Source organism: Salmo salar, chromosome 03 (assembly GCF_965601325.2).
Source record: "Salmo salar chromosome 03, fSalSal1, whole genome shotgun sequence".
Lineage (NCBI taxonomy): Eukaryota > Metazoa > Chordata > Actinopteri > Salmoniformes > Salmonidae > Salmo > Salmo salar.
This window is the reverse complement of record NC_138293.1, coordinates 36,864,957-36,923,344: the sequence shown is the minus strand read 5'-3', so window position 1 is coordinate 36,923,344 and position 58,388 is coordinate 36,864,957. Positions and strand designations below refer to the sequence as shown.

General features: G+C 41.9%; 5 protein-coding genes across 6 annotated transcripts; 4 read left to right on the top strand and 1 right to left on the bottom strand.

The window, feature by feature from the left end:
* The first annotated feature begins 3,374 nt into the window (after positions 1-3,374).
* LOC106600397 (uncharacterized) lies at positions 3,375-13,090 on the top strand. Its single transcript, XM_014191712.3, has 4 exons — positions 3,375-3,730; positions 10,862-10,983; positions 11,140-11,254; positions 11,445-13,090. The coding sequence occupies exons 1-4, from the start codon at positions 3,535-3,537 to the stop codon at positions 12,497-12,499; spliced, it is 1,488 nt and encodes a 495-aa protein (XP_014047187.1). The 5' UTR covers positions 3,375-3,534; the 3' UTR covers positions 12,500-13,090.
* Positions 13,091-24,442: 11,352 nt separating this feature from the next.
* LOC106600395 (uncharacterized) lies at positions 24,443-28,733 on the top strand. Of its 2 annotated transcripts, XM_014191707.3 has the most exons (4): positions 24,443-24,804; positions 24,890-24,990; positions 25,149-25,263; positions 27,384-28,733. In XM_014191707.3, exons 1-4 carry the CDS (start codon positions 24,597-24,599, stop codon positions 28,502-28,504), a joined length of 1,545 nt encoding a protein of 514 aa, XP_014047182.2. In that variant the 5' UTR covers positions 24,443-24,596; the 3' UTR covers positions 28,505-28,733. The 2 variants fall into 2 exon arrangements, with proteins under 2 accessions (XP_014047182.2, XP_082829595.1); XM_082973469.1 differs by having other exon boundaries at positions 24,444-24,990.
* Positions 28,734-30,670: 1,937 nt separating this feature from the next.
* On the top strand, positions 30,671-39,952 carry LOC106600392 (uncharacterized). The gene is made up of 14 exons (XM_014191701.3): positions 30,671-30,749; positions 31,282-31,655; positions 31,774-31,876; positions 32,002-32,146; positions 32,614-32,696; positions 33,440-33,547; positions 33,653-33,771; positions 34,765-34,924; positions 35,134-35,231; positions 35,354-35,425; positions 35,611-36,336; positions 36,547-36,731; positions 36,811-37,535; positions 37,652-39,952. Exons 2-14 carry the CDS (start codon positions 31,568-31,570, stop codon positions 39,381-39,383), a joined length of 4,344 nt encoding a protein of 1,447 aa, XP_014047176.2. The 5' UTR covers positions 30,671-30,749; positions 31,282-31,567; the 3' UTR covers positions 39,384-39,952.
* Positions 39,953-40,126: 174 nt separating this feature from the next.
* Positions 40,127-44,347, top strand: LOC106600398 (uncharacterized). The gene is made up of 2 exons (XM_014191713.3): positions 40,127-40,564; positions 42,929-44,347. Exons 1-2 carry the CDS (start codon positions 40,288-40,290, stop codon positions 43,975-43,977), a joined length of 1,326 nt encoding a protein of 441 aa, XP_014047188.1. The 5' UTR covers positions 40,127-40,287; the 3' UTR covers positions 43,978-44,347.
* A 2,168-nt stretch (positions 44,348-46,515) lies between these two features.
* Positions 46,516-58,023, bottom strand: LOC106600402 (peroxiredoxin-1). The gene is made up of 6 exons (XM_014191715.3): positions 57,987-58,023; positions 55,577-55,693; positions 55,209-55,362; positions 49,299-49,421; positions 49,013-49,143; positions 46,516-48,367 (listed from the first exon to the last, which is right to left on the bottom strand). Exons 2-6 carry the CDS (start codon positions 55,680-55,682, stop codon positions 48,282-48,284), a joined length of 600 nt encoding a protein of 199 aa, XP_014047190.1. The 5' UTR covers positions 55,683-55,693; positions 57,987-58,023; the 3' UTR covers positions 46,516-48,281.
* Positions 58,024-58,388: the final 365 nt, after the last annotated feature.

The window sequence follows — 58,388 nt, the reverse complement described above, 5'->3', positions numbered from 1 at the left end:
CTGGGACATCATGTCTCGCTCCATCCACCAACGCCACGTTGCACCACAGACTGTCCAGGAGTTGGCGGATGCTTTAGTCCAGGTCTGGGAGGAGATCCCTCAGGAGACCTCATCAGGAGCATGCCCAGGCGTTGTAGGGAGGTCATACAGGCACGTGGAGGCCACACACACTACTGAGCCTCATTTTGACTTGTTTTAAGGACATTACATCAAAGTTGGATCAGCCTGTAGTGTGGTTTTCCACTTTAATTTTGAGTGTGACTCCAAATCCAGACCTCCATGGGTTGATAAATTGGATTTCCATTGATTTATTGTTGTGTGATTTTGTTGTCAGCACATTCAACTATGTAAAGAAAAAAATATTTAATAAGATTATTTATTTCATTCAGATCTAGGATGTGTTGTTTAAGTGTTCCCTTTATTTTTTTGAGCAGTATATATATATATATATATATATATATATATATATATATATATATATATATATATATATATTTTTTTTTTATTACATTTACATCAGTATTCAGACCCTTTACTCAGTACTTTGAGTAAAGGGAGCTGCCGCTTTCAAGGAGCGGGACTTTAACCCGGAAGCTTATAAGAAATCTCGCTATGCCCTCCGACGAACCATCAAACAGGCAAAGCGTCAATACAGGACTAAGATCGAATCCTACTACACTGGCTCCGGTGCTTGTCGGTTGTAGCAGGGCCTGCAAACCATTACAGACTACAAAGGGAAGCACAGCGAGAGCTGCCCAGTGACACAAGCCTACCAGACGAGCTAAATAACTTCTATGCTCGCTTCGAGGCAAGTAACACTGAAACATGCATGAGAGCATCAGCTGTTCCGTACAACTGTGTGATCACGCTCTCCACAGCCGATGTGAGTAAGACCTTAAACAGATCAACATTCACAAGGCTGCAGGTCCAGACGGATTACCAGGACGTGTACTCCGAGCATGCGCTGACCAACTGGCAAGTGTCTTCACTGACATTTTCAACCTCTCCCTGTGAGTGTAATACCAACATGTTTCAAGCAGACCACCATAGTCCCTGTGCCCAAGGACACTAAGGTAACCTGCCTAAATGACTTATGCAGAAATCCAGGTAATTCCAAAGGGTTCACATGCTTTTTCTTGCCACTGTACTCAGCGACTTGATTGAGGGGTCAAACATTGTTCTTCATCCATTCTTTCTTCTGCATGGCCCTCTCAGCAGAGACTTCTGACTCTGTTGAGCAAAGCAAAACGTTTTCAATGTAATAATAACTTAATTTATAGAGCACTTTTCAACACAAAGTAACAATGTGATTTACAGCAACAACAAAAAACAACACATTTTTAAAAGCATATTACAATAATACAGAGACATGACAACACACGTTACAAAGATACATAGGCAAAGCAGAAAATAAAGCATTTAAAGCAATTCTATAGAAGTGCGTTTTCAGGAGTCACTGATTCTGCATGCCTCATCTCCTCTGGCATGCCATTCCAAAGTCTAGGGGCCCTAATGGCAAATGCCAAGCCTCCTTTAGTTTTCAACCTAGACTTTGGAATGGTCAGCAGTGCTTTGTCTGAGGATCTAAGGCTGCACTTTGGGTCATTGAGAGAAAGAAGTTCTGAGATACTTTTGGTCATGTAGTGTATGTGGACACCTGCTCATCGAACATCTCATTCCAAAATCATGGGCATTAATATGGAGTTGGTCCCCCCTTTGCTGCTATAACAGCCTCCACTCTTCTGGGAAGATGTTGGAGCATTGCTGCGGGGACTTGCTTCCATTCAGCCTTAGGCGCATTAGTGAGATCGGGCAATGATAATGGGTGATTAGGCCTGGCTCGCAGTTGGCGTTCTAATTCATCCCAAACGTGTTCAATGGGGTTCATGTTACGTTAGAGTCTCTAGTTTGAGAAACAAACACCTCACAAGTCCTCAACTGGCAGCTTTATTAAATAATACCCTATGGTGGAAAATTGCAAGATTATGTTATAATGCAATTATTCCATCAAATGGTTGTTTTATTCAACAGAATAAAGGGTTGTTAGAACGCTCATCTGTGTTTCTTCTAATGAGGATGGGCATCTGGGAGATAACACTGACAGGAGATTTATGCTGTCTTTTGGGTGATAATCTAAAGAGGTCACATTCCAGATCATGAGTTAATGTTTCTGTTCTATATGGTACCAGGGAGAGATGACCCCAGGGTCAAACCCTGGTCTGTACAATGAAAGATAACTTGACACAGCAGATACTGTCTGCTGTGAATTATAAGTATCTTTCATACAAATCTTAACCTTGTGACCCATCTTATACATCTGTTCGTCATAAAATACCTTTGTACTTTTGTCTCTGGGCTCTCAACAAATCATCTGAGCGTGATTCGTCGACCAGCCATTATTATCATAGGTCACTCAATCGATTCACTTTACATGTGTGCATTGTATTCTGCTCCCTTATTAATAAGTGATTAAAGATTTAGTTTAAGTATAACTCTGACTTGTGTGATAAGTTTGTCTCTCCTCATTTGATAAATTAACCACATTTGGCGACGGGGATGGTGATGTGAATCTTCACTTGGTGACCGCTCCTGACAACCTGGGTAAATCGTGCACGAGGGATCCCTCAAACTTGGGATCTCAGGGAGACCTTACTTCAGGAACGAAGCAGATGGACCCACCTTTGATCTGAGAGGCAGCGAGCCGAGTGGATACCACATCTCTAACTTTGTTTTTATTTTTTTTAAAGAAGAAAAAAAAGAGGTGAGCGAAACACGCAAAGTCAAGTTTTTAGAAAAGCCTCTGTTATGTAGGCTCTGAGTGTGTATTCCTGTGTGAGGGTGGCACCTTGGAGGCGTAAACAGGGCCAAGTCAGTGGCGTAAACAGGGCCAAGTCAGTGGAGGATGATCTGAAAGTTAGTAGACTCAAAGACACCCATCATTGGTCGGTTGCGGGCGACCTAGAGCTGTCCTGACACTGAATTGATCACAGTGGGGATTGGTGTGGTCTGTAGGGGTGAGGGGCCAGGGTGACTGTAGGTTCTGTGTGAAGCACGGTACCTGGTGAAACCCTATTGGAAGAAGGACCTCATTCTGAAGTGTCTGAGACCGTCTAATTGATCCTCATAAGTGGTGAATTCCAATTATTTTAAATGTGCTAGCCAGGTATGCCCCGGGTTTGGTAATTTAGCGTTAAATATCTAGAATCTGTGTGAACTAGTTTTGGCCATTTAACATTAAAACATCCGGAATGTGTGTGAACTAGTTAATTTTGTATTATGTCGTTTTCCACCTTCACCGCAATATTTTTTTTGTATCTTATTCAATACTCCGTCCAACTGGTGGCGGTAATGCACATTAACATTGAATGCCAACCGCCGTTAAACCCCATCGAAGAAGTACGTCAGGCGTTGAAAGGAAGTGCGGACGCATATAACGTTACCACTTACGTTGTTGCCAGTTATAAATATCTACGGATTGTTTAGTCCACATACGCTTCGAAATTGTATACAAAACTGTAATTTGGACTGGACAACATGGCGCAGTTGGTATCCATTATGGAGGTTTTAGCTAAAGCAGCTGTAGCAGAAATTAACAAACGTGTTGATGATAGCTGTGCAGTTATACGTTTGGAAATTACCCAAAGCCAGCGAGATATTGATGTACTGAAAAGGAAGTGTCAAATGATGGAGAGCGAGCTGAAGAAGACACGAGGACAAGTCAGGAGAAAAGGTAGATGTGTAGATGATTTATGCTTCAGTTCGAAAACTCGGCTAGTCGAACGGAACGAGTGTACTCGCGTATTCCCTTAAGACCTTCGCTTGAAAAACAAGAGGTGGCAATAGTACTGTTTGTCCATTTTGTACGCCGTAGGCAGTATACGCTTCCTCAAAATAGTTCGAATGAATCTAAGAACAAGAAATGTCATTAATATTGACGTTTTTGCCCAAGTTCTCAGTCGCTTAATTTTACATCTAAGATGTTTGCAGTATTTTTCGATAAAAAAAAAAAAAGTACATGAAATCGAGTTATTTGATTAACAACAAATCAATACAGGAAGTACATGTTGGAACACAAGTGTGTGTATATATAAATAATATACAAAGGACAATTGGGTTAGGGGTTACTATCACATTACACAAGGACCTTAAGCGACATACATAGAATAAGTGTAAATGCTTTGTTAGTAGAGTATTTAATGGTCTTAAAATACAGTTCAATTTCTTTTTGTAAGGTAAGAAAATGTGGCGTTTGTAAATTTGCATTTGTGAATATAAAATTTGGCCAAAATAATGAAATGAGTTACAGAAAATTGTTTCAACTTATTTCTATTGTCGGTAAAATATCCAAGCAGTACATCTCTCCACAATAGTGTAGAATCTTCATAAATGTGTTCAATTAAATCTACTGATGTCTTGCCACAGTTTTCTTATATGAGTACAATGCCAAAAAAGATGTAACACCGTTTCTGGGTGGTCATTAAAGGTACAATTTGAGTTTGTTTTTCTTAATATAGTGGTTGGCAGGATAATATTTATGAATAATTCAAAAGGAAACTTCCTTAATTTTGTTAAGTAGGTGTGTGTGGCAACATCCAAACTTTTTTTCAGATATTATCAATAAATCCGTTACAATAAGGCATGACATAAGGTAATAGATACCTTTTGCTGAAACAAGGTTCGTATCGCTCTGTTATTGAATGGACCAAAAGAGAAACAAATCTTTCCTACTGATGAGTCAACAGGGTTAATGGAAGCTAGGCTCTGAGGGTCAGGTCTTGACACGTTCCTGAAAAAAAAAGCAACACCTGAGGGAATGGCATCTAAAACAATTGCTAAATCTTTGTTACAGGGACATAGTTAAGGAATTCTGATCACTTTACAAAGTAAAAGACATGAAATCGAGTCGTCTGTCGTTGAATGACATACTTTGACGAATCAACGACGAAGGGGCGTAGACTTCGGCTTGCCTCATGGAAAAAAATGTGCGCACGAACAGCTGAAAAAAAAAAACCTTCATCGAAGTGCAAAACTAACAAAGTCAATGTTATAAGATGTACGAACTCTACTGAACTGTTTGTTGGGAAGCATGCCTATGCCTTTATTCATGTTGACAGAAGATTGTAACCCTACCATTACCCTTGTTTACACTGAGCTGCACTGGGGTTGGACAGCATGTTTGTGTAGAGCAAGACACGTTGGCGCCAGTGCAAGGTACAGCTTGGAAAACATGTAAATCCAGGGATGAGAAATGCGTTGTACTCCAAATGGTGTCTGTTTAGAAGATTATTGGTGGCCATAGACTTCATCTCTGGCCTAACACCCATACCAATTTCGCCTCCAAAGACCAGCTTCTCGTGCATTCACTTAATCAAACAATCCCAAAACTGGCTGCTCCTCTGAAGTACAATAATTAATTGGTCATTTTAAATGTGTATTTGCCATATTTAGACATCCTGTGTTTTAGTAAAGTCAACTACAGTTGAAGTCGGAAGTTTACATACACTTTAGGTTGGAGTCATTAACTCGTTTTTCAACCACTCCACAAATTTCTTGTTAACAAACTATAGTTTTGACAAGTTGGTTAGGACATATGCACAAAGTATGACAAGTAATTTTTCTAACAATTGTTTACAGATTATTTCACTGTATCACAATTCCAGTGGGTCAGAAGTTTACATACTAGGTTGACTGTGCCTTTAAATAGCTTGGGAAATTCCAGAAAATGCGTTTTCCAAATGGACAATTACCCCAAGCATACTTCCGAATTTGTGGCAAAATGGCTTAAGGACAAAAAAGTAAAGGTATTGGAGTGGCCATCACAAAGCCCTGACCTCAATCCAATAGAACATTTGTGGGCTGAACTGAGAAGGCGTGTGCGAGCAAGGAGGCCTACAGACCTGACTCAGTATGACTTGTAATGCTGTGTGATGACATTAACAAATTATTGATTGATACAGTAGCCTATATAAGTATTGATATAGGCCAAAGTTAGAATTAGGACTTAACAGCTTGGTGGTTATACAAGGCTTATATAATAAGCCTACTAATGGCACTACTTAATGATAGTAGTAATAAACAATAAGGAGATAAAGGGTTTATTATAAATACACATTTGACCATTTGGAAGTGTAAACACTAAGTAAGTAATACCAGAGGCTGTTCTAATGAAAAATGCTAAAGCCTTTACAGCATAGCAAATATTAAAAACAGCTGAATTTGTGAAATTGTTTCTGAAATGTGGTTGTGAGGCTTGGTGCTCACGGAATCAGTAGGCTATTAAACAAACACAGGCAACACAAGCAGGCGCAGTCTTATTTCTGTAGATATTACAGCCTTATTCTAAAATGAATTAAATAGTTTTCTTCCCCTCAATCTACACACTACCCCATAATGACAAAGCAATGAAGCGATTACAGTCTCGAGTATGATGCTACAAGCTTGGCACATCTGTATTTGGGTAGTTTCTCAATTCTCTGCAGATCCTTTCAAGCTCTGTCAGGTTGGATGGGGAGCGTTGCTGCACAGCTATTTTAATGTCTCTCCAGAGATTTTCGATTGGGTTCAAGTCTGGGCTTTGGCTGGGTCACTGAAGGACATTGAGACTTGTGTGCTTAAGGTTCTTGTCCTGTTGGAAAGGTGAACCGTCGCCCCAGTCTGAGGTCCTGAGCACCCTGGAGCAGGTTGTCATCAAGGATCCATCTCTACTTTCCTCTGTTCATCTTTCCCTCAGTCCCTGCCACTGAAAAACAGCCCTACAGCAAGATGCTGCCACCACCATGCTTCACTGTAGAGATGGTGCCAGGTGTCCTCCAGACGTGACGCTTGGCATTCAGGCGAAAAAGTTAAATTTTGGTTTCATCAAAACCAGATAATGCAGTTTCTCATGGTCTGAGAGTCTTTAGGTGCCTTTTGGCAAACTCCAAGCAGGCGGTCATGCCTTTAACTGAAGAATGGCTTCCGTCTGGCCACTACCGTAAAGGCTTGATTGGTGGAGCACTGCAAATATGGTTGTCCTTCTGGAAAGTTCTCCCATCTCCACAGAATAACTCTGGCGCTGGCTGAATGACCATCGGGTTCTTGGTCACCTCTCTGACCAATGCCCATGTCCCCCGATTGCTCTGTTTGGCCGGGCGGCCAGCTCTAGGACGTCTTGGTGGTTCCAAACTTCTTCCATTTAAGAATGATGGAGGGGCCACTGTTCTTGGGGACCGTCAACACATCTGTCTCGAAGTTCTATGGCCAAATCTTTCGAGCTCATGGCTTGTATTTTACTTTGACGTGCACTGTAACCTATTGGACCTTTTTATATAGACAGGTGTGCCTTTCCAAATCATGTCCAATCAATTGAATTTACCATAGGTGGACTCCAGTCAAGTCAACGATGATCAATGGAAACAGGATGCACCTGAGCTCAGTTTTGAGTCTCATAGGTATTCAGACCCTTTGCTATGTCAATAAGGCATCTGTTTTTAATTTTAAATACATTTGCGAAAATGCCTAAACCTGTTATTGTTTTGTCATTATGGGGTATTGTGTGAAGATGTATTATTTAACTAGGTAAGTCGGTTAAGAAAAAAATATTATTTACGATGTTGGCCAAACCCAGACGATGCTGAGCCAATTGTACGCCGCCCTATGGGACACCCAATCACGGTCGGATGTGATACAGCCTGGATTCGAACCAGGGACTGTAGTGACGCCTCTTGCACTGAGATGCAGTGCCTTAGACTGCTGCGCCACTCGGGAGTGGAAAAACATTAATCCATTTTAGATTAAGGCTGTAATGTAACAAATTGTGGAAAATGTAAAGGGGCAAAAATACTTTCCGAAGGCACTGTATAGGGAGGATTTATTAAGCCATGCACATTTAACAGTTGGGCTGTTGATTATAGACCTAATTAAGTTAGGGCTGGGCGGTATACCGTATTTTATGATATACCGGTATTGATGCACGGACCGATTTTAGGTTTTTGCTTTACCTTCTATAACGGTGTTTGTTAAATGTGGTACACCGTGTGTAACGTCCATTGTTATAGTTTACTTTGCTACTTGAGTAATCTCTCGCCATGCCGCTTTTCACACAGACGTAGCCCCGCCCCCTGTCACTCAAGGAGCGCATTTGTTTCTCTACCACCAGACACGTGTGTTCAGTCTCTGCATGGTCAATGCAGCAAGCTGTTTTCACTTTGCGTCTTAATATAAATGCACCAGCGTTCTATAATTGCACTATTTGTGTTTTTTACGTCTGCATAAAGAGCTAGTTTGACTTTTCTTAGTAAGTTGGGCCTAAAGCTAATGCTAATCGCTAGCTAGCTAATAAATGTACTGAGTCAGAGCAAACGTAACTAGCTATACAGCCTGATAATACCAGTGATGGTGTAGACTTACAGTACTAGTCAAAAGTTTGGACACTTAACTCATTCCAGAGTTTTTCATTTTTTACTATTTTCTACATTGTACAATAATAGTGAAGACATCAAAACTATGAAATACCACATATGGAATCATGTAGTAACCCAAAAAACATCAAACACTATGATGAAACTGGCTCTCATAAGGACCACCACAAGAATGGAAAACCCATAGTTACATCTGCTGCAGAGGATAAGTTCATCTGAGTTACCACCCTCAGAAATGGGCAATTATCTACACCTCAGATTGCAGGCCAAATAAATGCCTCAGAGTTCAAGTAACACACATCTCAACATCAAATGTTGAGAGGATACCAATAAGAAGAGACTTGTTTGGGCCAAGAAACATGAGAAATGCACATTAGACCCTGTGGAAATCTGTCTTTTGGTCTGATGAATCCAAATTTGAGATTTTTAGTTCCAACTGCTGTGACTTTGAGACACAGAGTAGGTGAACAGCTGATCTCTGCATTTCTGGTTCCCTCTGTGAAGCATGGAGGAGGTGTGGGGGTGCTTTGCTGGTGACAATGTCAGTGATTTTATTTAGAATTCAAGGCACACTTAACCAGCATGGCTACCAGAGCATTCTGCAGTGATACGCCAGTCCCACTATGCGCAAACAGGACAATGACAGGACAGTGAACCAACACACCTTCAGGCTGGCTAAGGGCTATTTGACCAAGAAGGAAAGGGATGGAGTGCTGCATCAGATGACCTGGCCTCCACATTCACCTGACCTCAACCCAATAGAGATGGTTTGGGATGAGTTGTACCACTGAGTGAAGGGAAAGCAGCCAGCAAGTGCTCAGCATATGGGAACTCCTTCAAGACTGTTGGAAAACATTCCAGACGACTACCTCATGAAGCTAGTTGAGAGAATTCCAAGAGTGTGGAAAGCTGTCAAGGCAAAGAGTGGCTACTTTGAAGAATCTCATGAAATATATTTAACACTTCGTTTTCATTTAACACTTTTCATGTGTTATTTCATAATTTTCATGTCTTCACTATTATTCTACAGTGTAGAAAATAGTACAAATAAACACTCTGTACATCTGCATGTTTTTTTTTTTTTTTTCTTCTTTGTGCAACAGTATCTTCTAAATCAAACAGGAATACGCGAAGCAAGAATGTTAGCTACAAGAAGTAGCTAAGAGAACATTCAATGTAGCCAAAGCTTATAGGTTCCCCGAGGAAATACTTTTTAGCAGTTCACAATAACTCCTCCCTGGCATTTTATTTGTTGTCATGTCAAACACTGTATTCAAAGTGCCCACTATTCTATTCGAACTATAGAATTAGAATAATCATTATATTTCCATGATTCCAACAGTTCATCCAAGTGTTTTGCTCTAAATCGCAATTGCAACATTTGGTTAAAAATATGGCCTAAATTGTTTGCCCATATCATGCATCCCTAGGTGGCAGTGCGGAAATTCTCAAATGAGTGCAGGAATACAGAAATGTATGAAAATTATGAAGTTATTTTTGGTTGAAGCTGATTTGAACAGCATAAATCAATCAGAATAGAGACTTACTTAGAATGTATGTGTTTCCACCCTAGGGTCGGTCACACACTACTCATAAAGCACATTTTTACTTTTATTTTTCAAAAATATACCATTATACCGTAAAAAAAAATGTATGCCATGATATGATACTTTGGCCTAATAAAAAATAAAATGCTGTGTTGATATTTTGGCCATATCGCCAAGCCATAAATTAAGTTGGGGTTTCCTCTCTCCTCACTTTTCTTAGACAATTGAGGTGAGGGCTGTTTTCTCATCTCCTAACTCCACTGCTGCCTTCGCCACATTGTTCTCAACACCAATATGCTCTCTAACTTTGCTATAGCAACATGGTCTAGGAAAAGGCTGCAATTAAACAGCGCACTGATTCAGGACGGCGGACACGGACCTCTCCAACGTGGGAGAAAGCGTGTTTTGTTATAAACCAATATTATTTTTATTAGTGTTGCACCATTGTTCTTATGTAATATAACCATATACAATTTCAGTAGCACGTCTTAGGGTGAAAGACTGTGCCAACCCACGGCCTCCACAATGGATCAGTCCACTCAGACAGGCACAAATCAGACCGGTGTCATGATTATTATTATTTTTTGTTGTTGTTGCTACTGTTAGACTAAAGAAGGCTCGGTCGAACTGCAGCCTGTTGGCCAAACAATCGACCAGTTTAATAAATGGGGTCAGCCCCTAAACTAATTTCTCATTCCTGGATTGAGGTACATTTTCTGAGCCATATCTCATACTGGCACCGCAGTGTCTTGATCTACACAGTCATGCTGTCTGACCCCAGTGCAGCTCAGTGTAAACAAGAGTAACGTAGGGTCGGAATCTTCTGGCAATTATTAATGATAAATTCATTGCACATGCAAAACCCAAGTGTGTATGAATAGCCATAATATTTCACTGAATACAATTATTTTGCAGTTCTTTACCCCATGGCATCAGAGAGATCTTCATATCCAGTCAAGATTGTTTTGAACAAGCAGAAGAGTAAATCACAGTGGAGAGATGGAGCGATGGCTGTTGAAGAGGACTCTCAACCCCAGGTGTGATGCATCACCTTTTACAATTAGAGACCTGACCTCTTGGATCAATTCTGTTATTGGAATATCAGGAGAATTTACAGCTTTTGTGTGATCCATGGGTATGAGAAGTGTTAAATATGGGGTGTCCAGAGTGATAATCTCAGTCCCCTGTTACAGCCTACAGATGTGGAGCAGAGAGCAGAGACTGAACCCATACTGATCAAAGATGAAGAGACAGCAGAGGATGTGTGGGAGACTGACCCTCAGGAAGAGCTCAGGATCACTGGAGAGGGTGGGTATGACCATAAGTGATACTGCTCTGTCTGTGAAAGACTGGATGTGGTGGTGTGCACGTTCCAAGTTGCTTCATTGATGTTTTATGTTCTGGCATATGGAGTGCACATACACACGCAGTCAATTCTAAAGCACCCATGTTTTGCAACTGTTATAATGTTTCTTTTATGTTTATCCCAAATATTTAGAGTCTGGTTCCAAGCCTGGGCAACCACCATCCTTTGAGCAACGGCACTTTGATGAGGACTTCATCACACAACCCAACATATCTCCTGAAGACTCAGTGGAACATTGCCCCAATTCTGATGGTCCAGAGGAACCAGGCACACCCCGGCTCGCATCTACAGAGGTGTTCAGCACAGAGCAACACCAGCCAGCCGAGGATGAGGACTCACAAGAGCAAGTGATGGTGAAGGTTGAGAAAAAGGAGGTGCTGGATCAGACCACAACCCTGGCAGGACCTGACCAGTTTGTCATGGATGAGACTGATGGGCAGCTGTGGACATCTGTGGATCCAGGCAGAGACACTGACCCTGATGGCCATCCAGATTTCTCCTTTCATGCCATAGAGGAGTACTCTCAGAATATCTCAATTTTCCCATCTCACAGTGGGCTTCCATCCCTTCCTACTATGACAGATGATGTAGGACCATCGGTTCACTCTTCTATAGGGAAACCACATGCTAACATGTTCAGTGCAGCAGCACACATGAAAAGACATGTCAGGACATTGGCTGATGAGACTAGACAACAGATGCCAGAAAGACAGAGCAGCGAGACGCTGAACTCAAATAATGACGGAAATAGTTTAGCTCTACAGCCAAGGCAGCATCAGCACAGGGCTTCAGAAGCAACAGTGAGAATGAGTGAGTGCATGACAGGGTCAAACATGGCCACCACCTCCACCTTCTCTGGATACGGCCTGAGTCGCAGTAGTTTTAACATGGTGAAGAGAATGAGGACTCAGTGGAGGTCAGGCGGCACCACCAGAGAGAAACCGTACACCTGCGAACAGTGTGGCAGGAGTTTCCCCAAGCAGTACAACCTGATCAGACATGCTGTGGTCCACAGCGGGGAGAAGCCCTACAAGTGCACACAGTGTGGGAAATGCTTCACCCAGCGTTCCAGTATGAAGTCACATCAGAGAACTCACATAGTAGAGAGTCCGGTGTCCCAATATGGGGTACCCGTGTACCCTGGGGATCCACACACAAGTTTGTCTCAGACGAGATGGAACAAATAAAACATGGCATAGCTTGTCTAACACTTTCTGTGAAAATGTGGTACAGCAGGTGTTTTGAGACATTTTAACAAGCTTTTCTTCCTAATTGATTTGTGAAATGTTTTACTGTTGACAGCTCCACAGTTTCATTTGAACAACCTACTTACAACTTAATCAGTCATAAATGTTATGTAATCAAATGTATTTAAAGAAATTGTCAATCCTGCGCATTTAGATAAAGAAAACATATAGTAGCCATTTAGTATGTGTTGTCTAGTTAGTGTTTATATAGTTAGTGTTTGTCTATCTGGAACAATTTCTTGCTACAAGGGACTGTCTCGTATCAAGTCAGGTTAATAACTAAACTTTATTTCTTGAATTATATTTTTTTAAAGTTATATTGCAAGGCAATAAAATGTGTCAGTACATGTTACATGTACAGTGCCTTCAGAAAGTATTCATACCCCTTGACTTTTTACAGCCTGATTTAAAAATGGATTAATTTAATATTTGTTTTCTCTTGCCTTTCACATAATATCCCTTAATGTCAAAGTGGAATCTTAATATTTAGAAATGTATACAAATGAATTAAAAATGAATGAAAAGCCGAAATGTCTTGAGTCATTAAGTATTCAACCCCTTTGTTAGGGCAAGCCTAAATAAGTTCAGGAGTAAACATTTTCTTAAGTTGCATGGACTGTGTGCAATAAGTGTTTAACATTGTTTTTTAATGGCTACCTCATCTCTGTACCCCACAGATACAGTTTTGTGTGGGGTACCGTCGAGCAGTGAATTTCAAACACAGATTGAAGTAGTCCCGTGTGGCTCAGTTGGTAGAGCGTGGTGTTTGCAATGCCAGGGTTGTGGGTTATATTCCCACGGGGGACCAGTACGGAGAAAAAAATGTATGAAATGTATGTATTCACTACTGTAAGTCGCTCTGGATAAGAGTGTCTGCTAAATGACTAAAAATGTAAAAAATGAACAACAGACCAGGGAGGTTTTCCAATGCCTTGCAAAGAAGGGCACCTATTGGTAGATGGGTAAAACAAAGCAGACATTGAATATCATTATTAATTCCACTTTGGATGGTGTACCAATACGCCCGAGTCACTACAAAGATACAGGCGTCCTTCCTGACTTAGTTGCTGCAGAGGAAGGAAACCGCCCAGGGATTTCACCATGAGGCCAATGGTGACTTTTAAATAGTTACAGAGTTTAATTGATGTGATAGGAGAAAACTGAGGATGGCTCAACAACATTGTAGTTACTCCACAATATAAACCTAATTGACAGAGTGAAAAGAAGGAAGCATGTATAATGGAGGGGGGCCTGGCACAACGGAGCTCTCCCAAATGGACCAGCACATTATTGGGGAAAGAGCATTCACTGGCATGTGTGTCCCAAACTGCAATACCATTTTACATTTTAGTCATTTAGCAGACGCTCTTATCCAGAGCGACTTACAGTAGTGAATGCATACATTTCATACATTTTTTTCCCCGTACTGGTCCCCCCGTGGGAATCAAACCCACAACCCTGGCGTTGCAAACACCATGCTCTACCAACTGAGCCACACCCCTACATAACCAGCAGGAAAATCACTTATGTCAAGTCTAGACTTTGCGTAGAGATAAAATCATTTCCACGTCAAAGTGAGGTTTTATAAATAACTACTTATACGTGGTTTTCTGCGTAAGTCATACTTAAGATCAAAATTGATCGTAAGTCCATTTTATAAATGAGTCCCCTGGAGAATGTGTTAATTTATTCGATCACACAGTGCAGCCAGTCGGGCCGGATAGGGTCCATTGTCCGTCCATAATATAAATCTCTTGTCAATACACACACTCAGGAAACAAAATAAAACACACAAAACAAACACTATTTGGTTAGCAACGTCTTACTTTTTTATAATTTGAAAATAGTAATTTCTTCTTCATCAAAATATTTTTTAATTACTCTATGTAATTTAAAATGTTGTACCCACATGGTAGTTCCTCCTATGCACATTTCCATGTAGGGTTTAAATGTATAGCTGGTTTCCCAATCATAACCAAGTGTTTTACCAGTACACTGACTAATACATTTTATTTTACAATATTTATTTATTTACATTTTTTGTTTATTTAGTTCTTAATTTTTTATATATATATTTTTTTTTAACCTGCAGGAATATTACATGTTTTCTATCTCAGGATTGTGCCCTGGAATCACAACTCGTAACCGTGTCATATCACCCCCTTAGCTGCTTCAACAGAGAAACACAACCCCTGTCTCTAACCAGGATACGTCTGCTTCAACAAAATTATCCCAATTGGAGATCACCCTGCTTCAACAGGATGTTTGCCCTAGAATTACTTCTAGGATTTCCCCCATTCAGAAATAACTCTGCTACAACGAAGTTTCTAACTAGGGATGCCTTTGCTACAACAACAACATAATGTGCACAACCTGGTCTTAGAACATGATTTTCTTTGATGTTTAAAAGAAAATCAGTCTCACCCTTAAATTATTTTGTCTGATAGGAATGGTGTATCCACTCACTGACACTCCCGGCAGGTCCAAGGAGGGTCCCTCCTGCTCTGTTTTAGTCGGAGTGTGGGCTCCCTTGTGCATAGTTAACCTCGCTCTCCTTGGGAGCAATCAGCAAGTGGAGTTAGCATCCCATCCTTGTCACCAAATTGTGGTAGCAATTTTATAGGAAGAGAGAAACTGCAGATTCTTTTAAACAACACTTTATAAGATTTGCAAAAATTGAGAATCAACAGTGCATAGTTGAAAGCGCAACGAACAGTGTCGGTTCTCAGCTTTTATAGAGAAGTACATCCTTTTTGTATATGTGGCAGTGAGCATATAGTGTGTAAAAGGCAATTAGTTGTCTGCAGATTTAAGATAGCATGAGGTTGATAGCCCGAGGGCTCAACCATCAAACTGCATTCACAACAGCAAACACTTTAATATGCAAGTTTCCATACATGTGACTTTCTGTAGGTTTACTGACTTTCTGTAGGTTTACTGGCAGGTTAAACCGTGGGTTTACCCTGCCAGTAAACCCACGGGATGTCACATGCTGCGGTTGCACCCAAAGGGACCTTAGCCCAGTCTTAAGTCCCACAAAGACAAGTTTGTATCAGGTTAGAAAAAACAGCAACATATAACAAGATACATTCTTTAAACAGTAAAACATGGGATAGTATGACTAATTATGTAATTTTCCATGACATTTCCTCCCTTTTGAGACTAAGTTTTAAGTTTTAAGGTTAAATGTTACATTAGTTTTTAAGATAGCCTTAACTTTAGGCTATTTACTGTATTACAAAAGCAACATTTGAATTGTGTTTGGTTGACAAGGCAACCAAATAGAAACATTTAAAGGATATGTACTATACCTACTGCTTGGATAGTTCTATCTGAGCCACTGGCTTAATCCCATTCTTTAACTTTTATTTTTGGTTGAGTTGGAGACGTGAATCCAACATATAATTTGTTAACTTGTCAACAAGTTAATACGCTATTTATTGTATTTCAAAAGTGATATTGAATTGTGTTTGGTTGTCAACACAACCAAATACAGAAGGCGAGAGAGTCAGTTTTGGTAGTGCGGAGAAGAGCAGTTTTGGTTGAGTGACCCGTCTTGAAGCCTTACTGTTTAGGGTCAAGAAGATCGTCCTGAGAGAGATAGCGAGAGAGTTGGTCAGAGACAGAATGCTCAAGTGTTTTGGAAAGAAAAGAAAGAAGGGATACCGGTCTGTAGTTTTTGACATCAGAGGAGTGTAGTGTTGGTTTCTTGAGGAGCGGAGCGCCTCGGGCCATTTTGAAGTCAGAGGGGACACAAGCAATGATCAGGGATAAGGGAAGTGAGGAATGGGAGAAGGTCTGGAGAAGGGGATGGGGTCAAGCGGGCAGGTTGTTGGGCAGCCAGACTTCACTAGTCACAGTATTTCAGCAGGAGAGAGAAGGGAGAAAGTGTTCAAGGCGTAGGGTAGTTCTGTGTGAGTGAGACTAGCTGACTCAATAGGCGGAGCGGATGTCGTCAACCTTCTTTTCAAAGTGGTTGACAAAGTCATCCACAGAGAGGGAGGAGGAATGGGGTGGAGGATTGAGGGAGGAGAAGATTCAAAATAGTTTCCTAGGGTTAGAGGCTTGTAATGTAGAGTGATAGAAAGTAGCTTTAGAAGCGGATGCATAGGTAGAGAGGATGGAGTGAAAGGATGAAAGGTTCTCTGGAAGTTTAGTTTTCCTCAATTTTCGCTCAGCTGCTTGCAGCCCTGTTCTGTAAGGTCGCAATGAGTCACTCAGCCACGGAGCAGGAGTGAATGGCTGAGCCAGCCGAGAGGAAAGGGGACAATGCGAGTCAAAGGATGCGGAAAGGGAGGAGAGTCGGGTCAAAGAGACAGGAGGGAGAAGGAGTTAGCAAAAGGGAGAGATGATAGGGTAGAAGAGGAGAGACTAGTGGGAGAGAGAGCGACGATTGCGACGGAGCATGACCATCTAGGTAGGGGCTGAGTTGCTAGTATTGGAGGAGAGGGAGACACAAAAGGAAAAAAAGTAGTGATCAGAGACCTGGAGGGGTTGTAGTGACATAAGTAGGCGAACAGCCTCTAGTAAAGATGAAGTCAAGTGTATTGCCTGCCATGGGAGTGGACTGGGAAAGGGTGAGGTCCAAAGAGGCAAGGAGGGGAAAGAGAGAGTTGGAAAGAAAGAAATTGAAGGCAGACATAGGGAGGTTAAAGTCGTCAAGTACAGAGAGCGGTGAGCCGTCATCAGGAAATTAGTTTATCAAGGTGTCAAGCTCATTGAGGAACTCTCTAAGGGCACGTGAGGAGCGATAGAGGACAACAATGTTAAGCTTGAGTGGACAAGTGACAGTGACAGCATGGAATTCAAATGAGGAGATGGACAGGTGAGTGTGAGAGGAAAGAGGTGAAAAGAGTAGCTCTGTTCCACCCCCGCGATGACCAAATGCTCTCGGATTATGAGAGAAAGCGTAGTCCGATAAAGAGAGAGCAGCTGGAATAGCAGTGTTCTCTGGCGTGATTCGTTCTTTATCAGGGCCAACAGTCATGGCACTGAAAGGCAGCATAGGCTGAGATGAACTTGGCATTCTTGACCACAGATCGGCAGTTACAAAACCCTGCCAGGGACCAGTAATTCCACATGGGTTGTGCGTACAGGGTACACTAAATGATACATTGTTATTTATTTATTCAATTAGGCAAGTCAGTTATGAACAAATTCTTATTTTACAATGACAGCCTACCCCAGCCAAACCCTCCTTTAACCCGGATGATGCTGTGCCAATTGTGCGCCGCCCTATGGGACTCCCGATTATGTGCGGTTGTGATACAGCCTGGGATCGAACCAGGGTCTGTAGTGACGCCTCTAGCACTGAGATGCAGTTCCTTAGACTGCTGCGCCACTGGAGCCCAAAAGGGTTGCAGCCAAGTGGTGGGGAGCGTCTGTAAAGCCTACAAGGAGAAGAGTGAACAGGTATAGTGAACACACACATAGTTGCCAGACCTAGTCTGGCTTTAATTCCAGGTTGTCTACAAATGAATAATTGATATGTTGGATTCACGTCTCCATCTCAACCAAAAATATCCCGTAGGTGGTGCTGCCCAGCCTATTGTTGTCCCCCACAATAAAATCGGGGAGGGGACTGTGGCTCTGTGTCCGTAAATTAGTCACACGCGATATCTCAGACAGCAATGGCTCGATTTTGAAAAAATGTTTTTGACAAAAAATGATGCGTCTTGCCTGCATCATTCGTAGGGGAAGACATGTTTACTGTTGCCTTGGGACTGTACATTTTGCCATTTTATAGTTTTTCTCCAATAGTTTCAATTGTTTTCAAACACTCTCTACAGAATAAAACCCACTTCCCTCTCTTTCTGTTCCTTTTCCCTCTCTATGGTTTCTCAGAACTCTAGATTTCCTGAAGCATCACCTTGACAAGATAACTTCTTATTCCTCAAACATCAAAATGCATGCCTGGAACCTTGTGGCAGGTACCCTAGTGGTTAGAGTATTGGACCAGTAACCGAAAGGTTGCTAGATCGAATCCCCGAGCTGATAAGGTAAAAATATGTTGTTCTGCCCCTGAACAAGGCAGTTAACCCACTGTTCCTAGGCCATCATTGCAAATAAGAATTTGTGCTTAACTGACTTGCCTAGTTAAATAAATACAAATAAATAAATTGTTTGGGCTCCAAACTTTCTCAGGTGTGTGCGTTTATCTACGTCTGCCACACTGTCATAGAGACTGGATATCTGGCTGTGTTTGAGGTCCAAACAGTCTGGTGAGTGTGTGTCTGTATATTGTAAATACTTTGATAATGCAATCTTCCAATTTCCATGCTTGTTTTTTGATTATTAATTGTATTTTATTCTTTCCTCCAGAGAGTCCTCACATCCTTTACTGGGTAAAGTTCATGATGCCGTACACCTTAACAAGGGCCTCAGGACCAGTGGAAGCAAAATAGCTCCATAACTTCAAAGATTCATCACCATATTTTACAGTATGGCGTTATTTTCTGCGTGTGTATTATATTTGCATGTCATCCAACAAATGTAAATGCCTGGAGTTTGCTAAATGGCATTGGCATTTGGATTGGAACTGGTGCTTTGGTATGATGACATGAAAATAGAGATATTTTGCCACCTGTGTGTAAATCAGCTATAATGCATGCACTATGCAATAGTTAGGGGAGACTGGGGGCAATTGTTCCAGTTTTGTCTTTTACTCTATTGCTCAACGATCACTTTAACTAGGCCAGTAGTTTATTTATTTATTAACTTACATCGGTCTCCTAATCATTCATACCGTTTATATGTCTGTACATAAGATGGTCGGATCACAATATTGATTTTAATCAGAAAAGTCCAGACGTTATGTTTGCCTCCGTACCAGAGGCAATTGTAACAGTAGCTGGGGTCAAACGTAACACCTAAAAAAATAAACCAAATAAATCCACAAAATATTCATGTTTTTGAATTATATTATGATAGACAATATGAATATTTTGATGTACGTAACCAATAATTATGGTAACACCCATGTTTGTGCATGACCGTTCGGTTCCTCTCGATATCTGTGCCCAGATCATATCTGTTTACAACTTATTTAGCACTCTATAGGACCCCAAGGCTATTTAAAGTTAGTATTTGTATAAGTCATGTATAATTCATAATTCACTTGTTTCATTTGGCTGCTTAGCTCAGGGTCATTTTAACACTGCATTACCATTGCACCCAACCCAGCAGTCATGACAAAACCTCATGTGCCTAGCAAGAGACAACAAGTGACACATCATTCATGGCAATGTTTTTTTTCTCATCCATCTACATACACACAATACCCCATAACAACAAAGAGAAAACATATTTTTTGAAATGTTTTAATACTTTATTGAAATACAAAAATATCTCATCTGAGTATACACACCCCTGAGTCAATATTTTGTAGAAGCACTTTTGGCAGTGATTACAGCTGTATTACAGATATATTTCTGGGTAAGTATCTAAGAGCTTTCCACACCTGGATTGTGCAACATTTGCCTATTTATTATTTTCAAATTTCTTCAAGCTTGAAATTGGTTGTTGATCATTGCTAGACAACCATTTTCAGGTCTTGCCATAGATTTTCAAGTAGATTTAAGCCAAAACTATAACTTGATCTCTGAGGAACATTCACTGTCTTCTTGGTTAGCAACTCCAGTGTAGATATGGCCTTGTGTTTAGGTTATTGTCCTGCTGAAAGGTGAATTCATCTCCCAGTGTCTGGTGGAAAGCAGACTGACCCATTTGCTTTGTCACATTTCTTGCAGTATCAATATAGTGCCGTGATGCAAACAGGATGCATATTTTGGATATTTTTATTCTATACATGCTTCCTTCTTTTCACTCTGTCAATTAGGTTAATATTGTGGAGTAACTACAATGTTGTTGATCCATCCTCAGTTTTCTCCTATCACATCAATTAAACTCTGTTACTATTTTAAAGTCACCATTGGCCTCATGGTGAAATCCCTGAACGGTTTCCTTCCTCTCCGGCAACTGAGTTAGGAAGGATGCCTGTATCTTTGTAGTGACTGAGTGGTTTGATACACTACATGACCAAAGTATGTGAACAGTGGACACCTGCTCGTCGAACATCTCATTCCAATATCATGGATATCAATATGGAGTTGGTCCCCCCTTTGCTGCAATAACAGCCTCCACTCTTCTGGGAAAGCTTTCCACTTGATGTTGAAACGTTTCTGCATGGACTTGCTTCCATTCAACCACGAGCATTCGTGAGGTCGGCACTGATGTTGGGTGATTAGGCCTGGCTCGTAGTCGGTGTTACAATTCATCCCATGTGTTTGATGGGGTTGAGGTCAGGGCTCTGTGCAGGCCAGTCAAGTTCTTCCACATCGATATCGACAAACCATTTCTGTATGGACCTCGCTTTGTGCACAGGGGCATTGTTATGCTGAAACAGGAAAGGGCTTTCCCCAAACTGTTGCCACAAAGTTGGAAGCACAGAATAGTCTCGAATGTCATTGTATGCTGTAGCGTTAAGATTTCCCTTCACTGGAACTAAGGGGCCTAGCACGAACCATATAAAACAGCCCCAGACCATTATTCCTTCTCCACCAAACTTTACAGTTGGCACTATGCATTGGGGCAGGTAGCGTTTTCCTGGCCTCTACCAAACCCAGATTCGTCCGAGGATTGCCAGATGGTGAAGCATGATTCATCACTCCAGAGAACGAGTTTCCACTGCTCCCGAGTCCAATGGCGACGAGCTTTACACCACTCTAGCCGACACTTGGCATTGTGCATGGTGTTCTTAGGCTTGTGACCGGCTGCTCGGCCATGGAAACCCATTTCAAGAAGTTCCCTACGAACAGTTCTTGTGCTGACGCTGCTTCCAGAGGCAGTTTGGAACTCGGTATTGAGTGTTGCAAATGAGGACAGACGATTTTTACGCCCATCAGCACTCAGTGGTCCCATTCTGTGAGCTTGTGTGGCCTACCACTTCGCGGCTGAGCCATTGTTGCTCCTAGACGTTTCCACTTCACAATAACAGCACTTACAGTTGATCGGTGCAGCTTTAGAAGGGCAGAAATTTGACAAACTGACTTGTTGGAAAGGTGGCATCCTATGACGGTGCCACGTTGAAAGTCACTGAGCTCTTCAATAAGGCCATTCTACTGCCAATATTTGTCTATGGAGCCTGCATGGCTGTGTGCTTGATTTTATACACCTGTCAACAATGGGTGTGGCTGAAATAGCTAAATCCACTAATTTGAAGAGGTGTCCACATTCTTTTGAATATATACTGTACAACATCCAAATAGTAATTAATAACTTCACCATGCTCAAAGGGCGATTCCAAAATCCAAATGTTTTTTTTCCCATCTATGTATAGGTGCCCTTCTTTGCGAGGCATTGGAACACTTTTGTGGTCTTTGTGGTTGAATCTTTGTTTGAAATTCCCTGCTCAACTGAGGGACCTTACAGATGAAGGGCTACAATGCTTATTGATTCAACACATTTCAGATTTTCAGGTTTAATTCATTTGTAAAAATTTCAAAAAACATAATTCCACTTTGACATTATGCAGTATTATGTGTAGGCCTGTGGCAAAAAATATATATTTAATCAATATGAAATTCAGGCTGAATATGGAAAAAGTCAAGGGGTGTGAATTATTTCTGAAGGCACAATGGAGCTTGCATGGCTGATGAAAATTATGGTAGTTTGAACTATTGCACATTAATACTCAGGGAAGTATATGAAAAATACAGCCAGTGGTTAAAAAAACTAGTGAGATATTTGGCTGTAACTTTTCAAGCAGGGAGACAACCTAAATGGGCATGTACTGTGTGAGTTTCATCACTCTAGCTTGTTTATGTTTGTAGAAATTCAAGGTGTTACAATTGCCCCCTGTTAAAATTGCCCCCGTCTCCCGTACTTGAAATATATAATGAAATTATAAGTTTACATGAAGCTAGTTTATCGTCTTTGCTCCCCAGCTGTGTCAAACAAGTTATATACTTTTTCTATCTTTTAATAAATACCATACCACATTTTCAGAATGGTTTCATTAGGTTGTCGATGAGAATGGAGATTACAATATTAATGACGATATTTGATCATAAACCATGAGTTGTTAAGAATGGTTGAAGAAAGTGTTTTTGTATTTTACATTTTACCACAGTGCGTCGTGCATTATGCATCTATATCATTTTATGTATTAATAACCACGTAGAATTAGGAATGACAATATTAGAATGGAGGGGGGAACAGTGGTTACCTAGGTTACCCCATTGGCTCACAGCAAAAACGTAACCTTTTTCAAACGCTATTTTCTTGTTGTCTGCTTGTTTTAGTCAATTACAAAACTACATTTAAGAAAAGTACAACATGTCTAAAGAATACTTTTCAACATTGTCTGCTCCCTAGCATTCTCACTACTTAGAAAAGCGTTATATTGTAAGGCTTTCCTCATGCCCCTTTTCATAATGATGCTAGCAGCCACTTGAGTGAGTGCTAGCTAGCTACCGACCGGAACGTGAAGCTAGCCAAGACCAACAACACAAACAAACAAACAAACAAACGGACTATACAGTTACAAGTAGTGAATGTAGTTATAAATGGACTGTAATAAACAAGTTTCCCACTTTCCCACACCTAATTGCTTGAAGCCATAGGGCTCTTGTCACAGGCTCTATTTCCCTATGTAGCATTGCAAACCGTAGGTCGGGATTTTTGACCTGGCTACATGTACATTGAACAACAAAGCAGCTTTTCGGCATGCTTTGTTATTTCTGTGTAACAAAAATCTACGACGAAGTTGCCTCTTTTACAATGGGGGTCAATAAGAAAGAATGTTAGTTTTCCCCAATTTGTAGGCGTGGTCGAGGGGAATTCCTTATTATTACGTGAATACCGACTGGGACTATGGTTTGCCAGTGCTGTGATAAGATATTGTGTAAAGTAATGAATTTGAAATTATGCCAACATTTCATTCGAACAATGCAGTCAATCCACAGCCATACACTGGCTGAAATCAGTTCATGACAGGATATTATAAACTGGGTGGTTTGAGCCCTGAATGCTGATTGGCTGAAAGCTGTGGTATATCTGACCGTATACCATTGGCATGAAAAAATGTTACTTTTTTTTTTTACTGTTCTCACTGTTCTAATTACATTGGTAACCAGTTTATAATAGCAATAAGGCACCTCAGGGGTTTGTGGTTGCATCGTGCATAAGAACAGCCCTTAGCCATGGTATATTGGCCATATACCACACCTCCTCGATCCTTATTGCTTAAGTAGCACTCACAGCTTTCTCAAGAAAACAAGAATTTAGACATTGGTCTGTTTACATATATTTTAGGGGCTATTTATACAGCAAGTTGGTATAAAACCAGTGTAAACTGTATTTCTAATTATATGACAATATTTTAGGTTGACAATAATTCTATTACACAATTTCTGATATACTATATATCCCTTACTTTTTATTTTCCTGCATAAGTAAATTATGCCTCTGCTGCCATTCATTCTAATTAGGCTGGTTTGGATTTCTCCCAGACCAAAATGGCTGCTATTTTAGAGTTAATGAAATAGCCCACTATAGTCATTTAATATTATATCTATGTTAATAACCATGTGAGCAACCCTACATGCAGACTAGACAGACCCTAGTATTTGCCTTGCCAGTGCTAATTCTTCCAATTTCAAAGGGCTGTTGCAGTCTCATACTTACGGTAATAAATACTTACGTCACGAGTTGAGCCGAAGTGAGTTTGCTATTGCGCACGAATCTTCCGCCTTAAAACATTGGGAACATCTCAATTGCAATTTTTCTCGGGTAATCTCTTCTCGTCTCCTTCTCAAAACCCATTGGAGCAGAAGGTCAGAGGGGCGGGACCTCTGGCTTTTTTGTTCAATGGGTTTTCAGAAGGATACCAGAAGAGAGGACGCGAGGAGTCTAAAATTGAGATTCTGCCATTGTTGCTGTTTATCAACTTAACGTATTGATATTGCACATTAGCTTGTAAATTGTAGACTATTTACTTCACACAGAGAATAGAAATCTGTAATTTGGACTAGACAAGATGGCCAGCTGCAATTTTCAGTCGCAGTTGTTATCCATTATGGAGGTATTAGCTAAAGCAGCTGTAGCAGAAATAAACAAACGAGTTGATGATAGCTGTGCAGTTATACGTTTGGAAATGACCCAAAGCCAGCAAGATATTGATGTTCTGAAAAGGAAGTGTCAAATAATGGAAAGCGAGCTGAAGAAGACACGAGTCAGAAGAAAAGGTAGTAGATGTGTTATTCATGAAAAATTGTGTGTGAATATCTGACTGAATACAATTATTTTTCAATTTTATACCCATGGCATCAGAGAGATCGTCATATCCAGTCAATATTGTTTTGAACAAGCAGAGGAGTAACTCACAGTGGAGAGATGGAGAGATGGCTGTTGAAGAGGACTCTCAACCCCAGGTGTGATACATCACCTTTTACAATTACAGAGACCTGACCTCTTGGATCAATTCTGTTATTGGAATATCAGGAGAATTTACAGCTTTTGTGTGATTCATGGGTATGAAAAGCGTTAGATATGGTGTGTCCAGAGTAATAACCTCAGTCCCCTGTTACAGCCTACATATGTGGAGCAGAGAGTGGAGACTGAACCCATAGTGATCAAAGATGAGGAGACAGCAGAGAATGTGTGGAAAACAGACCCTCAGGAAGAGCTCAGGATCACTGGAGATGGTGGGTGTGACCGTAAGGGCTACTGCTCTGTCTATGGAAGACTGTGTGGGTGTGGTGGTATGTGCGTTCATTGGCGTCAGTTCAGCTAAACCTAGGGCAGGAGTTCACAAACATTTTGATCGCTGAAACTCTCGTGACCCCAACCATGTGAAAATAATTATGTAATGAACAGCCAATGTTTACTTTTTTTATTTGGGGCTATAGGAGTCAATTGAAAAACATTCTAACAGTATTTCGGATTGTCTTCTCAACTCATCATCACATATGTTTAATGTGGGGCTATGACAGTCAATTGAAAATGCTACTTGAAGGACAGCAAAAACAAACAAAAATGACCCTAGCCATTAATTATCACCTCAATATTAGGTTTAAAGGTCTGTGAAATGGCATATACTGTACAATATCAACCACTGCTCAACCTCATCATTAAGTGACTAATTTACTTGTGGAACGGCTCATACAGTGCAACATGAAATAGATGCATAATGCAGATAGCGACTTCAAATGCCGATATCCATAGGTGGCGGATGAGTTTTAAGTTTGGGAAAGCAATTTTTTCAGCATAAAATTGCACCTTTTATAATAAAGGATTGCATGCATCTATCGTTGCATTTGCAGACTAATGTAAGATAGGCTACTATTCCTAATATAATGGGTTGATTGCATAGTCATAATTTTATGTAACTCAATCACTGTTAGCAAATCAGACAGTTCTGAACAATGTATGCCTGAGCACGTAGTGACATAGAGTAAGCCTAATCAGAGACATTTCTTCTCCTTTCTTTGCAGAGGAAAAATGTGATCTTTTATAAACACATTTCATGCAATTCTACTACACTTTATATAACTGGAGACATAAGCAACATCTTTTTTAATATGACACATTAGTAGTCATTGTAAATAATAATTTGTTCTTGACTGACTTGCCTAATTAAATAAAGGTTAAATAAAATAAAAAATACACTTAAAAATAGCCTAATCTGCTGACTGACAAACGGATCAGTAAAAATGACCTTGTCTTGAATGCAACCATCTAATCTAGGCCGAAGAAGGTGGGAGACATAAACTGTACAATATGTAGGTCCATCTAGCCTGTAGGAGGATAATATTTTTCACCCCAAAAAAACTTTACAGTGGTACTCATCCAATGATAAAGACAGTGAATATGCGCACTCACCAGGGATATGGCCGATGCTCTCTGCTGGTGTCAATAAGATAAGAGACTGTTTGCTCAATTGGGAGTTGAGAATTTTGATAACTAGAGACAGATTAGTCTCTTGTCTTCTCTTTTCAGCAATAGCCATTTGCTTTCTAAACTGTTTTTCCTACGATTTGTATTTTGAAATATTGTGATAGGCATATTTCTATTAAACTGCTTTTTACTGACCGCTGCAACATAACAATCAGCTATTTGGTAGGCAATTTGCTGCACACGCTGAAAAAACTGCGCGCTTAAAACAATCCACAGCTAATATTTTAAAAGAAGCTAGTGATCCTGTGTGGCCAAATCATGCCCTCTGGTGAAGTATTTAGAATGATTGTATTTATTTCTGTATAGGAACGAGTAATTGTATAGGTCATTTTGGCAAATTCAATTTTCTGTTGGGGAAGTTTATCCCTAGCCTATTGTACGTGCCCCCTAGGCTGACAACAATGTGAAAGTAACTGTTGCATAAAACAGGTGGCCACAGAGCCGACTTGAATTGCCAACATCAAATTCAAAGCAAAGGCATACTGCCTAATTGACTGACCGGCAAAAAAAGCTGTCTCAGAGAAAGATGGTCAGGCTGGCAGCTTCTCTCTGAGCGAAGCTCCGCCTGGTCCTAAAGCCAGTCAATCTATGTGCTAAACAGCTGTTGCATTTTAATCGGGATTGGAATGATTTAGTCTACTTTTTGGTAGCCTACTTTTACAATTTTTGTCTTGACCTAAGGCATGGTGACTGCCATACCCAACTGACGCCCCTGTGCACGTTCCAAATTGCTACATTGGTTTTGAGTGTTTTATGTTCTGGCATATGGAGCGCACGTACACATGCAGTCAATTCTAAAGCAGTCATGTTTTGCAACCGTTAAGGGTCTGTTGTAATGTTTATTTTATGTTTATTCCCAAATATTTAGAGTCTGGATCCAAGCCTGGGCAACCACAATCCTTTGAGCAACGGCGCTGTGACGAGGACTTCATCACACAACCCAACATATCTTCTGAAGACTCAGTGGAACATTGCCCCAATTCTGATGGTCCAGAGGAACCAGGCATTCCCCGGCCTGCATCTACAGAGGTGTTCAGCACAGAGCAGCACCGGCCAGCCGAGGACGAGGACTCACAAGAGCTAGTGATGGTGAAGGATGAGAAAGAGGAGGAGCTGGATCAGACCACGGCCCTGGCAGGACCTGACCAGTTTGTCATGGATGAGACTGATGGGCAGCTGTGGACCTCTGTGGATCCAGGCAGAGACACTGACCCTGATGGCCACCCAGATTTCTCCTTTCATGGCGCAGAAGAGTACTCTCAGAATATCTCTTTTTTTCCATCTCACAGTGGGCTGCCATCCGTAGGGCCATCGGTTCACTCTTCTATAGGGAAACCACATGCTAACATGTTCAGTGCAGCAGCACACATGAAAAAACATGTCAGGACATTGGCTGATGCGACTAGACAACAGATGCCAGAAGGACAGAGCAGCGAGACGCTGAACTCAAATAATGACGGAAATAGTTTAGCTATACAGCCAAGGCAGCATCAGTACAGGGCTTCAGAAGCAACAGTGAGAATGAGTGAGTGCATGACAGGGTCAAACATGGCCACCACCTCCACCTTCTCTGGATACAGCCTGAGTCGCAGTAGTTTTAACATGGTGAAGAGGATGAGGACTCAGTGGAGGTCAGGCGGCACCACTGAGAGGCGTTTCAGCTGCACCTTCTGTGGGAAGAGCTTCCAGCGTTTCAGCCAGCTCAAAGAACACCTCCGGAGTCACACCGGAGAGAAACCGTACACCTGCGAACAGTGTGGCAGGAGTTTCACCAAGCAGTGCAACCTGATCAGACATGCTGTGGTCCACAGCGGGGAGAAGCCCTACGAGTGCACACAGTGTGGGAAATGCTTCACCCGGCGCTCCAGTATGAAGTCACATCAGAGAACTCACATAGGAGAGAATCCAGTGTCTCAACATGTGGTACCTGCATACCCTGGGGATCCACACACAAGTTTAATGTTGTCTCAGACCAGATGGAACAAATAGTTACATAATTGTATAATTTTTTGGTAACATTTTCTATGTGAAAATGTGGGCAGAAATTATTTTGAGACATTTTAACAAGCTTTTCCTCTCTATAGATTTTTTTGACTGTTGACGGCACCTCACTTTCATTTTAACAACCTATTTACAACTGGTAACATTGTGTATTTGTGCCACAAAATCATGAAAAACATGTTTATATTCAATTAAAAAAATATATATGAAAGAGTCATTTAGGATGTATTGTCTAGTTCGTGTTTGTCTTTCTGGGATGTCACTTGCCACAAGGGGACAGTCTCATATCAGGTCAGGTTAATAAATCAACTCAACTTGATTTCTCAAGTTATATTTTCACCTTACTCACCCTTAGAATGTTAAAGGTGCACTATGCAGAAATCGCTCCGCCATTTCCTGGTTGCTAAAATTATAATAGTGTGCCTAATTTCAGTTGGTGACAAAACAAGCAAGTATAGTGTAGAGAATCATTGTACAGTCGTGGCCAAAAGTTATGAGAATGACACAAATATTAATTTTCACAAAGTCTGCTGCCTCAGTTTGTATGATGGCAATTTGCATATACTCCAGAATATTATGAAGAGTGATCAGATGAATTGCAATTAATTGCAAAGTCCCTCTTTGCCATGCAAATGAACTCAATCCTCAGAAAACATTTCCACTGCATTTCAGCCCTGCCACAAAAGGACCAGCTGACATCATGTCAGTGATTCTCTCGTTAACACAGGTGTGAGTGTTGACGAGGACAAGGCTGGAGATCACTCAGTCATGATGATTGAGTTTGAATAACAGACTGGAAGCTTCAAAAGGAGGGTGGTGCTTGGAGTCATTGTTCTTCCTCTGTCAACCATGGTTACCTGCAAGGAAACACATGCCGTCATCATTGCTTTGCACAAAAAGGGCTTCACAGGCAAGGATATTGCTGCCAGTAAGATTGCACCTAAATCAACCATTTATTGGCTTATCATGAACTTCAAGGAGAGCGGTTCAATTGTTGTGAAGAAGGCTTCAGGGAGCACAAGAAAGTCCTGCAAGCGCCAGGACCGTCTCCTGAAATGTTGATTCAGCTGCGGGATCGGGGCACCACCAGTACAGAGCTTGCTCAGGAATGGCAGCAAGCTGTTGTGAGTGCATCTTTTGGAGGATGGTGATAACTAAGTGGCTCGGGGAACAAAACATCGATATTTTGGGTCTGTGGCCAGGAAACTCCCCAGACCCCATTGAGAACTTGTGGTCAATCCTCAAGAGTTGGGTGGACAAACAAAAACCCACAAATTCTGACAAACTCCAAGCATTGATTATGCAAGAATGGGCTGCCATCAGTCAGGATGTGGCCCAGAAGTTAATTGACAGCATGCCAGGGCGGATTGCAGAGGTCTTGAAAAAGAAGGGTCAACACAGCAAATATTGACTCTTTGCATCAACTTCATGTAATTGTCAATAAAAGCCTTTGACACTTATGAAATGCTTGTAATTATACTTCGGTATTCCATAGTAACATCTGACAGAAATATCTAAAGACACTGAAGCAGCAAACTTTGTGTAAATTAATATTTGCGTCATTCTCAACTTTTGGCCACGACTATACAATCTAAACCGCTGTGAAATATATTTTCCATAACCAAAAATCTTGTATTTTCAGCAGTTTTGAAGCTGGTGTACAAAACCGAAAGTAAAAGACACAAAAATTAAACTTATGAACGGTAATCTTAGAAGTAGCGCACATAGAACAGATCTACCGCTTCTTAGACTTGCGTTCAATGAGAATGACATATCTATAACTCACATTTCTATGTGAGTTTGGTCAGGTCGCCCAAAGAGTTACATATTGCAGCTTTAAGTTATATGTCAACTCAAAACTAGTCAATAAAATATTTAAGTATAATTGACTATACATCTTCAATAAGCTTCACATTTTACATCTGGAAACTACACTTTTACTGTGTACATTGTTTAATCTGACACTACACCAGTACTGTATAAAACTGGTAATCTGAATCGAAGGTCATTAGATACTGTAGATATCTAAATAGATTAGAGAAATTGATATGCTTGTTAGTTTGAATGATTTACTGGTTCATTGATTTGCCAGTCAACAGGCGGAGATAACGGTGGCGATATACAGAAAGAGAATGTGAGCGAAAAGGAGAGACTCAGGAAGTCAACAGGGGAAGTTTAGTGGTTTCTTGCGTCATTGCTTGCTGCTGCTTGGTTGTGCCTGTGCAGAGTGAAGGTAGGAACAGTCTTAACTCTATTACTCTTTCTTATTCTTGTTTTTACCTGTAAGTCACCCCGACACTGGAGAAGAGTAGCAGTGACAGTGTGTTAGATGTGGGATGGTAGGGGTCAGGGGGATGGAGAGGTGGGTTCAGGCTCAGAGGCTTTATGTTCTACGACAGGCCTGCAGTTACAATGTATAGTTAAATGGACTTCAGCTGCAGTGAGAGGGCCACAATTGCCACGAGAGGCAGGGAAGAGAGGGTCACAGAGAACAGCCAGAGACTTGGTTTGGGGTGTCAGGGTGTCCCATCAGCATAGGGAGGCTTGATTGAATTTGAAGTGTCCCCTGATCACAGCACTGAGAGGGCGACTGGGAGTATTGGGGTGAAGGGTGTGGCTTGTTTATTTTGTGAAAAATATATTGGGGGAAAGTGAAGAGTTATGTATGCTGTAGATTGTGAGCGATGCACAGTTTGATTTTAAGTGACCACATTAAGTGTTGTGTTGGTGTATACATATGATTTTGGGGGTTTCTTACTTTACAGAGTGCCACAAACACAACAACATACCGCATGACCCAGCAGAATAGCTTAACACAGCTCAGTATAGCACAGTAAAGTAATGCACTTCACAGAGTTAAACATAAAGCACAATAAGATCCAATTAAGAAAACAACACCGCCTATAATATTAACAGCACATTGTAAATGTATATGAAATCCACGTTACCATTGACCAATTCATACAGAAAATACATATACTAGACACGCATGCACACACCCAGTTGACAACAGGGCTGAATGTGAGAAGTTGAGGCAGTAGAAAATAAGTAATGCGGAGACTCCGGAGAAAAGGAGGGAACATTGAGAAGGTGTTTGGCTGTCACCTGTTGGACCACCTGGCTACAAGCTGTCAGGAGAGTAAGTCCCAAGTTCCCTCAGTCTGTTAGAATATGTTGTATCTGAATAAGTTAAATATTAGCATCCTGTTGTTCATCCCTGTCACTTCCATAGTATTATCATCTTGTCTGTCTCTCAGTTCCTCAGGTGCTGCGAAGCTGCAGTGAATTCATTGAGAAGCATGGGGTTGTAGATGGGATCTACAGGCTATCTGGGGTGTCATCCAACACACAGAAACTTCGGTAAGCGTGTGTGTGTTTGTGCCTCGTATGTGTGTGTGTGCATGCTCCTGAGTGCTTGCGTGAGTCCGTGCGTTTCTATGTGGTCAAGTACAGCAGTGAAATGTAATGTGTTTGTCTCCAAACAGGGGTGAGTTTGACAGTGAGGGAACCCCAGATCTCAATAAGGATGTGTACCTGCAGGACATTCACTGTGTCAGCTCTCTCTGCAAGGCCTACTTCAGAGAGTTGCCCAATCCTCTCCTCACATACCAGCTCTATGACAAATATGCTGTGAGTACCTGTTTTACTTGATAGTAATTCAGATACATGGACACCAGGGTTGCATTCAGTATGAGCGAAAAGGAGAAAGCATTCTGACACGGAAAATGAAGTGTTTCTATTGGACATGTTCAGGTATGTTCAAAATGTTTTCTCCCATTTCATACCCACTGAACGGGACCCAGCATTAAAGAGATTGAACGGGACTCACAAATTCGTACCATATTGTACGAATTGGAATTTGTGTCCATACGAATTGCAGGAGGGATAAAAGTTCTTATTATTTTTAATTGCAGGACGTAACATCATACGAAATGTATGACGTTGTACACAATTGTTAAAACATTTTTGGGACCCGTGTTTGGCTTGTGAGCGCTACTTTTAAAACAACTGGCTGACATTATACAAAACCTTTTATAACGCATCTTTAAGATGGCATATGGCTTTATGTATCAACCTCACACACCACTTAACCCCAGGAAGCTGTGGCAATTCAGCTGGAGGACGAGAGGCTGGTGAAGATCAAGGACGTGCTGAAGGAATTACCTGCTCCCCATTACAGGTAAACCTCTACCTATTCAGCCGTTTTTCATAGAGAAAGAGTAAATGTTTGCTACGTGTAACCGGTGTGAAATGGCTAGTTAGCGGTGCACGCTAGTAGCGTTTCAATCAAAGATGTCACCTTCAAGTAGTTGTTTCACTTGCTCTGTGGAGCGATAGGTAACGATGCTTCGTGGGAGGCGGTTGTTGATGTGTTCAGAGGGTACCTGGTTCGAGCCCAGGTTGGGGCAAGGAGAGGGACGGAAGCAGCACTGTTGCATTGGTGCCGTGACCCAGATCACTCAGTTGGGCTTTGCCCAGCTGCTGGGGTTGCTGCAGAGGAGGAGGAGGTCAAAAGGGTGGGTGAGAGTAACTGGTGTGAAATGGCTAGCTAGTTAGTGGTGCGCGATAGTAGCATTTCAATCAGTGATGCCACTCGCTCTGAGACCTTGAAGTACTTGTTTCCCTTGCTCTGCTAGACCCGCGGCTTTTGAGGAAGCATTAGGTAATGATGCTTCGTGGGAGGCAGTTGTTAATGTGTTCAGAGGGTCCCTGGTTCGAGCCCAAGTTGGGACAAGGAGAGGGACAGAAGGAATACTGTTACATATGTGTAACATTGCTGGAACCATCTGTTTGTAACTAGGGGGACTGTACATTTTGCCATGTGTAGTTTTTCTTCAATAGTTTAAACTGTTTTCAAACTAACTATAGAATTAAAGCACTTCCCTCTCTTTTTGTCCCTTCTCCCGCCCCCTGGTTTCTCAGAACTCTAGAGTTCCTGATGCGTCACCTTGTAAAGATGGCTTCTTATTCCTCACACACCAACATGCATGCCCGGAACCTCGCCATTGTTTGGGCTCCAAACCTTCTCAGGTGTGTGTATCTACATGAGAGAGAAAGACATGAACTAGATAGAGACAATTTAAACAGTGTATTTGCATTGTTCAATGTCGTTTAACCTTCTGAGGCTGTTTGCAGGTCAAAAGACATTGAGGCGTCAGGGTTTAACGGTACTGCAGCCTTCATGGAGGTGAGGGTCCAGTCCATCGTAGTGGAATTTATCCTCACCCACGTGCCCCAGCTGTTTCCTGATTCAGGTACATCACCTCTTTCTCGCTCTCTCTCTGAGAATATACAGTGTACTTTTTCCACATTTTATTACGTTACAGCCTTACGCTAAAATAAAAAATATTCCTCATCAATCTACACACAATACCCCATAATGACAAAGCAAAAACAGGTTTTTAGATTTTTTTTGCAAATATATATAAACAAATAATTCCATACCTTATTTACATAAGTATTCAGTACCCTTTGCTATGAGATTAGAAATGGAGCTCAGGTGCATCCTGTTTCCATTGATCAACCTTGAGATATTTCTACAACTTGATTGGAGTCCAGCTGTGGTAAATTCAACTGATTGGACATGATTTGGAGCAATGATAAACGGAGCAAAGTACAGAGAGATCTTTGATGAAAATCTGCTCCAGAGCGCTCAGAACCTTAAACTGGGGCGAAGGTTCACCTTCCAACAGGACAACGACCCTAAGCACACAGCCAAGACAACGCAGGAGTGGCTTCAGGACAAGTCTCTGAATGCCCTTGGCCCAGCCAGAGCCCAGACTTGAACCCGATCAAACATCTCTGGAGAGACCTGAAAATAGCCGTGCAGCTACACTCCCCATCCAACATGACAGAGCTTGAGAGGATCTGCAGAGAAGAATGGGAGAAACTCCCCAAATACAAGTGTACCAAGCTTGTAGCGTCATACCCAATAAAGCTTGAGGCTGTAATCGCTGCCAAAGGTGCTTCAACAAAGTACTGAGTAAAGGCTCTGAATACTTACGTAAATATGATATGTCAGTTTCTTATTTTTTATAATTTTGCAAAATAATCGAAAAACTTATTTTTGTTTTGTCATTATGGGGTGTGTAGATTGATGAGCGAAAAAAACAGTTTCTTCCATTTTAGACTAAGGCTGTAACGTAACAAAATGTGGAAAAAGTCAAGGGGTCTGAACACTTTCCAAATGCACTGTACACTCACTCATAATCTCTCATATCTCCTCTCTTGTTCATCTCCTTATAAAGGTATTGGTCTGGAGTGTATTAAGTCATTCCCATCTCCCTCAATACACAATCCAGAGAAACCTTTATTCCGGGCCATTCCATTCCAGTTAGGCAATATCAGCCCAGGGGACGGCCCCCCGGCCATGCGCTCATATCACGCCATCATCGACGGCACAGACAAGTAAGCAAATTAACCAAAGAACCAAAACATTTCCAATTTATGACAATGTAGTAGTAGGGAGTAATAGTATAGTGGTTGAGATAGGTAGAGATTTAGTGGTCACAATCGTAAAAGGTAGACTAGTACTAGAGGGGATAGTTCTTCAATGAACAGTTCACGTGGTGAAGAAAAACTCCTGGCCCCAGTAACAGTAGTAACATTCTCTACAGGAGGAAGGGATCTCTCAAGAGCAGGAAGTGGAAGTCCATCTTCAATTTAGGAGGCAGACTCCAAGACCCGAGACGAAGGAACAAGAACTCAACCAAAGGTATGCACCCTCTCCCATAAGAATCAGTGCCACATGTTATTATCTTTCAATACAATGCATAGCTTTGCAATGGTAATAATGATTAATTTGAGTTGTATAATCATCTCTCCATTTCTCTGTAGAAAAAGAGAGCACTGTCTTAAGGCCTGCAAAGAGCATGGATTCCCTGAGCTCAATGCCCTATTCGCATGAAAGTACACATCCTTCCTTGTTTACCGACTCCTTATCTATAATGTATAGATATTGGTGAACATGTTTGTAGAGTAATCCATGCATTCTGCTAAAGCATACTTACATTTCTGTGTTCAGTAGTATTATAGGCTTACACTTATGACAGTTTCATCTGTAAACTAATGTGACTGTTTACCATACCTCACAGGTTCCAGACAAGGAGCCCCTTCCACTGTCATGTCCCCCCTGGCTCAGCCCTCTCCCTGTCCCCAAGGTGGTGCGGATCGAGGGGCATCCACTAATGGTAGTGATGTGGGCAGTGGGTATGCTGTGACCTTCCGGAGGGGTCAGGGGGCTAGTGTGAGTGTAGTGAGCGGGGGCGGGGGAACAAAGGGCACATACAGTCGACTGGACAGTCACTGTAGTGGGGGCATCAGCACTGAGGCTCTGCAACCCCCATCCAGATCCCCAGGACTCTCCAGCAAAGCGGACCGGCGGGCAGGGATACACATCTCCAGACCTTTCTCAGTCACCGTCCCCCTTCACATCACATCAGGCCTGGCCATTGGGGTGCTGCAGGGGGGTGGAGCAGAAAGGGGCAATCATAGCGGAGGAGAGGAGAGCGGAGATAAGGGAGAGGGTGGGGAGGGTGAGAGACAGGAGGAAGGGGAAAGGCACATCCAAGTGGAAGTTGTGGTGGAGGACGAGACTGACAGAGTCAAGAGAAGAGATCAAGAGGTATCGGAGGAGAGGAGAGATGAGGCAGAGGATGTTAAAGTTGAAGGAAAAGAAGACAGAAGAAAGGAGGAGGAACTGAATGGGGACTGTGTATCTAAGCCATCAGAGGAGAGGGGTGAAGAGAGTGAGGGTGGAGGAGAGGATACAGTAAACCATGAAAACGATGAAGAGGAGAATGAAGAGGGAGAACACATGGGTATGTCTGATCATTCATATATTTTAACGATCATAACCCATTTGTGCAATAAGGGAAATTAAACCGTGATTGTAGTAGGATTATTGATCCTGTTTGGAGTGAGTTTTCTACACTTTTTTGTGAAAATTGAATTATTGACAATTGGTAATATACAATCTAAGTTGGATAGGACTTTTGTGTTAATCTGTAAAATCTACATTTAATTGTCAGAAATCAAAGGCTCTGTGCAGACTGCCCTGGATTCTCCAAATGGTGTCAGAAATGAGGCAGTTGCCACAGATGTGCCGTACCCTACGACGATGGAGGAGGACGATGCACAAGTCCAGGACTGTCCACTAGACTTTCAGGATACTTTTGGATTCCTGGACCTCATGGACAGCAGTGCCTCCACCAAGGTGTGTGTGCGTGTGCACATGTGTGTTTCATCATTTAGTCATGATCCTAACCTCTCTTCTCCATCCTCTCTCCTCCCAGATGTTCCAGGCATTCTCAGTGGAGCCTCATTATGGGGAAGATGAGTATGAGGACGAGGTGGAGCAGAGATCCCCTGAACTCTCACATAACAAACCAGACTCTGTCACACAGCCACCTGTAGACACACAGACACAAATACAGACAGGCTGCCAAACAGAGACAAACACACTGAGGCAGACACAAACGCCCACACACAGACCTCTAAGCTTTGATCAATATGGACGAGCCAACAACTCAATGAGTCTACCTTACATGTCCAGGCCCTTCCTGCCTGCTCGGTGCTCTTCCTCTGAAGAAGAGGATAATGACGACGAAGATGCTGATTACGACAGAGAAGATGAGGAGGACGATGATGACATGTTCTGTAAAAGTCTACCATCTAGTTTGGTGTTCAACAGACTGACATGGAGTGGGCCTCAGACTGAAGTGGAGAACGCTTTGTCCCTCCCTGCTAAGCCCTCACAACAATTGGACAGTGCATCTGATGACAGGTCCATAGGAATTGGTCTATCACAGAGTTCTGAGGCCAGAATGCCTCCTGAGCACTTGGACATTGATTCCCCTGATTGCTGTAACCCATCAGAAGAGGTCTTGAGGAATAGCAAGGCTGAAGAAGAGAATAGACTGGAAGCGATAGACCTGTTGGAGGAGGAGGATGCAGGGCAGGATCCAGACAACCAGGAGAAAGATCAGGCAGACACACTGACGAATACATGCACAGAAAGGTAAGCCGAGGTGGGTTAGGAAGTGACTCAAAGTCAAGAACAGTATATCAGGATAAATGTACATGATAAATGTTACCTGTCATCATAGATCTGATGTCTTACTCTTCACTTTACAGCACTGAGATACAAGAATGTTGTCACTCAGTTGAAACGAGCATGATGAAGGAAGAGGAAACACCAGGTGACATTGAGAGGGGCCTCGCTTCAGCATCCTCATCAACTGACTGTGAGGAGGCCTCACTGCAGACCACTGCAGAGGAAGAGGACACTGGAGTACACCTGCAGCTCAGAGATGAGGAGGACCTGAGGAGTCACTGTGGTGAAGGTGTGATTTCAGAGGGTTACAATGGCGATACCGTGAGCGAAGCCGAGAAAGCAGATTCACAAGAGCATTTACTCACTGCCTGTCGTATAGTTTCCTGTGCTGAAGAGCCAAAGAACATACTCAATGAGCGATCGGAGGTAGTTTCAGCTGGGGGCGCAATGGAGCAGCTTGAAAATAGTGCTGAGAGGGATAGCGAGGGAAAGGAGGAAGATGTAGAGGAAGAGATGGAGGAAAGAGAAGATAGAAATGGGGGACAATTTAACAAACAAGAAGGAGAGGTAACAAGAACTGAGACTGAGAAGAGAGAGGTATTAAAGGAGTTGGAAAAAACAGAAGGGGTGGACTTTGGGGCGAGGGAGCAAAGAGGAATGATTGAAGAAGAGGAAAGGATTGCAGGTGAGGAAGGGGAAGTAGGAGAAGAAGACATTTATGAGATAATGAGCATATTAGCCAGGGATGACATGATGGAAAGTGGAGAGAGGAAGGATAGGGAAGGGGAGACTGAGGAAAGTAAAGTTATGGAGGAGGTGATAGAAACCAATGAGGGAGAGAGTATTAGAGTACAGCAGAAAGAGATAGATAAGGAAGGGGAGAGTAAGGCAAGTGAAGAGATGAGTGCAAAAGAAGAGACGAAGCGAGAGGTGGAAGGAGTGGATACCATGGGAGAGACTGAGGAAGAGGCAGCTGCAGAGGGGATGGAAAATATGTTGATTGAGCATGTTTTAAAGAGAAGAGAAAGAACTATAGATCTGATGAAGAATGTTGTGGGAGAGGGAGATGAGGAGGGAGATAAAGAGATGGAAGTGGGAGGTGTAATCAGGGACGAAGAAGGAGATAGTATACATGTGGTCCAACAGGAGACAGAGGAACGTGAATCAACAGGGCCAGATAAGGAGAATGAAGGAGAGACAAAAGACCAACTACAGATACCAACAGTAATAGAGGAAAGCGAGGAAGAACTGAAAGAGGTCCAGATTTACATCAAAGAATTGAATGAGGGACAGAAGGAAAGGAGAGGTAGTAAAGTGGGGTCTGAAAAAGGGGTGGGGAGAGTGCTGGTCAAGTCTAAACAACAAACCCCACCTAAAGTGTATCAATCAAGATCAGTGCCAATGGTACCACCCAAGCCACATCACTGCCGAATAACTGCACTGAACCTCAGACAAGAGCAGCAAAGGGAGAGGAGAGAGGCAGACAGAGCCAGGGGGAAGGGAAAGGTACACGGGGCTTTGGGACAGCAAGATAAGGACAAAGAGAGAAAGATGGAAGGGAAGCCAGAGCATGACAAAGTCTGCGAGACAGAACAACAGTGGAATGAGAAAGGGGAAGATGAGGACAGAGGCAAAAGGGAGTGGCAGGCACAGTGGGGAGGGGAGAGGAGGAGAGATGTGGAAGAGGGGGGAATGAGAGACATGATGAAGAACAGTCAAATAAGTATGTGTTTTGATGAAGCTGTTGAAATGGAAATCAAGAGAGGGAGCGAGGAAGAGGGCAGCAGTGAGAGGGAGAAACAGAAAGATTGAGGATATGAAGTACAATAAAGAGAAAGATGTGGACAAAGACGCCAGTAAATGTTGTAGTCATCGACTCTGTCTGGACGGTTAGTATACAACTGATCATTTATATAAAATATATAAATACATGAAACATTTTTTTATTATTTTTATTATACTCCCTGTATAATTCAGCCTGGGCCTAGAACCGGCCCACTCAGATTCAGGGCAACTCAGAAAACTGATCCTTCTCACTCTCTCTCTTTCCCTCTGTAAATGTCCCCCTTTTTGTTGCTGCTTTTAACCTATTAATGTAACTTACCATTTTAACTGCTTTGTTTTAATCATTCTGCAAAGAGTTGTCAATGTACACCAAGTATGGAAATCTCAGGTATCACATCTCATGCATAACCACAATGGGTGTTAAGAGTGAGCAAGCAAATGGTGAGAAAGCAAATGTAATAACTTCTTAGGAGTTAATGATTGCTTAATGATTGTCTAGAGATGTTTTTAAGGGCAATGTGTCATCATTTGTGTCAATTCCATAAAATAATGCATTTTCTGTTTTATTTGTTTTTGTAAATAAACTTCTTCTGCAAAGAAAAGTGGTCGTCGTATTTGTATTTTCAAAAATCAATTCACTAGTAGCTAGCAGACAATAAAACCAGGCAGCAAGGCGTTTATTACTGATTTCAAATAAATATTCCCATATAAGTGCATTTATTTGAAAGTGTTTGGTACTTTCTGTCGTCATTTCCGTTATCCATCTTTCAGGAAGAAGTTTTTTTTTCTTCCCCCCTTCCACAAACGTTGCTGCTTGCTAGCTTCGAGAGGCTGTACAATAGAAGAAACGATTATGTTCTAAACATTTTACAGAGGCACTCGCACTGCATATTTGTTTCTGTGTAACAACGGTGATTTTATTTGATGAGCAATGTCTAACACTGTTTCTTTTAGTACACAAATAGGTGCAATCATGGATGTGCTAGCAAAGGCAGCTGTTGCAGAAATAACCAAATTTGTAGACGAGGGTACTGTCGTGCTACGGCTGGAAATGTGTCGGAAAGAAAATGAGATAGAAGGCCTTAAAAATAGTTTACAGCTGATGGAAAGAGAACTGAGGAAAGCTCAAAGGGAAGCAGCAGCACGAGGGACAAATGACAGGCAACATGCTGAGGGAATTCAGCTTGGGAGTGGGACCTCACAAAAAGGTGAGAGCTCACTCTTAGTTTAGTGCTGTCAAGCAGGGCCCGGTTTAAAGCATCTTAAGGCTACGTTCATCGTTAGACCCATAGGGTCCTATCGTACCATATACCTACGGTTCTAACGATTAACTTAGCGTCTTATACCTCGTTCAATGTACCTCAGTTGTGTAACCAGGATTTGAGTTGTAATGAGGTCCGGAAGGCGCGCGACCCCTATTAAAATGCTATTTGGAGAACAGCAAAAATGACCCCAGTCATTATCACCGTTGTTGCAGTAGGTTAGTTCACCTCAGTCATCTGCAAACACAGACTATTAGCTATACAATTGTAATGTTATACCCATAAAAGGGGGGAAATATGAGAACTGATTCACACTAACATGTAGCATCAGGTAACGTTATTGTTCGGTCAGTTGTAATGATGAATTGCATAAAATCATCAGTTATTTACATGGATATCTCTTTTCTCAAATTACATAGCTTTTGCATTTGTAGTCCTAGGCATTACTAAATATACAGGAGTGAAAGTAGAATTAATTTCTTCATGGTGCAGGAGCTCAAATGTTTTATGGGCCTAATCATAGAACTACATACAGAATCCCTATTAATTCAATAGGATCTCTGTGGGCCTAGCCATTAAGATTTGTAATTTAACTTTTAAAATGACAATTACAACAATACTGAATGAACACTTTTATTTTAACTTAATATAATACATAAATAAAATCAATTTAGTCTCAAATAAATAATGAAACATGTTCAATTTGGTTTAAATAATGCAAAAAAAACAGTGTTGGAGAAGAAAGTAAAAGTGACTCCTGCCATGTCGTTTTACGTCACAAGCCCTCGGGCCTGTGCCGCGAGAAAGCAGGGTTAGCCCTTTGAGAGAGTGGTTGCTGCTAAAAAGGCAAAACCGGAAGGCAAATCTGGGCGATGCAGGTGAACATAAACAAACCACTGTTCGTCCGCAAAGAGGCTGGAGCGATTAGAACTCAATCAGATTAAGAATATAAGCGCACGGAGCTTTGATCAACGCTGGGAGCAATATTTAGATGTTGACCCGTAATTGATTTACTTTGTTGTGTTCAAAATAAACTCAGCAAAAAAAGAAATGTCCTTTTTTCAGGACCATGTCTTTCAAAGATAATTCTAAAAATCAAAATAACTTCACAGATCTTCATTGTAAAGGGGTTAAACACTGTTCCCCATGCTTGAACGTGCCTTAGGCATGCTGCAAGGAGGCATGAGGACTGCAGATGTGGCCAGGGCAATAAATTGCAATGTCCGTACTGTGAGACCCCTAAGACAGTGCTACAGGGAGACAGGACGGACAGCTGATTGTCCTTGCAGTGGCAGACCACGTGTAACAACACCTACACAGGATCGGTACATCCGAACATCACACCTGCGGAACAGGTACAGGATGGCAACAACAACTGCTCGAGTTACACCAAGAACACACAATCCCTCCATCAGTGCTCAGACTGTCCGCAATAGGCTGAGAGAGACTGGACTGAGGGCTTGTAGACCTGTTGTAAGGCAGGTCCTCACTAGACATCACCGGCAACAACGTTGCCTAAGGGCACAAACCCATCGTCGCTGGACCAGACAGGACTGGCAAAAAGTGCCCTTCACTGACGAGTCGCGTTTTTGTCTCACCAGGCGTGATGGTCGGATTCGCGTTTATCGTCGAAGGAATGAGCGTTACAACGAGGCCTGTACTCTGGAGCGGGGTCGATTTGGAGGTGGAGGGTTCGTAATGGTCTGGGGCGGTGTGTCACAGCATCATCGGACTGAGCTTGTTGTCATTGTAGGCAATCTCAACGCTGTGCGTTACAGGGAAGACATCCTCCTCCCTCATGTGGTACCCTTCCTACAGGCTCATCCTGACATGACCCTCCAGCATGACAATGCCACCAGCCATACTGCTCGTTCTGTGCATGAGTTCCTGCAAGACAGGAATGTCAGTGTTCTGCCATGGCCAGCGAAGAGCCCGGATCTCAATCCCATTCATCACGTCTGGGACCTGTTGGATCGGAGGGTTGGGGTCAGCCTGTTAGTCACATGTCTGTGGAACTTGTTCAGTTTGTGTCTCAGTTGTTGAATCTTATGTTTATACAAATATTTACGCATGTTAAGTTTGCTGAAAATAAACAGTTGACAGTGAGAGGACGTTTCTTTTTTTTGCTGAGTTTATATACTTTTATTATTTTTCAAATTAGAAAAAATTACCAAAGTCCAGACCTCTGTGTCCTCATATGTAGTTACGGCCCTGCTATCAAGTCAGGTTATTTGCACTGTACAGGGTTTTGCTTTATCGCTTATTTGACAAATTTCTAACAATTACATAAACCGTCTACTCTACTTCCAGGTAATGAAGAGGACCAGAAATCCCAAGCCACGCCTGTAGAGGACCCGGAGAAGTTCAATGAGCTGCAGAGCTCAGGACACCTTGTGGAGGCGAGGGGTGGACTGGAGTTGCTGGTGAAAGCAGAGCAGGTGGAAAAACATGTAGCCCAGGGAACTGTACAGGACCCAGGAATCACAGGCAGTTTGGACTTTAGAATGGATGAGAGAGATAGTCAGCTGTGGTTCTCTGTTACACAAGGACTAAGTGGGAATGATTCCACTCACCCAGATGGGTCTTACACTACAGAGAGATGCTTACAGATGTTTTCCTCTCAGGCAGATCAATATCCTGCTCCCATCCCGTCCCATCCTGCTTCCTGCAACTCTTTGTCTTCTGCAGAGAAACCACTTAGTGACATTTTCAGCACTATCCCAGTGAAAGTGGAGCCCGAGTGGCATCCTCTTTATCATGGCGATGCCATGTCTGAGTCCTTTCAAGCTGACATGGGGCAGTACAGAGATACTCTGCACCCTGTTGTGATGGAGGGCTTGATTTTACAGCCTAGACTGCAGCAGCCAGGACCTTCTTCACAGGGGCTCATGAGAGCAACTGAGAACACATCTGAGTCAAACTCACACAGCAATGAGCATATTCTTAATAAGAACAGATTGAAAACAAAAAGAATGGTCAATGTTTGGAGAGCTGTACCAAACCAAAAAGTGTTCATATGCTCATTGTGTGGAAAGAGCTTCCACCGCCATTGTCAACTTGAAGCACACCAGCACTCTCATGCTGGAGTCAAACCATACAGATGTCTTGAGTGTGGGAAAAGTTTTACGCAGAAAACCAGACTTAAGTCTCATCAGAGTGTTCACACGGGTGAGAGACCTTTCAGTTGCAGACTCTGTGGCAAGATGTTTGCAAGGCAGGACAACTGCCAAAGACATGAGCGATTTCACAGTGGACAAAAGCCATTTAGTTGTGTGCAGTGTGGTAAAAGTTTCACGGTTCTCGGTAACCTCAAAATACATCAAAAACATCAATGTAAGTTTGCCAATGTCAGAATGTAAGATTGCATGTTGTTCAGTGTTTTCCTCAGCGTTGTACAGTTAACCCTAACTGTGTCTTCTTGAAAAACATGTTTAACAATTATTTCACCTTTAAAACCCTACTACTTACAACTCAAGTAAGAACTTCCAATAGTTTTTTTTTCAACTTCATGTTTATTTAAGAAATTACAGAGCTCAAAAAAGGGAATGCCATATTAGAATGGTAATTTGCCTAGCATTTTTACTAATCTCAACAATATGACATAAATTACTTGATATGCTTCAAGGGCTTTATAGGAAGGTAAGCATTGTTAAATGAGGATGTCAAATTTGAACAAATAATTGTCATTTTGTGTGTCATACCATGAATATTAAATGACATTGAATTGAATGGATTTTCAGGTTGTATATAGTGCAATCAGGGCCGGCTCCAGGCATAAGCGGTCACTTGGGGCTCCTGGGGGGGGAATGTCGTGGTCTCAACTTAGTTACTATTGAGAGTAAGAATAGTAAAATACACCAGGTGCAATTTAGAAATGTGCTTGTGCACCAGCAGATTGTTCTCTTGTTAATTCAGTCAATCAATTTGCTGACAATTACAGAGGAGCTACACCAGGATTACACGTGCGCAAACCGTGAACAGGACGTCAGCGCTGTGACTTTACCTGCTACACCAGCGACATAAACAGATGCGTGCATGGAATTAGATCAGTAGCACTTGGTCTCTTCTGCAAGGAATATATTGACTTTGCGTCCAATATGGGTAGACCAGTGGAGGCTGCTGAGGGAGGACGGCTCATAATAATGGCTGGAACGGAGCGAATGGAATGGCGTCAAACACGTTTGATTTATTTGACACCATTCCACTGATTCCGCTCCAGCCATTACCACAAGCCCGTCCTCCCCAATTAAGGTCCCACCAACCTCTTGTGAGGTAGACTATATGATAACAACCATATTCTTACTACATACAAAATAAAGTTGAGTAAAAATTCTACAATCATCTGCAGTCAATTAACCTCGCTCATTAATCAACAATTGAACAGTAGCTGGCGGTACTCTGCAGGACATAAGAAATGCACATCAATTGATTTTGTTGGAAAAAAAACAGAGAGGAAGAGGCGAAGCGAGAGGGTTCTTTGGAATTACTTTTGTGCCTTTAATTTCAAGCAAACCTTTTGAATTCGAGAACAACATTCTTAGTATTACACAAAAAATGATGATATTGAAAGCAAAACATTAACCAGTTGAGAGCAAAATAAATAATATTGAAAGGCAAGAACAAATTAATTGTAAATGAATGCAAAAAATATATATATGAATGCCCCCCAATTTGTTTTGTGAAACATGTTTTCAATGATCGCGTGATTGCGATGAAATGCTTCCATCTTTGCATGCAATTTTTGCTTATGTTACCTTGTCCTTTGCTGCCTTTTTTTGCAGTTGCAAAGTTTTGGCACATTCATTTAATTTAGGCGGGATTAAGAGAGCCTAAAATGATGTTACTCTATTGTTCAACCTGTTTTGGATTGATAGGCCAGCCTCACTCAATGATCCAGTTTAAGTCCTAGCTACATATACTGTATATACAAAAGTATGTGGACACCTCTTCAAATTAGTGGATTTGTCTATTTCAGCCACACCCATCGCTGCGTGTATAAAAATAAAAATGTGTCTCCATAGACAAACATTGGCAGTAGAATGGCCTTACTGAAGAGCTCAGTGACTTTCAACATGGCACCGTCATAGGATGCCACCTTTCCAACAAGTCAGTGTATCAAATGTCTGCCCTGCTAGAGCTGCCCTGGTCAACTGTAAGTGTTGTTATTGTGAAGTGGAAATGTCTAGGAGCAGCAACGGCTCAGCCGCGAAGTGGTAGTCCAAACAAGCTCACAGAACGGGACCGATGAGTGCTGAAGCGTGTAAAAATTGTCTGTCTTTGGTTGCAACACTCACTACCGAGTTCCAAACTGCCTCTGGAAGCAATGTCAGCAGAAGTTCGTCATGAGCGTCATGAAATGGGTTTCCATGGCAGAGCCGCCGCACACAAGCATAAGCTCACCATGCGCAATGCCAAGCGTCGGCTAGAGTGGTGTAAAGCTCGCCGCCATTGGAGTCTGGAACAAATTCTCTGGTGTGATGAATCACGCTTCACCATCTGGCAGTCCAACGAACAAAACTGGGTTTGGCGGATGCCAGAAGAACGCTACCTGCCCGAATGCATAGTGCCAGCTGTAAAGTTTGGAGGAGGAATAATGGTCTTGGACTGATAGTCATGGTTCGGGCTAGGCCCCTTAGTGAAGGGAAATCTTTAACGCTACAGCATACAATGGCATTCTCGAAGGTTCTGTGCTTCCAACTGTGGCAACAGTTTGGGGAAGGCCCTTTCCTGTTTCAGCATGACAATGCCCTCGTGCACAAAGCGAGGTCCATACAGAAATGGTTTGTTGAGATTGGAGACACCTGAAACCCCACCTCTTTAAGGAATACCTAGGATAGGATAAAGTAATCCTTCTAACCCCCCCCCCCCCCCCCCCCCCTAAAGATTTAGATGCACTATTGTAAAGTGGTTGTTCCACTGGATATCATAAGGTGAATCCACCAATTTGTAAGTCGCTCTGGATAAGAGCTTCTGCTAAATGACTTAAATGTAAAATGTAAGAACTTGACTGGCCTGCACAGAGACCTGACCTCAACCCCATCAAACACCTTTGGGATGAATTGGAACGCCGACTGTGAGCCAGGCCTAATCGCCCAACATCAGTGCCCGACTTCACTAATGCTCGTGGCTGAATGGAAGCAAGTCCCCGCAGCAATATTCCAACATCTAGTTAAAAGCCTTCCCAGAAGAGTGGAGGCTGTTAGAGCAGCAAAGGGAGGACCAACTACATATTAATGCCCATGATTTTGGAATGAGATGTTCGACTAGCAGGTGTCTACATACTTTTGGTCATGTAGTGTATCATATCTAGCTACATTGTAGCTAAATTCACCAAAAAACAAAACAGAATTGCAAACTAAATTGTTAAATTAACCCAGATTTCAATTTCATCGTAAGTCATACAAAAAGTAATTAACATGTTAAGTTTGTTTTTCTGAATCTGTCAAGGGAAAAAAAACTGTTTGCTTTGTAAACGTTTTTATTTAGAAGATGAAAGGAAATTTGAGTAGTTTGTTTTTCACTGTAAAAAACCTATGTTTTCTCCTCACTTTTTTCCCAGTAAAGCTGCTTTTCCTCATTTCACAGACTGGCCTAAAGACAAAAACTATGTTACCAAAATGATACAACAGAAAACAAAAGGGCGACATCATTAGCTAGGCTTCCATCTAACTGGCGACAGATTTTCATGTGAATATTCTAAAATCTGCACCTTTTCTCACCAGAGATGTGTTTCCATCAAATTGACTTGTAGCGGATAAAAATCTGCATGATGACGTAGTGCACATAAAATATATTTTAGTGGTTAAATTCCCATGTACCAAATAAAAAATAAATTAAATGTGTTTCCATCGCATTTCCAACTCTACTGATGGTTTTGTAACAAAGAATGTTGCCTTATATAGCAAATGTGCCCACTGTGGTAATGGCACGTGCGCTCTAGCCAACAGCTTGCAGATACAGCGCGGGTATAGCCTTCACATGAGGTTATTATGGACAAAAGAGCGAGATAATTTTTATTTTTCAAATGGCAGCCAAACAATCATGTCACCAGAATAAGACCTTCGATATTTATTGGAAAGGAGCATCAAGCTCATCAACTGGCACATTCACCACCAGGTGAAGTTCATCATAACTTATTTCATCTGTAGCCTAATAAACTGCATGCTTTCCCGAGTCGTAGTGGGAGGACCACACGTCATCACATGACTCCCAAGTTTACTTTGATAGGATGGTGACAATAATTAAATATATATTATATCAATATTGGCGCATAAAAGCCTTTCCACTGCCATTTCTCTCATAATACATTTTACAGACAAAACGATCACCTTGTCTAGCGTATTTTGTTTTGTCGTCATTTGGAAAGTTTACCGACAAATTCACTGTTTCCATCAGATCTGTCATGACATTGTTCATCCGACGTACTTTACTCGCATAAAACGGTTAACGGAACCTGGTTAATGACACTAAAACATCTCCAACACAATCTAATCTTGATTCTTTGGTCATAATTTCTATCTAAACACATGACAGATAATGGAATGCTGATGAGATTGTTCTACAGTTCCCAGGCACATAGATAGTGAAGAGCAGTAGCCTATTGTTCTATTGAAATGTACTGTAATTGTAGTTGTCCTACAGCAGGCTGCAGACACTCATCATCTTAGTGCTGCTTGGAGAAGAAGTCTTTGCTCTTCTGGATGTCGGGCTTGATGGTGTCACTTCCTGGTTTCCAGCCAGCGGGACAGACTGAGGAAACACCAGAGAATAAGTGTGTGTGTCAGGACAGTGCAGTATGATTAACAAAACACTTTGAACCTGAGCTTGACATTTTTAAACATTCTGACATCTACTATCAGCCTAACATTCTCAGCTGTTACAAACATGGAATGTTACCTTAAAAGAGAGAGTGCTAATAGTGCTCTAAATGCTGTTCACATAGTGCAGGTATCGTCAACTGGCGACCCTTGGCCCCCCCCCAAAGTTTTGAGCCCCAAAAATCTTTTTGGACATGTAAGACTAAAATCAATAGGAATTCACCTCAAATGATTTTAATTTAGGAAATCAATTACTAAGTATTTCCACTCATAGAGAGATGTGATTGTGTACCAATGTAATCAAGGTTTGAAATTATGTTTTTGTCAAATACAGTATCTGTTTGGGCTTCTTTCGTACAAGTGATTTATAATTATGTCCCAGTCCCCCGACCATCTGCTCAAGAAAATAAATTGGCCCGCGGCTGAATCTAGTTGATGACCCCTGACATAGTGTATGTATGCGTCTTCTGATGGTACATGGTAAAATATGGCACTGCAAAAGGTTAGCCTGGTTCTGTGTAGGATAAGGAGGCATCGTCTTTTAGAAAACAAAAAGAAAGCAGGGTTAGTTATGTACCTTCTCCGTGTTTGTCAGTGAACTGAAAGGCCTGCACCAGACGCAAGGTCTCGTCGATGGAGCGTCCCACTGGAAGGTCGTTGATGGTGATCTGCCTCAAGAGGCCCTTGGCGTCAATAATGAATAGGCCCCTGAAAAAACAAATAGGGTATAGACTGAGTCATTTAGGTATGTGTTAGTCTTGTTGGGCACGTAGTCTTATGTTGGGCATATTACCCAGGTTTTGACACAGTCGGTCAAAGAAACACTGAACTTTGACCCTTGAACTTGTCTGTTGTGAACCCACCTGTAGGCGATGCCCTCGTCCTCCTTCAGCACCCCGTAGTCCGTGGAGATGGAACGCAGTGTGTCGGCTACCAGAGGGATCTTCATTGGACCCAGACCGCCCTGCTTACGAGGTGTGTTGGTCCTGTAAGAACACACAACGAGACTGAATTTAGTATTTTTTTGTGTTTTCTGAGACCAAGCGTCCCTGCCAGCTGTGGTATACAGACGGACACGGATAGTAGTAAACAGGTTTCTGTGTGCAAGTCCTCTGAAAAAAATTATAATAATTTGGACACTGAAGTTTTAGCCTACTCTAGTAACTGAAATATGTACACTGACTGTAGGCCTATAACACTCACATGTAGCCTAATATAATAGTATTGCAGTAAAATGATACACCAAATTATAATTTAGTATCAGAAATAGGAGTGGAGAAATCTGATTTATTTCTTTCAGCATCTTTGGACCTTGCAAACGTGTGGTATTTGTTGACCTACTTTACTGTTTTGTGAATGCCTTTTCAAATGGATTTCACTACTCGTGCCATGGAGCCTCTCCGCGTTAGGATAGAAAGGTTCTTGGTTTATATGCACCGAAGCTGCACTAACGTCAACCTGCTGTCTCCATTTGCTGGGGAAGGAGACTTTGGGTGGGAGAGGAGGAGGGGTGACCTTTTTTGTTCAAATGTATTTATTTTTCCTTGCTTTTTTCATCAGTTCTCTGTCTTTGCAAATGCTTGGTCTGTTTTCACACCTTTTTCCTTTTAATATTTTAGATGGCTATCAAAGCTAATAATTGTAATAGGTAAGCCTAATCCTATAAAGTTTTTATCTTGGAATACTAAAACAATGAATAATCCTGTCAAGAGGTCTAGGATCTCCCATTTGAAAAGCTAAAAGCAGATTTACGCATTAAAGATCAATCAATGGCTACAAAACTCCAGGTTCAGTCAGGTTTTCCCATTCAGACTTTAACTCCAAAGCCAGAGGGGTTGCAATTTTGGTTAGTAAAATAATACATTTCTCTACTACTAATGTTATTTCAGACAGTAACGAGAGATTTTTACTCATAACTGGCACACACCTGTAGTATTGGTCAATGTATATGCTCCCAATTTCGATGATGTTGAATTTGCCAAATAGGTTGCTGGGGAAAATCCCTTCTCTGAACACCCATCTTTTGATATTTGCCGTGGATCTGAATTGTTTTATTAGCCCGGCTTTAGACCACTCCAACCCCAGAACTATGTCTCCTTCTGCTATGTCAAAGTCCTTCTCAGATTTTATGATTCAGAATGGGTGTACAGATTCCTGGAGATTTCAGAATCCCCAGGCAGTGTTCTTTTTTCCCCCACATGTACACCATTCTTTTTCTTGTATTGACTATTTCTTTATAAGTTACTTCCAAATGTCACCTCTTCTGAATATTTACCCATTGTAATTTCTGACCATGGACCTTTAGCCTTTCGACATAGGACTATCAGGACAAACACGTACTCCTCTCTGGAGATTCAATTATCTTCTCCTGTCTGATGCAGACTTCTGTAACGTTATCTCCACTTCTATTGATAATAAAAAAAAAATTAAAAATTAAAAAATCAGACAAGCTCAACCTCTCATTCTCTCTTATGGGAATCACTTCAGGCCTTTCTTATTTTTCTCATTTAAACAAAACTCGGAAAGTTAAACTAGAAGAACTCACGAAAGCCATCCTTGACCACCAATATGCCTTGACGCCATCTCCAGAGCTATATAAGCAACGCTTGAACTTACAATCTGAATTCAATCTCTTGTCCACTACAGAGGCAGAATGGTTACTATTGCATTCACGTGGTACCTACTATGAACATGGCGACAGGGCAAGTCGTCTGCTCTCACACCAATTAAAATGCAGCGCTGCTACCCGTCTGATTCCCCAAATGAAAGATTCCTCTCATAGCTTGATTTCTGACCCCACGGGGATCAATGACACCTTCACATCTTTCTATTCCTCCCTGTATACGTCTGAATTTCCATCAGATACTGCCAATATGACAACATTTTTGGGTGAACTGGAGACTCCCACAGTTGAGGCTGAAACTGTAGATGATCTCCTCTCAGCCTTGAAAAAGTTATTCAGTCTATCAAGTCAATGCAGAGCAGCAAACCTCCAGGGCCCGATGGGTTTCCAACTGAGTTCTTTAAGAAATTCCATAACAAGTTAGCCCCTTTTACTTTTACCTATGTATAATTAATCACTTGAACGTGGCTCGCTGCCACCTACCCTAACACAGGCTTCAATAGCGCTTCACCTTAAGAAGGGGAAAGACCTCACTTCCTGTTCTTCATTTAGGGCCCTAAGTCTCCTTAATGTGGATGTAAAGGTGCTGGCGAAGGTGATAGCAAGGTGTCTGGAAGTAGTCTTACCTGGACTCGTATCACAGTAACAAACCGGCTTTATTAAAGGACAGATTTTGTTATATATTCAGATGCGGTTTAACATTATTTATTCTAAACAATTCTCCAACTCCCCTGAGGTGGTAATCTCCCTAGATGCAGAGAAGGCATTCGACATAATTGAATGGGAGTACCTATTTGCTGTTCTTACATTGTTTTTGACTTGGGGACAAATTTAGCTCATGGATCCGTCTCTTGTATACATCTCCCCAGGCCAGTGTCTGTACCAATGTCAACCGTTCTGACTATTTTGCCCTGGAACGTGGGACAGGCTGCCCAATGTCCCCTTTATTATTTGCCATTCGCCATTGAGCCTCTTTCAGTAGCTTTACGGGCATTCTCCTCTTTCCAAGGTGTAACACAGGAAGGAGTTGAACATAGGTTATCATTATATGCAGATGATTTGTTACTCTATGTAAATAACCCTGTAACCTGTTTACCTTCTATCCTTTCTATTCTGGAGAACTTTGGCTCCTTCTCCGGTTACAAGCTGAAACGGAAACTCCAGAGAAGTGAGTACTTCCCACTCAGTCCAGCAGCGCTACAGTTCCAGCAGACAAGACTTGCCTTTTCAGCTTAGCCGCTCTGGTTTCAAATACCTTGAAGTGAACGTAACTTGTTCATTACATGCTCTTTTTTCTGCAAACTTTGCTCCCCTCCTTACGCAAATGAAATCAGATTTTCAGAGATGGGGTAGCTTACTACTATCACTTATAGGAAGGATTAATGCTGTAAAAATAAACAGTTTACCCAAATAACTATCCATTTCAATCTATCTCCCATTGTTTTTACCAAAGTTTTTTTTTTTTTTTTAAGTCAATCAATCAGCCACATTTATCTGGGGAGGAAAGGTAGCCAGAGTCAGTAGATCTTTACTTCAGAGATGCAAGTTTAGTGGAGGTTATACACCAGCCAACTTTGTATACTATTACTGGGCAGCCAACTTTGTATACTATTACTGGGCAGCCAACTTTCAGTAATTGCCATTCTGGTTACATGCTCCAGATACCCTATGGTGCTACCTAGAGGCACATTCTTGTATTTCTGCTTCTCTTCCTGCTTTACTCCGCTCTTCTCTCCCAGCATCCACCTCTTGCTATACTGGCAATCCTGTAGTGCCTTCCACACTTAAGATTTGGTACCAGTTTCGAGTGCATTTTAAATTCTCCTCTGCATCTACTATGGGTCCTATTGATAAGAGTCACTTATTCCCACTCCACCAACAAAACGACATCTGCTTGGGAACGGGAAATGGGTGTTGAATTTACACAGGAGTGGTAGGAGGAGGCGATTGATAGAGTACGCTCCACTACATTTTGTGCTCATCTTGGTCACATACAATTTAAGGTTTTTCAAAGAGTGCATTTTTCCAAATCCAGATTGTCTGAAATATATCCAAATGTAAATGATGAGTGTGATAATGTCATGTCTCTGTTCAGTCAATGCTCTAAACTACAAAGATTACTGGGATTCTCTTTAAAAAATGATCTGAGGTGCTTGAAATTAACCTGCAGCCATGTCCCTTGATAGCTGTTTTTGGTATTCCAGAATACGCCTTCTCCTTGGACCCCAAACATGCCGATGTTGTTGCTTTTACACCCTTATTAGCTCGACGTAGAATTATTTTCCAGTGGAAGTCTGCTCAACCCCCCCCCCCCTTATTTCTCAATGGCTCAACGATGACGGGGGGTGGGGGTTGGGTGAATGTGTTATGTGGAGGAAGGAAGGAAGGCTGGTTGGGATATGGTAAAATCTTTGTACTTACAATGATGTACATTTTGTAAAACTATAATAAAAATATATTGCTCCAAAAAATAAAGGGAACACTTAAACAACACATCCTAGATCTGAATAAAAGAAATAATCTTATTAAATACTTTTTTCTTTACATAGTTGAATGTGCTGACAACAAAATCACACAAAAATAATCAATGGAAATCCAATGTATCTACCCATGGAGGTCTGGATTTGGAGTCACACTCAAAATGAAAGTGGAAAACCACACTACAGGCTGATCCAACTTTGATGTAATGTCCTTAAAACAAGCCAAAATGAGGCTCAGTAGTGTGTGTGGCCTCCACGTGCCTGTATGACCTCCCTACAACGCCTGGGCATGCTCCTGATGAGGTGGCGGATGGTCTCCTGAGGGATCTCCTCCCAGACCTGGACTAAAGCATCCGCCAACTCCTGGACAGTCTGTGGTGCAATGTGGCGTTGGTGGATGGAGCGAGACATGATGTCCCAGATGTGCTCAATTGGATTCAGGTCTGGGGAACGGGCGGGCCAGTCCATAGCATCAATGCCTTCCTCTTGCAGGAACTGCTGACACACTCCAGCCACATGAGGTCTAGCATTGTCTTGCATTAGGAGGAACCCAGGGCCAACCGCACCAGCATATGGTCTCACAAGGGGTCTGAGGATCTCATCTCGGTACCTAATGGCAGTCAGGCTACCTCTGGCGAGCACATGGAGGGCTGTGTGGCCCCCCAAAGAAATGCCACCCCACACCATGACTGACCCACCGCCAAACCGGTCATGCTGGAGGATGTTGCAGGCAGCAGAACGTTCTCCACGGCGTCTCCAGACTCTGTCACGTCTGTCACGTGCTCAGTGTGAACCTGCTTTCATCTGTGAAGAGCACAGGGCGCCAGTGGCGAATTTGCCAATCTTGGTGTTCTCTGGCAAATGCCAAACGTCCTGCACGGTGTTGATCTGTAAGCACAACCCCCACCTGTGGACGTCGGGCCCTCATACCACCCTCATGGAGTCTGTTTCTGACCGTTTGAGCAGACACATGCACATTTGTGGCCTGCTGGAGGTCATTTTGCAGGGCTCTGGCAGTGCTTCTCCTGCTCCTCCTTGCACAAAGGCGGAGGTAGCGGTCCTGCTGCTGGGTTGTTGCCCTCCTACGGCCGCCTCCACGTCTCCTGATGTACTGGCCTGTCTCCTGGTAGTGCCTCCATGCTCTGGACACTACGCTGACAGACACAGCAAACCTTCTTGCCACAGCTCGCATTGATGTGCCATCCTGGATGAGCTGCACTACCTGAGCCACTTGTGTGGGTTGTAGACTCCGTCTCATGCTACCACTAGAGTGAAAGCACCGCCAGCATTCAAAAAAGTGACCAAAACATCAGCCAGGAAGCATAGGAACTGAGAAGTGGTCTGTGGTCCCCACCTGCAGAACCACTCCTTTATTGGGGGTGTCTTGCTAATTGCCTATAATTTCCACTTGTTGTCTATTCCATTTGCACAACAGCATGTGAAATTTATTGTCAATCAGTGTTGCTTCCTAAGTGGACAGTTTGATTTCACAGAAGTGTGATTGACTTGGAGATACAGTGTGTTGTTTAAGTGTTCCCTTTATTTTTTTGAGCAGTGTATATACAATAAATTATATAAAAAGATCACTGCACAAGCTGCACTGTAACTTATCCTGCGTCACCTAGGATGAAATCTTCATAAGGCAAAATAATTGTGCAAAAGACTCGTACCAGGCAAGATGGCAGAAGTGGGAGTCAACAGAGGCACCAATGACCTCGCAGCCGATCTTCCTGAACTCCTCGGCAGCGTCACTGAAGGCGATGATCTCAGTAGGGCACACAAAGGTGAAGTCCAGTGGGTAGAAGAAGAACACCACATACTTCCCTGCAGGCAAGCAGCACAAGACACACCATTAGACAAACCTGTCAAGTTGCGGAGCCTGGAAGCACATTCAATGCAACTAAAATCTTATCCAACAGGCTTATAGGTCATTACTGTATTATCAAACTTTAAAATCCTAAACCAGTCACAAATCCTACCACACAGATACAAAACAAAGGACAGTGCAGAATACTATGAAGCGTAGTAGTAGGTCTACCTCTGTAGTTGGAAATGCTGAGGTCTTTAAACTGTCCATCTGGCATGACTGCTGTGGCCTTGAAGTCAGGGGCCAGATGCCCGATGCGCGCTTTACCTGCAGCCATCTTCAGTTTCACTGGAGGGGGAGGAAGATAAATTGAACAAATACACTGCGTGCACAATTATTAGGCAAGTGAGTATTATGATCTCATCATTGTTTCTATTCACATTTTCTTACTCCAAACCATATAAACTTGAATGCTTATTGGATTTAATCATTTTCAGGTGATATCTATTTGTGTAATGAGGGAGGGTGTGGCAAAAGTGAATAACACCTTATATCAAGGTGTGCATAATTATTAGGCAGCCTCATTACCTCAGGTAAAATGGGCCAAAAAAGAAATTTAACTGACACTTAAAAACCAAAAATGTAAAATGCCTTTCAGACGGATGCGACACTCTTTAAATAGCTAAACTATTGAGGTGTGCCCACCGGACATTCAAACGTTTTGTTGCGAATAGTCAACTGGGGCGCAAAAAACGCATGGGGAAGAAAAGCTGCAAATTAACTGCAAAAGACTTGAGAAGAATTAAACGTCAAACTACCAGGAACCCATTATCCTCCAGTGCCACCGTATTCCAGAACTGCAACCTACCTGGAGTGTTCAGAAGTACAAGGTGTCAAGTGCTCAGAGACATCCCCAAGGTCAAGAAGACTGAAACAAGACCACCACCGAATAAGATTCACAAGTTGAAGCGTCAAGATTGGGCAAAGAAATACCTGAAGACAGGTTTTTCAAAGGTTTTATGGACAGATGAAATGAAAGTGACTCTTGATAGACCAAATGGATGGGCCGTGGCTGGATCAGTAATGGATACAGGGCACCACTTTGAGTCAGGTGCCAGCAAGGTGAAGGAGGGGTACTGGTATGGGCTGCTATCATTGAGGATGAGGTAGTTGGACCTTTTCAGGTTGAAGATGGACTGAAACTCAATTCCCAAACCTACTGCCAGTTTCTGGAAGATTCTTTCGTCAAACAGTGGTACAGGAAGAAGTCCTCAGCATTCTAGAAGGCCATGATCTTTATGCAGGACAATGCTCCAGCACATGCATCCAAGTACTCCACTGCTTGGCTAGCCAGCAAGGACCTCAAAGATGCCTGAATAATGACCTGGCCCCCTTCCTCTCCTGACAAATCCTATTGAGAACTTGTGGGCCCTTCTCAAACGTGAGATTTACAGTGATGGAAGACAATACACCTTTTTGAACAGAATTTTGGGAGGCTGTGGTTGCTGCTTCAGCGAAAATTTATCGTGAACAGATCAAGAAACTGGCAGACTCCATGGATGGAAGGCTCATGGCAGTTATTGAAAATAAGGGTGGCTATATTGGTCAAAAATGTTATAATTGTCATTTTGTGTTACTTATCTGTTACACTTACTCAAAAAAAATTTGATAAGTGAGTTGAGAGAAATTATTTTTGTAATTTAATTGCCTAATAATTCTGCACACTAATAGTTGCCTAATAATTGTGCACACTTATATATTTCCCTGAGAAAGACAAAACTCACTTTTCCTTTGTTAAACATTCAGGTTTGAGGTTCAATAACATTTTGGATTGACTGAGAGCATTGTGTTTGTTCAACAATAAAATTAATCCCGAGGAATAGAATTTGCCTAATAATTGTGCACACAGTGTAGTCCTTTACTGTTTTATGTATGCTGTCAATGTACAGTATACAGCAATAACCACTCATGGTAGTACACAAAAAAACACTAAGATAACTGGACATGAAAGATGAACTGGGATGCTCTCTCCATCCTCTTTCTATATATTTTCAGCATTGAAGCTATAACGTGAAAAGAACTGAAAACAATCCAGGCAGGCAGGAATAGGAAATTGATTCTATGGAAGATTTCACTTCTTTCATGAGCAACACCTAATCCACAGGTGTTTCCTAAATGGCCATTTATGGCTTTATTTTAAGCATTAATCACATAGTTCAACAGGCTGTTCTTGCCTGGCAAGTGGCAAAACCTTTTACTATATTGCACACGCAGTCAGTGCTATTTCGTAAACCTGCATTCGTTTTTTTCCTCGACATTGATTTTTTTCCCCTCACCTGATTTTTTTATTGCAATATTCCATTGAACAAATAAATGATGTAGGCCACTTGGACATCATCCCCCCCCCAAAAACTATTGTAAAGCTAAACAAACGCATTTATTCTATCGTCAATGGAAATGTAGGCTACAAGTTTAACGCCGGTAAGATTGCACACAAATGAAATGATAAAGTAATAAAAGTAAAAAACTATTAGTCATAGTATGGTTAAGTTTTCACTTTCTTTTTTTGGAATAACCGAAAACATCCTTTAGCCTATATATTTCATGATAGATTGAAAGCGTAGCCCTACAAAACACATACCTCTGCCTTGGTCCTACAGCAGCCGCTTGAGATGAGGAGTGCGAAGAATGAGATTAATCGCATGGAACTATATACAGCAGCTCAATTCTCGCGATGTTAGAACACTGCCAGTGGCCACAGCCCATTCTTTATTTATTATTATTTTCATTAACAACAAATCAATACTGAAAGTACATGGGGGAACACAAGTATATATAAATAATATACAAAGGACAATTGGGCTAGGGGTTACAATATCACATTACACAAGGACCTTAAGGGACATACATACACTTATAATTCTAACAGCTTTTTTGTTAGCAGAGTATTTAATGGTCTTAAAATATAGTTAGATTTATTTTTGTAAGGTAAGAAAATGTGGTGTTTTGTTTGTAAATTTGCATTTGTGAATATGAAATTTGG

Coding starts and splice junctions, on each gene's coding strand:
- LOC106600397 (XM_014191712.3), top strand. CDS start 3,535: ATGGCGCAGTTGGTATCCATTATGGAGGTTTTAGCTAAAGCAGCTGTA. Junction 3,731..10,861: donor AGGACAAGTCAGGAGAAAAG/GTAGATGTGTAG, acceptor ATTATTTTGCAG/TTCTTTACCCCATGGCATCA. Junction 10,984..11,139: donor AAGAGGACTCTCAACCCCAG/GTGTGATGCATC, acceptor CCCCTGTTACAG/CCTACAGATGTGGAGCAGAG.
- LOC106600402 (XM_014191715.3), bottom strand. CDS start 55,682: ATGGCTGCAGGTAAAGCGCGCATCGGGCATCTGGCCCCTGACTTCAAG. Junction 55,363..55,576: donor CAGCATTTCCAACTACAGAG/GTAGACCTACTA, acceptor GCTTGCCTGCAG/GGAAGTATGTGGTGTTCTTC. Junction 49,144..49,298: donor GACGAGGGCATCGCCTACAG/GTGGGTTCACAA, acceptor TTGTTTTTTCAG/GGGCCTATTCATTATTGACG.
- LOC106600398 (XM_014191713.3), top strand. CDS start 40,288: ATGTCTAACACTGTTTCTTTTAGTACACAAATAGGTGCAATCATGGAT. Junction 40,565..42,928: donor GAGTGGGACCTCACAAAAAG/GTGAGAGCTCAC, acceptor CTCTACTTCCAG/GTAATGAAGAGGACCAGAAA.
- LOC106600392 (XM_014191701.3), top strand. CDS start 31,568: ATGCGGAGACTCCGGAGAAAAGGAGGGAACATTGAGAAGGTGTTTGGC. Junction 32,697..33,439: donor TTACCTGCTCCCCATTACAG/GTAAACCTCTAC, acceptor CTGGTTTCTCAG/AACTCTAGAGTTCCTGATGC. Junction 37,536..37,651: donor ACGAATACATGCACAGAAAG/GTAAGCCGAGGT, acceptor TTCACTTTACAG/CACTGAGATACAAGAATGTT.
- LOC106600395 (XM_014191707.3), top strand. CDS start 24,597: ATGGCCAGCTGCAATTTTCAGTCGCAGTTGTTATCCATTATGGAGGTA. Junction 24,805..24,889: donor GACACGAGTCAGAAGAAAAG/GTAGTAGATGTG, acceptor CCATGGCATCAG/AGAGATCGTCATATCCAGTC. Junction 24,991..25,148: donor AAGAGGACTCTCAACCCCAG/GTGTGATACATC, acceptor CCCCTGTTACAG/CCTACATATGTGGAGCAGAG.